General features: G+C 31.4%; 1 protein-coding gene across 1 annotated transcript; it reads left to right on the forward strand.

The window, feature by feature from the left end:
- The first annotated feature begins 5,646 nt into the window (after nt 1-5,646).
- LOC148272295 (putative sodium/potassium/calcium exchanger CG1090) lies at nt 5,647-50,663 on the forward strand. The gene is made up of 15 exons (XM_088240228.1): nt 5,647-5,861; nt 11,066-11,131; nt 14,353-14,442; nt 22,893-23,034; nt 25,094-25,204; nt 28,809-28,986; nt 30,411-30,557; nt 31,319-31,428; nt 32,809-32,918; nt 38,867-39,019; nt 42,464-42,551; nt 43,826-44,002; nt 45,094-45,196; nt 46,845-46,975; nt 49,360-50,663. Exons 1-15 carry the CDS (start codon nt 5,844-5,846, stop codon nt 49,557-49,559), a joined length of 1,824 nt encoding a protein of 607 aa, XP_088096354.1. The 5' UTR covers nt 5,647-5,843; the 3' UTR covers nt 49,560-50,663.
- The last annotated feature ends 13,828 nt before the right edge of the window (nt 50,664-64,491 follow it).

Genomic DNA, 64,491 nt, shown 5'->3' on the forward strand with positions numbered 1-64,491 from the left:
GCTGTCAGTTATTATTTTAACTTCACAATTTTTCCAGCTTTGATTGTTGTGTGAAATTTATCATTTTTTAAAATAATTATTTGATTAAAATCAATTGTTATCTTCAGCTAATCTTTTTAAACTTTCCGATAGAAGAATCCTAACTGACCTAATATTACTTTATAAAGTGATCAATTCATTCATTGACTGTCCAGATTTGCTGGAGTTGGTGTGTTTCCGAGTACCTGGTCGACATACCCGCCACAGATCTCCTTTTTGTTCTGCAAGTTCTAGGACCAACTATCACATGCACTCGCCTATCCCTAGGCTCCACAGATATGGTGATCAGTATGAGGACAAGGCTGATAAATTTAGTTCTGGACTTGAAAGTTATAAAACCAATCTAATTTGTTTTTTTCTCTCGCAATATAATTCTTAAACTTTTATTTATATTTAATGTTTTTTTTTTGCTTTTTCATATTTATTTCTTTAATATTTTTGGTTGCTTATGTGTATTTACCTACTTGTTACTATTTATTTATTATATTAATTTTATAATTTTTTGTTATGTATTTATATATGTATTTTTTTTATACTTTTGTTCGATATATGTTAAAGAAAATTCATGCCGTTAATGTAAAAATAAATAAATAATATTATGTTGAAAGCGTGATTTCGTTTTGTTTTATTTAAATAAGAATTCAAAGAATTCTTTGATATCAAATATTTTACGTTTCCTTATAAATGATTTCGAAAATATATTTTCTATTAACATTTCCAGAAAGCGTATTGAGTTCGGTTTTATGAATTTCTGAGAATTTTCCGATTTCCCGTGAAAGCCTTTTCTTGGCTTCTATTATTGTACCATCAAGAGGGTAAATCGAAGGATTTTCCGATTTGCGATTGGAGGGGTGACCGACGCGACGCCATACTTTTCAATAGTTTAAACTTCTTAGAAAATGTTTGGCGATTTATGCTTATTAATTGCGAGAGAGGCTTAAAATAAAGAAATAAAATGTAAGTTCTTGAAATTGTTTTACTCGAAGAATCTACTCATACGGACACTATTTTTTGGAATATTTTACTTTCGATCGGACCGTAGTTAATGGTTTGAAGTAAACTTTATTTGAATAACATACGGGGACACATAATTATTCACGATCTCAAAGCAAAAATTTGTATTTTTTTTACATTTTTAAAAAATTCTTTTTTTAGATAACCAGCAGCTATATTTACATTATATATAAAACAAAACTAATCACAAATAAGCCAATTACAGGTTTTCATAAGTAGCATCACAGTTGGTTAAAAAAAAATCTCAAATGTAAATCCAAAAGAAAAGAAAAAATACTACGAATTATTTTGAAAACGCCGCACGTCATTATGATTATTTGCAATTAAATCTTTGTTTAATGATTTGTAATTACATTCAAATTATTAAAAGTTCTGCGTAAATATGAAATTAGATGAAAAAAGAGGAATATGAAGAAGAAGGTTATTCCTTAGAACTTTGGAAGGAATATTAATAGAGAGTTTGCAAAGAAGTTCAGGACAGTCGATTGAACCAGAGGCAATTTTCAGTACATAAATTATATCAGCTATTTCACGACGTTTTTGCAGAGGTAATGGGTGATGTTTTTACATAATTGAATATATTGATCGGATTTAAACTTAAGTTTCAACCGGAAACGCATGAACTTTACAAATTTCTTTTGTATATTTTCAATGCGTGATATCTGCACATTGTACATGGGATTCCATATTTGTGATGCATATTCCAAGTTGCTTCACACCAATGTACAGTAAAGGATTTTGAGTGTCTTTGCCATGATGATCGACGTAGAGCTACGCATAACAAAGCCAAGTGGACGCGATTACTTTTTTATGATGCTGTTAACATGGGCGTCGAAATAATGTCACCATAGTTATTTTGTCTGTATACATGGACAACTGTATGAACGAGATAGAATGTATGGGTATTGGAGAAAAAAAGGAAAATTCTGTAAGCTGTTTGTTGCAGGCTGATGATGCAGTTCTTTTAGCAAGCAACAAGGAAGATTTGCAACAAATATTCTCTAGAATTAATGATGTATGCCTGGAGGGTGAATGGGTGATTAACGAAAGTAAGACAAAAGTTATGGTAAAAGGGGGAGTGAGGTTACCGAGTCCATAACTAGTGTGAATAACAAATGTCTTCAACAAGTAGGAATCGTGTATCTAAAAAGCATGTTCTCAAGAGAAGGAAGAGTGGAAAATTATGTTGAAGGATAGTGAATGCGGGCAAGAAAATGAACGGCGCACTAAGCACAGTAGTTGCTAATAAAACTATGTCGATAGAAGCGAGACTGGCAGTGTACAACGGAGATTTAGTCCCAACACTCATGTCTAGAAGTAAAAATAAAATAAAAATGGAATTGGCAGAGGAAGGTTAAAAGCAGGGTGAATATTCACTAAGTATTTTTGTATTCTTAAATTCAGTACTCACTGTTATTTGGCATATTATTTATTACTCGCATTTCTTACTTAAGTATATAGTGAGTTTCCAGAAACCAAATCTCAATTATCATTTCAATTATGTTTTTTATATATTTTTACTATTTGGTATATTTGATGAGGTAGTAATCTAAATTTGTATAATTTTCATTTCAAATTTTTATCCGATTTTTTTTTTAATTGTCTTTTTTGGAATTTTATTATTTATTATTTTTATTTTGTTTTTCTGAATTGTGATACTATTGTATCACATGTCATTATAATTTAATATAATTTATTTTACTATTTATTTTTTATTGTTAATTATTGTGGCTTGACACGGGCACAGCCTAAAAAGCCTTAATAAGTTCATGAATATTTCAACGAGTGTAATTTTGAATGAATAAATAAATCAATGCATGACAGGGTTGCGAATGATGAAATCAGGCGAGAGTGCAAATCTGAGAAAGGTTTAATTGATAAGATTAAGAAAGGGCCACTGAGTCGGTTTGATCCTGTAGAACCAATACCTAGATGACGAAAGAATGGTAAAACAGATATATGGTGAGAATGAATGGAGAATGTAGGAAGACGTGGCCTGATAAGAAAAACCAAAATATCAAGTTTGGTCATGTCAAAAGTAGACACAACCGAAGGGCATATATGACAAAATGTATGAATGTGGAAGAAGCTACGAATGTTGTCAGGATAGACGTGTGTGGCGATCCATCCTCTCTGGCTACCCTTACGAGAAATGGCGTGATGGTGGTAGTAGTAGTACTGGGACACTTTTGTTGCTGACTGTTTTTAATAGGGACACAATATCTCACACTATATAATTACTTCCGTTTCGCTAAGGCTATAGCAGGCTTTTCACTACCAATGTATGTATTTTCTTATATAAGAGATATAATTTTGATGGCTGTAGCCGGCATAAGCGTAAAAGCGTTAATGCCCCTATGTTCAGTTGTCTGGTTTGATTATTTTTACACTGTAAATAATTCAGTATCTTACCTACTTTTAAACTCTTCAATTCTTTCACCTTTTCATTTGAATTGGGTAAAAAAGGTGGAATTATTATTACACACATAAATCTATCTAAAGGTTGACTCAAAACCTGCTTGAATTTTTTTATATTAATACACATACTGTTTAATCTCTGGTAAAAAGTACTTGGTCAGCACCATTCGAAGGAACTGATAAAAGGGTACTCGCTAATTTTTGCTTTCGACCTAACAAAGCTCAGCCGAAATCAAGTGAGGGTTTTCACTAAAGCCCTTACAGGGCACTGCAGATTGAACAAACACCTTGCTTAAATGAACCTTTCCGAAACTTCTAAATGTAGGTTCTATAGTACAGATGAGGAAACGACTATACACATTCTATGTTAATGTGATGCTTAACATCATAAAAGGAGCCTCATCCTCGGGGGGGTTACACCTGAGGATGTTAAAGAGCTCGCCCCCTACCTAACAGCCCGATACTTTACGGATCTGGGCTTGGAGAGGAAAATTTAGAAAATTTTGCCAGGCAGAAGGCGAGAACTATTCACGGGGACCCGTCACAATAGATCTTCACAGGTCGCAGTGACGTTAGGCGCTTGCATAGCACTGACCCCCACCACTAAGAATGAAGAAACATCTCCTTTCTCTTCCTTAATCTCTCCTCCTTTCCTTTTTCCTCTTTCCTCTTTTTTTCCTTTTTCCCATTGAGTAATAGTTTTGATTTAAGGTAATTTATAAACAAATACGTTTATTTCTATTTTTATATATTTTTAACTTTTTAATCTTTTTTTTTCTACCGAATATGTTCTGTAACTTGAATTATAAAAATAAAACTTTTATTTTATTGGTTGGTTGGAAGAAATTGCCATTTGGCAATAAGCCCGCCAATGTACAAATAACATTATGTACAAAAAGTCAAATAAATAAATAAAAAGAATCAGAATGAGAACACACATACTGCAGTTAAATTTTGAGTGTTTTTTCTTTTCAATGTAAAATATGAGCTCGGAGTTTACGTGTGGAACACAACATCCGACGAATGCCCGCCTTGGCATTGTTAGCAAACGTTGACCCGTTTCACGAATTTTTTTATTTAATTTTAACATAATTATGAATAAATATCGTCAATAACTCATCGAATTTCAGTTTTGGGCTCCAGAATTGTCTGTGAATCATTTGCATTCACTTTGCTCTTCAGAAACCCCCAAAGAAAAAAGTCAATAGGTGTCAGATTAGACGATTGTCGTCGTCCTGGAAATTTCTCCCATCTCAGTGACAATGTCTCGGAACAATGTCCTGTCCTAAAAATTGCTGTTTACGCGTGGACAATGGTTGAGTTCCGGGAAAAAACGATATTGTATTGTCCACGTGTATACGGCCTTTAATAAATAACGAGCGCCCGAGTAATTCCGAAACATTCCGAACGGGAGACGTATTCCCGAGATACAGAAGCATCATAAACAGATAATGAAATAAATACGTAAATGACGTAGATATATTTAATATAACACTTTTGTATTTTTTAATTTTAATTGATTTACTATTTTTAAATTGTAAAACCTAAATAATAATATGTTAATTTTAATTGTTTACCGTTTATTGACTTATATCTGTATTTTAAATTAGTATTTTTCTAACTTCTTCTAATTTTAAGATTATTTTAATACAACCTATACAAAAAAATGTACTCCTGTTCTCCAATGCAATATATGTATGTATTAATATGTGTCCCCATATATTTTCTACTAATATGTAATAATTATTTTTAAATTTTATTTTTCCTACTCTTCTTAATTCATTTTTATTTTTTACTCCTTTTTTGTGTAAAATGCATTTCTGTCTTCATATTTCAAAATGCCCTTCTGTTCTTTCCACTTTTATACTAATATTTAAAGATTATATTTTTAATATATTTCTTTTTCTTCTAAAAAACATTTATATATTTTTTTGCTACTTCTGTGTAAAATATATGTCTGTTTTTATCTGTAAATATGTATGTAAAACATGTAAAAGTCAAAAAGGCGTTTAAATAAATAAATAAAGAACGCGTCGGAAATTTATGAAAATGCGACCATCTTTTATTCTTCTATCTGTTAGTTGATGTACTTGCTTTATCCGAATTATTTTTACAATGATTTGTACACGTTTAAAATATTGTAAGTAAAAACACTTACGTTTTTCTTCTAGGTCATGAAGCGTCCTCGCCGACACAAGTTCATATCCGCCGGCGTGTTCTTCCTGGTGTATTCCGTCCTCATAGCGGTGTCCCAGAGGACCGAGCCCCTCGGGCTCCAGGAGCCCTCGCCGGGGGCGGAGGGAACCACCGCCGCCCCCGCCCAGCCCAGGGAGGCCGAGGCTGAGGGGCCTGCCACAACCTTCGGCCCGACAATGGAGCCTAGAGAGAAAGTAAGGATAACACTGACACTTAACAATTTATAAAGCGTGCTCGGCAAAAACAAGCTCGTCAATAAATAATATATTGTACCTGTACAAAAAATAAACACTTTATTGTGAACTATTTACACCAGAAATATTATAAACTGAAAGTACGTAATATACAATTAAAATTATGAAATTTAACAAATTCACCATAAAAAAACTACTGTCATTATTATTGTCACATAATATTTTATATTAGCATAAAAGTTTTGACAGTTGCAAAACAACCATAGATTAAATAAATATGTATTATCATAAACAACGGTGAATATATTACCATAAGAGGCAGTTCCTTAGTATGTGCCTAACTGCAGTGCACTGCGGAGTAAAAATATTTGTAAATTAATAAATAATTTTATTAATTGTAAAAATATGTTATAGGTACAAAGAAACAGGAATTCGTTGCAATATTGTTCTCGTAAACATCATAATATTCAAGACTAGTGCCAAAATATCTAGCGAAATCGACACTAGCGGACGATTTTCTCATCTTGTCTACGCATGCGCAATCGTCCCCGTGCATATTCTGTTTTGCGAAATTCTTTATTCTGAATTTGTATGAAATATACCATACCTCCTAAAACCGTCATTTGCGTGCGTTAGAGGGAGAAGATAATATACCATATCTCCTAAAACCGTCATTTAAGCGAGATAGACAACGCTTCATATCGGTGAATTGTACGTTAGAGGGAGAAGATAATACACATACTCCGGGCATTGACAACGCATGCGCAGATTTGAAGTTTGAAGTTCGTTTGTAATGTCACTTTGAACATGCGTATTGACATGATATTAGTACGAATTAAGTTGATTTAGTTACCTATAACGTGCGTATAATGTTAGGCGAATTTAGCGTTCCTGGTTTCGATGCGCGGGCTGTCATACTATTGCTCGTTTATAACGTCAGACCTGTCATATTGTTATAATATTATTGTACTTAATATACAAGTTGATAAAATGTAAAAATGCACTGCCAATGTTTTCAACCGGGAGCCGCCAGTGATTACCATATTCAAAGTAACCAAAGTCTAAACGGACAAAATTTAAATATTTAATTTTAACTAAATTGTGGACAGAAATGGGCTGGGCAAAATTTTTCTAACCGTGGCCCTAAAAATTAAGGCCCTCAGTGTTAAAGATGGCCAAACGATTATGAAAACTTACATGATTAATAATAATAATAATCATGGTTTATTAACAAAAATTACATTTCTTTATCTACTTCATACATACTTAGGTAATAGATTTCTCTGGATTATGTCTAGTCTGCCTAACTACATACAACCTGTTTTAAGGCAGAAATTTTTATGCCAAAATAAACAATAACATGACTACCTGCTAGTTAATTTATTATTAAGTTACAACATACATACCATTTATTATTTTAGAATGTTTTTTTGTAAGTTTTCCGATTTTTCTCTACCGTAACCCTTTAATAACAAATTTATTTAATTTAATTCGGGTCATGGTTTTGTAATGTTCGGGAAACATATTAAATATTTTGGGGCTCAGAAACCTGAAATGTCTTTGGCCGAATTCAGAGTTTGTGGTAGACTACATGACCCATCCTTTAGTTTGACTTCTGGTAGTGTGGGAGTGTTCCTTTTGAGAATTGGTAGAATAATTTGCTTTCATAAACATAATTATTCTTGATATATATAATTGCTTTATATCTAATATATCTAATCCCTCGAACAACTTGACACTAGAGTACCTAAAGGGCAGATTCGAGAAGTTTTAATATTTATTTATTAGTGCCTCCCCATCCTATTACGCCATAAGTTATAATTGAGTTACATAAAATATAATATAGTTGTTTGAGTTTAATTAGGAATAAGATGTTACGTACCGGCTTGAAAGATATGCGAAAGTTCAAGATCAAAAGATTCAATACATATTTTCGAGAAAATTTCGAAAATATATATTATAGAACTTTTTAATTTCAATATATACAAAAAAAAAATATATGATAATATTTGGTGCCATTAACTTTTTAAACAATTGACCTAAAGGTTTACATAATAAGGAACGTTATTTTTACTACCACGAGCTGAACCGGCAATGCTTTGCTATTGCTAGATTTGAGTACATACTCGTTTATATATTAAATGAACATAGTGGAAAATTTGTTATCAATTATTGTATTTATTCCAAATTAGATATGTACGCATAGAATTAAGAATAGTCCAGAAGAGCGTAGAATCATATTTGAATACATCGATCTGTGTCCAAAAATCCCCCCACTTTCACCGCGCGCATTCGTGAAGTCTCCGCAAATGTATCCAGATAGGAAAAAATATAATCATAACACAAATGTAAGGTTAAAAAAAGCTATTAGTTAATTTCTCTAATATTTTATTGGGCACGCGGAAACATTGATTGACATAGCGAAGTAGATAAGTAAAGGGTTATTTAATAAGAGTTATTGAATAAATGAACTTTGAAATTAAAGTATTAAAAAAATATATTTTACATAAAATTGATATTTTTATAATATGTTAAATAATATTTGATGTTTTAAAGATAATGTCGGTCAAATGTCCACCACGGCGTTGTTTAATCCGAGATCCAATTTTCATTAGTTCTCTCATTAGATGAGCAAAGTAGGGTAAAAAAAAATACAGCCTTGACAACACTAATGATATTTCCATTTTGTTTTCTTTGACAATCTGACAGATGGAAAAATAATTTAATTTTTAAGTAATACATTTGCTACTTACACATGCATTTGCTAATTACACATGAAATGTTATCTCATCCTGTTTCTTATAGATCCCAGCAGTATTTCTATACTTCAAAATGACACAACACGGCATAGTTGAATTCAAATCGGGATCTGCGTACTGAGCGACGTCTACAAAGAAACTAATGGGTCAAAACCTAAAACTACCCTTTAAGAGTAGTTTAGTTGCCTTCTGTTTGATGCGCGTATGCAGTTTCTGGACTATTCTAAATTCTATGTGTGTACGTATACATTATTATTTTCAGTTTATATAAATTGTGAGGACAGTAAATTTTTAAAAACAGGTATTCAAACATTGTTTTCCTGTCACTGTCTTGCAGATGACTTCCCGATACTGAACGAAAAAGACAACTGCATGCCAGACCTTTTGTTAGAATAGATAAAATCAACGTTTCGTTGTCCCGTTTTCCACAACTCAAAACTGAACCGATTTTGTATTTTTTTTAGACAGTATCAAAATAAAAAAATCTGTATGAATTTAAGTAGGTACCTGGGTACTTGTTTATGGTTGAATTCCGAAACCTTAAATAATTCATTTTCGAATGCAGATTTTTTTTGTAAACGTCAACTTACCAACAGGGGTGTACTCTATTCAGGAATGCGGTTTTTAAAAACATATCGAATGTCAGTTGATATTATTTCAATATTACCAAAAATCCATTAAAGAGAAATAAATGGGTAGAAATTATGAGGAATTTAAAGAAATAATCTGATTGGGATTCATAAAAAACGAATTTTGTTTGTAAACATTCAAAAAAATTTTTTTTATACACTAAAAATTAACATCTTTGCATTTATTACTAGATGCATTCTCGTCGAACGCAACTCTGATGATGTTTATATATCACAAAAAAATACGCACCTTACTTTTTTTCTATTTAATAAATTGAAGATTTAAATAGCTATAAATATGCTCGTGGCAAAGATCAACGTTTCGCTGAAAACCGCACGTAAATTGGTCAAGTAGTTATTCAGTCCATCGAGAACACACATATGAACATTTCATTTTATAAATAAAGATTAAATATGCAGTTGGCCGCTTTTGATACTATTTTTAGCGTTTGGCCATCTTTGATACTGAGGGCCTAAATTAGTAAATACTATCACTATACAATCGCTATTAAGAAATGGATAATGGAGGTGGGATGTGCACGGATTGATGAATGGATCAAGGGTGGTATTTCAAACCCTCTCATGGCCGTATTATCTCGTGTATACATACAATATACACGAGAAAAAAACTGTTTTCTCGTGCCGCGAGAACGGTTCAGAATAGCACCCCAAGCCAAATACGTAAAAAAATGTTTTTATTTATAGTGTTTTTATTTGTGAGTTTAATGTGTTTTACTATCTTCATATATATAATTCCTCTGTACAAGTAATGTCACTGAAATCCTAAACGGCTTGACCGATTTACGTGCGGTTTTCAGAGAAATATAGATCTTTGCGCTGTGCGTATTCGTAAATATTACAATCTTCAATCTTATATGTAAAAAAGAAGTAAGGAGCATAAATGTTTTATTTATCGATCCACCAGGGTTGCATTCGATTAGAATGCATTTACAAAAAAATGGAAAGATGTTGTTTTTTTGGGTATAAAAAATTTGTTTTTTAATATTTACAAACAGCCTTTGTTTTTTGTGGGTCTCAATCAGATTTTTCCCTTAAATTCCTTATAATTTCTACCCATTTATTTCTTTTTACTGGATTTTCGGTAATGCCAAAATAATATTAAATTCTATACCTACATTTTTTGAAATCGTATTCCTATATAAGTACACTCCTCTGTTGGTGAGAAGACCGGAGTTTGACGTTTGCAGAAAGAATGCCGTATTTGAAAAAATATTTATTTTATGTTTGGGAATTCAACCATAAACAAGTAACTAGGTACGTACTTAAATTCAATTTTTGAATATCAGCATTTTTTAGTTTTGGAATTTAATCATAAACAAGTACCTAGGTACATACTTATCGATGTAAAGTATTTTTCCAAGGTAATAGCAGGCAAGCCAACGTTCGGGTAAAACAACGTCTGTCGGGTCCGCTAGTGTGAGATAATTATTCAGTTATGTTTAATAAGGCATGTGTCAAAATGATATAAAATGTCTACGTCGGCATGGAACACCCCAGTGAGAGAACATATTCTTTGATGTAGAAAATGTCGTACATAAATTGTAAAAGAACAAATAAATAAACAAATGAATTGCGTGTATGTTCTGATGTAGTGTTTGTTGTTAGCATTTTTTAATAAATATATGTTTACAATAAAACATAGCTCCTGCCGCTTAAATGCGTCATTATCAAAAATTTCCAGTAATCCGGTGGTGTTCTGGTCCGATATATGTCGGATTACCGAGAGACCACTGCATGTATTTTCCACAAAAAGGAACTTTGTTATTGTTTACTAATTGTTTTTTTTTCTTTGCAGGAAATGGAAGCAAAATCAGAAACAACAAAATCAACGTTGACAACTTCTGGACCAGAAGGAACAGAGGTACTCATAAGCCTAATTTAGAGATAGGTAGTTAGCATGCGCGGTCCGTCCATACATTGGATGTAACTAATGCTTCCCTAAAAATTTGACCTCGACACAATCAGTATCTATTTTCATTATATGTAATAAAATCAGCTATAAGGTAACTAATCCTTTAAATAACAACAAGAAATATTTACTATTGGTTTGTTGTTTTAATCAAAGCCATCTGAGAAGGGTTCGATGTTTATTCATCAATAACGTCCAAATAAATGTGACAACCCACACACAAGCTTGCTTTCTCAACAAGGTATAAAATGCACCGCGCTTTGTCTGATTCTGGATTATGGAACTACGAAAGTGCTTTAGTTCATTTAGAGCCGGACGTCAGTACCTACAGAATATTACAAGTCTGCGCATGCGCAAATAGAGATCTTTAATATCTCTGGAACCAATCCTAACAAACATATCCAGGTTTTTTTATGTGTATTGTGACGGTTTTATAAAAAAAATAGCACTTAAATCGGTTGACACGATGGCATTATAATATTAAACTCTAATATATAACTCTTTTATGACAAAATTATCGCATAAAATCGCATTATAGTTTATTTCAAAGCACTAAATTTGAATTTCTGCTTCCCTAATCAAAAAATTCACCGCACGCACCTGGTAGTTAGTGTCTCCGGGCAGCTCTAAGGTAAAAATCCTGACTACGGAAACCAAGTGGAAATAAGTCCGCCTCCTTTTGTAGTGGATGATGCGTTCGCCTACCATACTTGAGATCCTGGGTTCGATTCCTGGCATGGTGGACGTAAATCTCATCGTTCCTGGCATCTGATCACCTTACTTCATGTAACAAATGATGGAACTCCATTGCAATTGGTTTACGAACGCAGCGCCCTACCTAACTCATTGCAGTGTCCACCATCTTTGATAAAGTTCAAAAGGTTTGTTCTATAGGAACAATACCCTACACTAAATATATCCGATGCGTGGGAATAACTTACTATTGCCGAGTTCATGAAGTCTGTTTGATACGGCACTTCAAGTATACACTGTCGGTGAATTGTTGCTAAAAAACGGTGGCACTTGTCTGGTCATTCTTCCAGGCACCCTGAAGTTGATGAGAGATAACATTATATAAACCAGGGGCGAACCGTGTATAGAAGCGATTATGCGCAGCTTACCATTATATTTGACTGACCATAATAATGTTTTACTGTAACTTTATTTACAGAAAAACAAATAAATAATTGCTTTTTATTTTAAATTATTTCCATTGTTCGTATTTTTATCCTAATATAAATATTAATATTAATAAAGCGCAACCAGCGCCTAAAGTGAGTCAAGAAACTTGCCGTTTAATCCCGCTTATTTTTTCATACAAATAAGTATACTATATTTTAAATGCCTTAACCCCAGTGCGGGTTTTTTCTCCTAAATTAAACTTGGAAATAACACAATTTTTTTTAAGATTCTTGATTTGGAAATCAGTATTTTAAACATTATTTCTCAAGGGCTATTTTTCTTTGAGATGCTACTTTTGACATAAGATTATAATTACTTTCATGCGTCATATTGCAGCACATATGGCTCTCAACGCGGCCGTTTTTAGCACTACTAATTTCTAGAACAATTCGGCCAGTTGACATTTCAATTGAATACCTAATATCGACTGAATTCATAGTGCTATTATTTATTCATTTTTTAATGAGTTATGTATTAAGGTAATGGATAATATATCTTTATAATATAATATGTCACTAATTTACGTCCTTTGAGTTGATTTCATGGGTGAGAATTGTTGTATCACACAGAACCACAGAAAATATCCATTTATAGTATATATTTCTTACATTTTATTACGTACCTTCTTTTTAGGTACAGATATGTGCATTTTTTTTGCTTACCTGTAAATAAAATCACAATTTGCCACTGATATATATATGAATATGTATATTTTAGTAATTCTTTTATATTAAATAAGTTGAAGTTCCCATAGCGTACATTTTTTTTCAGTTTCAGTGCTGCAGAGCAGCGTTTATTTTATAATTAAAAAATACATAAAAGAATTTGTTACCCACTAAGTCTAAAAACTTTTCGGTGGGAAACATTTTTTTTTATGACAGGTTTATATTACATTTATTTTATTTGTATTTTACAGATTTATTTATAAACAGACACTATAAAGTATCTAGAAGATATTTCTTCAGTTCTTTTTTTTTCATTTGAAGATTTTTCATGTTAATGATGGAACAGACAGGGAGCCCTTAGTTTTCAATCTAGTTTTGTGAGTGTGGGAAACTCTTTTTTTATATTCCGGATCAACAATGTGATCTACAATCAATTTGTAGTCAAAAAGTTGTTTTACCGGCAGGACATTACAGAATTTAAAATATACACTTTCGCCCATATGTTTCGCCTCACGGATAATGCTATCCGGTACAATCCCCCTCAACAGTTAACAACAGTCAACATTAAAGAACTGTTTCATAACAATATTTGAGTTTGTCCAAATGTTCGTAGACAAAAGACTGAAATTCACTTAAATCAAAAAATGGAAGAATTGAAGAAATATGGAAGTTCAAACATGGGTAAAATGGTGAATGTTGCACAGTGTGTAAAGTGGCCACTTAAACCAGCCAATTACAGGTCATAAGCCTTGTCAATGCCTAGACTTCCGTATTCCCTTAGTTAAGGTATTCTCCATCCCTGTTGTTATTTGTTAATCTTAAAGAACTGTTACAGTTGAAATATATTTATAATGTATAACATATTATATTTTTATATTTTCTTTACTAACTTTGTATACTATGTGGAAATCTGTTATTAGTTCTGAGTTTATACAATATATATGTTTGTTTACTAAAAATATGTATGTAGAACTGTTGATTACCCAAATAAAATAAAATAACAACAAACCAAAAACTGAAAAGAACAAACAAATTTATGCCTATCAATATATTGTGAATTTTATTTTACACTTATGTTAATGAACTTGTAAGGTTTACTGATAAAAACTCCTTATTTTGGGCATTTGAAATGACTGTAAACTAGAAAAGAAGCCGACATCCGGTTTCGGCAGAAAATTTTGTTTTGGTCTATTTATTTATAATTCCATCATTTTGGAATGCATACATTTATATGCACCAAACAACTCTTAATAGCTAGACAATAGACTCTTTATGTAAATATTAGTTTGACAACGAACTTCCATTTAATCCGTGTATGTCCTATAGGGTCCCGAGGGAGAACCGTCTACTGACAAACCAGAAGTCCACACACTACGGCCGAGAAGGATAAATTGCACAGCACCAGCTATCGAGCAGGTAATTTTAATTTTCTTTTACTTTTAAAATTATATTTATATACAGTAGAACCTCAGTTATCCAGGCTGACACGGAAATATGACTTTTTTACAATTTAAAATTAATAAGGTTCCATAAAATACTGTCGATTAAAAAAACATTTATTCATTTATTTATTTACATACATTTTTTTAATTTATTTATACTTTTACATTGTTTGTATTCATTTTTTTATACAGAATAATGTTCCCTCACTGGGGTGTCCCGTGCCGAGGGAAACATTTTACAAAAATGTGAAACTTGCCTAAGATAATATTTAACAAAGTTATGAAATATATTTAACAAAGTCAAAAAAATTAACAAAATAAGAACAATAAAAAAACGTAATTAAACCAATTAACCTAATTATAATTCACATAATAAACAAAATAAAGAACAAAAATATTCTTAAAAAACATAACCAATTTATATAGACTAATTAATAAAATTCATAAATAGTGTATATATTTTGCATATTTGGCTTGATCCACTCATCGATCCGTGCGCAACCCACCTCCACTATCCATTTCTTAAAAGCAAGGATCCATTTTGGGTCCTCTGTTATATATTTTATACATTAATGATTTGTCACTGTACAATTTTAAGGGAAAAATTATTATGTATGCCGACGACATTGGACTATTCTATAAAAATAAAACAGACGTATTAACAAACAATGACATAAACAAAGACCTAACTATGTTGACTAAATGGACAAACACAAACTTACTTACACTTAATGAAAAAAAATGCAATATTATCCATTTTGAAACTAGAAAAAAATGTCATAAAGTAGATGCTTACATAAATAATGAACGACTTACTGAAATTGAACATGTTAAATACTTAGGACTAACATTAGACAGACGATTAACATAAACAATTCATATCAACAATTTAATTAGCAAAGTGGCGACATTATCGAGTCTTTTTTTAAAAATCAAAAATTTTATTCCAAAAACGGAAAAAATTATAATGTATGAAGCCTATGTAAAAACTAAAATATGTTATACGCAACTATTATGGGGAGCAGGATATCAAAATGACATAAACAGACTACAAAGACAACAAAATAAAATATTAAAGTTAGTATATGACCTTCCCTATTTAACTGCAACTAGAGAACTTTTTAAACAAACTAAGCAATTAAATATAACTGAACTCTTTCAACTAGAATCATTAAAATTTATCTATAAATTAGCCACTAATGTAATTGTAGACGAAGAACTAAAACTAGTAAAAAATTGTAGTCAACATGGACATAATACGAGAATATCAGACAAATACCATATACAACTTTCTAAAACAAGACAAGGACAATCAAGACTAATGAACCAGGGACTGAAATTATACAATAAACTACCAGACAAAACTAAACAAAAGACTCAGACAAACTTTTCAAAAGATGTAAAAAATATTATTTTGAACAACAGAGTATAAATGAAAAATGTATATATTATTTTATGTAAAATGAATGTAATAATCCGTAAGGGTTTTTAAATAAATTTTCAAATAAATAAAAATATAAAAAAATAATAAAAAATATATATATTTTGAGAACGTACTTATTGTCCTTATGGATAATGGAAGTAGATTGTACACTTTAACCGAGTAGTCGGTCAATCCTCTTTGACCGAAGGTTGTATTTTTATTTTTTTTTTGCAGCATCAGGGTGGAGTATCTAGTAACTATTGTATTTACATAAGTTTATTGTACATTATTTGAGACTCCATGGGACTAAAAGTCCTGTGTTGAGATGGGACGAGCAATTATATGACACAGACACATGAGTATATCACCACAAATATAGGATTAGAAATATAAAAAATAATTATAAAAAATATTTTAAAAACACATATATGGCACATCAATATGGTAAACAGTAAACTAAAGCATTTGGAAAATCATTTAGGAGTTTCCTACTCAAATCCCTCCCACTGAGGAAATTTCAGTCCTTAACTCCTTTCTTGAAAATATTATTTGTCCTTGAGAGCTTAATACGTTCTTCCAAATATTGAGCACTCTCGGTGCGATAAATGAGAGATGTCTCTGAGCAAAAGTCGTACGGGTTTTGGCTATGACATAATTCATTCTCTGGGAAAACCTCGTACGGACATTCTGCTGAGACCTCTCCTTATTGTTTGACCAGAAGTGAGTAAGTGCTTCTTTTAGGTTCAGTTGTCTCATATCCAGCACCTCCGTGTATTGGAACAGCTGTTCTGACGGGTATGTTGGAGGGCGCCGGAACATTATCCACAATAATAATTTCTTTGAAATTATGAGCGGTATTATAGTAAAATTATTTATTCGAAGCATTTTTTTTGTAATTTTTAATTTCTTGCGAAAACGGTTCATTACATTGGTTATGCCCCTAATACGTCTCGATTAGTTCAAATTTTTAACTTTGTTTGTGACCGTTTAAATTTAAAAAGAACGTCTTCACGAATCTTGACGACACAATTGGCAAGGCCAAACATGTCGCGTTTTTGTAGAGACATATTTTTTAACAATTTAATTTATAAAATTATGTTTGAAAGCATTTCTCCACAAAATCTAAATTGATTTTGAAAAAAACAATTTATTTGTCTAAATCCGTTTCACATACTTTTATCGGTATTCGTAGTATGTGGTATTTCCTAATTGGGGATGAGAGTAATCCGGATAGCCGAAAATTTGCATAATAAAAAATGATCAAGAGAATAATGAAAAATATACATGTCTACATACTATTGTGAATGTTTTTCATTGAAATATGTACATGTACGTCGTACATAAGCAGATATAAAACTTTAATGTAAAATTATTGACAATAAAAACAGAACAATTATTGATTTTTGCTTCAAATTAGCTTTCCCTTTAGAAGCTGCCAAATCAATTATATTTTAAAGATATTATTTTTGAGACAGGCTGCCTCGAGTTACATTCTTCCTCTCTTCTCATACCACTTCATGGCGAAATATATATTTTTTAATTTAAAAAAAGGAATATTAGCGTCCTTATGATTTACCCAAATATTTAATTTTGAGGGCCATTTTCAACGAGTTGTAAATAACTCACTTTTAGAAAATGCGATCAAGTTGTTGTAGAGTGGGATCTGAACCACGAACTTTTGAGCCGTGAGTCTGAGACACTAGCCACGGGACCACAACCCGATCATATCTAAACACTTAAAAGTGGAGGCGAAAAAGCTTTTCCCCGTGTGTTTTCCGTTCTCTAATACCATATCCATCTTTGAATCTTTCTAGCCATTCTGAACTTGCCTTGAAATTTGAACCCCCATTCAAACTTGTGTTAAAATATATCGCTTTTTTACATAATATTGAACCAGATATTAGCTGACCAGATGATCGCTTTTGAGTGAACCACATGGAGAGACACTAGTCGACGTCATACTTAGATACTTGGCCGTTTGGGAATAATGAGACGACTTATTTCAATAGCTGACGCTGTGAAAATTAGTTTAATTTGTAAAAATATAAATTTAAAAAATCCTATCCGAATAATTAAGGTCCGGATAATAGAGGTTTTTACAGTATTGCGATTCAGTCAGGAGTCTTTAAGTCACTGTTGATAGGCTTAAAGCTACTCCCCATGAATGGGTTTTAAAATCAATATTGCAAAAATCCATCTATTGTGTAACACTTTGTGCCTTAATGCCCAAAATCCCTTGACTCTGTCAAACTAAGTTATCGAAAGGGTCGAGAATTTCAAAGGAGCATAAATATATTACGGAAAATAGGAGTATTCAATGCATGGAAGAGAGGTTAGGAAGAACGGGTGCCACATTCAACGGTATTTATTTAGTAAAATCAAATGCCTGTATCTATTCTCCATTACGGACGCATATCGTGGCACCTCACTTGAGCCAAATACAGCAAAATATTTAGTTTCGAGAATCGGTGTCTCGTAAAAATAAAGAAATAAAAGAACCGACGCAGCAAACTCCGGTTACACCTGTAATCAAATGGAGGCGGTATGGAAATCTATCAGCCTTACTTATTAAATTTCCTTATACCAGGTTTATATTAAGAAATATCTATACCCGGTTTGACTATTTATAACCGATATAAAAGAAAGCTTACTTATAAAAATATTATTACCTAGAATAACAATTCACAGGTTATTTCATGCTTAATTTTTTTAAACGGTCAATACTGATATGTGCGCGTGCGCAGTAACTTCTATAACAACACAAACAAACGTTAAAGTCAAATCGAGAATTTTGTCAGTGTAATTGAGAACATGGAAAAAACCGTTAAGTTAAAAACGAATTCTATAGTTTATTCATGTTTCTTTTTTTATCACAATTAATTAAAACACATACAAACATATAACATTTTAGATATTATTAAAACAAATAATCATAAATCACTTGAATCGTATTGAGAATGTCGCAGGACTTTGAAATTGTTTAAAATTGAAAAAATACTGATAAACTATACATTTTGACTACCGAAAAATATGAATTTTGACAGATCACGTACTTATTCCAGCGTTATACCACATAATGTGCAGGTAAAAGTTTCTATGGTCGCTACTCCAGATTTAAACCGAGTTTAATTCTATGCGAGATTCTCAAGTAATACTTTTTGCTATACCATCATTATTCTACCACTATTCTCAAGCTTAACTTTATACCCAATTTATAAGTAAGGCCCTATTTGAGCAAATATTCGATATTTTCAATACAAAATCTGTTCATGAATTAAAACGTATTCTCACTCGTTATTTTTTTGAAAAGTAATGGATTTATTTTTAAATATATCTATAAATTTAACTTTGTTTCCTGGAATACGTGATTTTTCATTTCCTTATTTTAACATGTTAGACCTTATTTAAATTGTACATTGGTGGATTTATAATTATTTACTTCTAACCAACTGATGACGATTTCACCAAATAAAGGTATTATTAGGTAAATATGTCAATCGTATTAGGTAAATATGTCAATCGAAGCTAAACTGGCAGTGCACAACGGAGTTTTAGTCCCAACACTTATGTATGGAAGTGAAACATGGAACTGGCAGAGGAAGGATGAAAGCCGAGTGAACGCGGTTGAAATGCGATCTCTTAGACGAATGTGTGGGAAATCAATGTATGACAGGGTTACGAATGATGAAATCAGGCGAGAGTGTAAATCTGAGACAAGTATAATTGATAAGATTAAGAAAGGGTCTCTGAGATGGTTTGGTCACGTAGAACGAATGGACGACGAGAGAATGGTAAAACAAGTATATATGGCAAAAATGAACGGCAACGTTAGACGAGGACGACCAAGGAAGACGTGGCATGATCAGATAAACCAAAATCTTAAGTCTGGTCATGTCAAAAGCAGATAGAACCGAAGGGCATGTATGACAAGATGTATGAATGTGGAAGAGGCTAGGAGTGTATGCCAGGATAGACGTGTGCGGCGGTCCATTCTCTCTGCCTACCCCTACGGGGAAATGGCGTGATGGTAGTAGTAGTAGTAGAATGTTTTTTTATTTTATTGCTTTAAAAAACTTATAATTATTAAAGTACAAATGTTATATTAATTTTTTTTTTTTTATTATCTAGTTATTTTCAACTTTACTGTGTTATATTCATATTTATATTGAGAACATAAGATTTTCTCATAATTATTGTTATCTTTTATTTAGAGATGTTTTGTTTCTTTTTTACTTTTTTGGTTTTTATATTATATGTTCACTAAATTGTTTGGTTTTGATTATTCTATTATTTCATATAATGTACAACATGATTATTGTGCTCTTCTGTGATATTTCTGTAAATCTTTTTTTTTGTAAAAGGTTCTTTGAACCGTTGATGTATAAATAAATATAGTGCGGACACCTCTTTTAGCTCAATCACAAATAACTATTGACGTACTTATAAGCGACGTAATAACAGTTTCTCAGCATGAATGTTTATCGTATTCGCGATCACAATGGAACATCCGTGACCACCGTATATTAAATGTCAAAATATTTACGTTTCGCGACGCATAATCCTGCTGCGCAATTGCATATTTGAATTTCACCGGTGTAAATATGGAAAATATTCCAAAACTGCTATTTATATTTATATATGTATTATTTATCATGCTATTTATTGCATTTTGCCAGCGCGCAGCGGTTGGCAAGCCAAGTGTCAAGATAAGCAGTCGCCATAGTAATTGTAATTTAATTTTCACCTTTTTGTATTAGATATTCTTTGCTTTTTTCCAATTGCAATATATTATATTATTTTTTATGGCAAACGACAATTTTTTGCCAATGAACTGTATTTATTTACGAGGAAAACAAAAAACAAACCGACACGAGCGTTGACTTAGAGATTACACACGCGTTGACTTACGACTGCGATAACTTGAGCATGTTCATTATTGTTCATTGTGATCGCTCAAATGCTTAACATGTTGTTGACCGACGTTGCTGATATTTTTCACATAAGGTATCGCTTATATAAATTAACTCTATTTTATCATTTCAAAGATGATGAATGGTAATTTACATTTTTAGATTATACTGCTTTTTATGTTTACTTTTGTATGGGTGCCATTATGTACCATATTTACGCGTATACTTATTTTTTAAATTACTTTAATTGTCATTATTATTACTATTTTTTTAATTTTTATTTTAAGACAAAAGAATTTTATTGTATTTAAAATACTTTTATTTTGTATCTTTTAAAGAAAAATATGCATAAATTATTTTTTTTAAATTTTATCAGCACACATTGTTTAATTATTTTTCTTATGTCTAAATATGTTCTTTATACAAAACTACTGAGTTACATATATAGTATTTATGTAAAATAATACTTTGCAATATAGTTTTTAAGTTTTTCACATTTTATTTAAATGTTTATATTATTTTTAATATTTATCTTTATAAGGTAAAAGGCACTGCGTGCTGTGTATATTAATAAATACATAAATATTTTTTTTTTAGCTCGTCGATAGTTATTTGTGATTGAGCTACTGGGGTGGTATTTTGAATTTTCTATACCCCCTAGAGCAGTGTTACATAATGGCATAACGCCTCAGAGGTGGGGCATCATGGTTCAGAGATGAGACACGTCGGTATTCCGCATATAAAGGGGAATACTCGTCGGTCATACAAAAAAATGCCTGAGATGTACAAAATTGAAATATACGCCAAATTGTACTTAAAATATAATGAAACCCGTTACAATTGCAATAATTATCTGAAATCACAGAAACTGTGCAAGATGTAGGAATAATGGCATGGATTTGCGAAGAAACTAACACAAAATATCCTAATATTACTTGTCATGAAAAGAAAACGATAAAAAACACATTAGTTTTAGTAAGTTTTAGTAGTTTTAGAGTCCCAGTAACGCAGACCAGAAACCAATCTCTTTTTAAAATTTCCAAATGTAAAACTAAATCTTTTCAAAATTCATTTGTAAATAGAACCTGCCATATGTGTAATCAGAAATTAAATTGTATTGATATTAATAACATATCTTTAACTTCCTTTAAAAGTGAAATTTCCAAAAATAATTCAAGTTATGATGTTGCGCCTTGAATCCGCAGCCTATATTATGCAGGTTATGTGCAGTTCTGTATGTAGACACATAATAAATGTACTCGTACACTGTATGGTCAACTATAGTTGTATTATTTATTGTAATGTGCAACTGTGTGACCAATATTCATTTACATTTCTAGTAATATTATAAGTTTTGTATGATTAGTTATTTTATGTTATGTATAATTTTTATGTGACAACATTTACAATAACAATATTATTATTTATATTATGTGGAAGCCTCTAATTGGACTTTATGATATGTATTTATGGTATAATTGATTCTTATAAATGTATAAATGTCTGTTGGCTTTCTAATGAAATAAAATAAATAAAATAAGTAAGTACTAATTAGTACTTTTACTTTTTTATTGAAATACGAGTATTACAATTATAATTAATATTACTCTGAAAAAATAGCAGAATCACCAGAGAATGACTTCTACTACCCCAGTAAAAATAATACTCAGATTTAGTTACACCATAACATTATAAAACACCCTACATATTAGAATATGGATATATTCAAATAATTGCATAAGAAATATCATCAAATAAAATGCTTACCACAGCTTTCCCTATAAAAACACTATCAATCTCAGAACAATAACGGGAAGACGCACTATTACCTTTTGACTACTCACAGTTCAAAACTGTTAGATTTGTTTCTTACCAAAAGATGTGTCCGCCTTCTGATTTGTCATAGCTTCTAGTGTTAAAGTTTTTTGACTGGACACATGTAGCAATTCTTACTATATTGTATGATTTTTTAGATTTTGTAATCATAAAATTGTTTTATCGGTGCGATTTTTAACTTCCGTCGCGTGTTTGCCATAAGAGGCGCGACAAAGGTGACTGAATTATTTTGACAAAATATTTTTTCCATTGCAGTTTCCTAATCCATTGATGGGTCCATCGAGCAGAAGACATGGAGGTCTGATTATCCACATCCTATTAGCCATCTTCTCTTTCCTGGGTTTGGCTATCGTCTGTGATGACTATTTCGTTAGTTCCCTGGATAGGATATGCGAAGGTCAGAAAATAACGAAATAACTTTAATTGGCGTGAAAAGTGTTTTATAATATTTTTTCAACTCTTTGATCCCTGAACATAGATATTGTAGAGTTTTTTAATTTTTTTTGAACTTTGTTTTTTATAGCTTGAAAACGATTACACTTTTTTTTTATTTAATTTAACTAACTTAATAAAGCAAAAATAAATCAATTTTATAAGTATATCTACAAACCTACATTTAAACCTACCAAATACCAACTAAAATTAAGAAGAAAAAAAAATTATCATCTTACCTACTAATAATTTTAAAGTCTAATTATTGTCATAGCACGCGCCTGGTAGGTACATAAAATAATAAAATGATTAATCAGTAAAAAGGGTCAACACATCCCAATCGAAGACCTGAAGAACTTTTAAAATTTATAATATTAATAATAATGTTTGGATAATTTATAAAGCACCATTTTTGTGAAAATCACCTCAAGGGCGCTGACTTTGTACTTTGTAGTTTTATATTACTTTACTTAATCATACTGGCATCAAATCCCGAAACAAAAAGAGGGCCGCGGTATAAGCAAGCGAAAGCAAACACAGAAAGACAAATAGGCCTTTTGAATACGTGTCACCATTTTTTGTATACAACAGGGCCATTAAAACCGTTTAAGAATGCATCAGTTTTTGACGCGAAAGAACCTAAATTTTGCTATTTGGAACACTACACCCGTAATTAATAAATTACAATATATAGTGCTACTAAAAGTGAACTGACATTTATTGATAATTACATAATATTTCAAATATCTGCCTTCTAATAACATACAAAATGGTAAATCGAACCGCTCATACACGCGTTTGTGTAATATTCATGTAAAAAATTTATTCAACAGGAATGTTGCGTCTCATAAAACGAAATAATACGGACCAAAATGGACACCAAGTCGTTGGAACAATAGGCATAATCCCCCAGTAACTACACACATGCGTTTCCAGAAATTATCAAACTGCCAGTGGGCCACATGGCGACGGTATCTACCTACTGTCTACAAAAGCTTCTCTTCGAACATCTATCTCCCTTTGTTAACCATGGAGTTGAAATAGTGTTTTATTTATTTAGTTTTTTATTGCTTACTTCTTGGCATGAACACTTGACAAACTTACTACTATGCTCTATTTTTTGTAAATTTATTGATATCATTTTAACTATGTTAGAATTCCACTCGTCCATGCGCTTTGTAGCTGCACAATGATTGGTTATCTAGCTTTCATAAATCGACTTTAAAATACCTAAATTTTGTAAATGGGGTCTAGAATTCCAATCGTCTATGCGATTAGTAGCTGCAACACGTGTTGTAATATTACTCCTTTTTATTATTTTTTTTAAGTAAATTTATTTGTCAATTTTTAAAATGTGTAAATGGGGGCTAAATTTCTAACTGTCTATGCGCTCTGTAGCTGCAAGACGTCCTGTAATCTAGCTCCTATCTGTTTTAATTTTTGATTGATCTTAATTGAAAACGAGGAATTAGAATCCCAACCGTCCACGTGCTCTGTAGCTGCAAGACGTACTGGGATATTTATTAATTGTACAGCGCCCTTAAGGTGATTTTCACAAAAATGGCGCTATATAAATTATCCAACTATATATATATATATATGTTGAATACGATAATTTTAATAAACACTAAGTTCTTTTGCTATTGTGGTAGTATGGTATTTTACTTTAAATGTTTTCTGGCATTTTAAATTATTATTTAATGAAAACCAGATATTATTTTTGCTACCACATTGTATTTTCATGACATTTAAACATATTTACAAGCCCTGTATCTTATGTTATATGAATTTGAAACAATAATATTTGAAGATTTTCCAAATATTAGCAGACAAGAACTGGATTTCACCCCCAGTCAAGATTAACAATTTTATTTATTTAACTTGTTTTTACAATTTACATGGATTCATTGTTTCAGATTTAGAGTAGCTATGATTTTCAGAAACGTATTATTTATCCGCCTGGACGTAAACAGTTGCTGATATTACCTAGGAAATAAATTAATAATCGGAAATGATCATTTCAGAACTGAAACTGTCGCCTGATGTAGCCGGAGCGACGTTCATGGCTGCGGGATCATCAGCTCCTGAACTCGCTACCGTTATTATAGGGGTCTTCTTTGCTAAAGATGATATTGGTAAGTGATATTTCTTATTTATGATTTTGATTGTTTCACAATTACATTTTGGGTCAGATATTAGAAACATCACTTCGCGTTATGCCAACCGATGCAATATTACTGATGATTGAATTATTAATTTTATACGAATAGTTGGAAGGGCGGCTTGTTGGTTTTTGCGTTTTAAAGATGGTAATTTCCACTTGAAATATATGGAGTATTCAGAACGATCTGTGGAATCCGATGACGTCCGCTTAAACCATATTACTCATGAAGATCCCCTTCAGATGAAAGCAGAGAGTAGATAATTGTTATCACATTACTGTGTACCAGTGGCAATATAGGTGTAACGTAAAAATCATCGACGATCTGTCCTTTCATTCATAGTATCTTCACCGTATACTGTGCAAATATCGCGAGCAGCATTGGCAGCTTTATTCCCTCGATTAAATGCGGTCAAAAAGAAGTGTCAAAAATGCTCATTTTCGTCTACTTAATATTTAATTTTAAAGACTTGTAATCAAATAAAATGATACATTTAACGTAAAAGCAAACAAAAAATTGTGTAGAGTGGAAAATATTCTTTCAAATTGCGTATTACCATTTTGTTTTACTTTGAGTGCTCATTTTTCATATGGGAAAAAATGGACACAACTTAAGTTGACACCCAATTGTAGTACGTACATGATTATATAAATGGAAGTCCAAGCATTGACAGTGCCTGTTACCACTTGCAATATTATGAATTTAGTTTATTTTTCAAAAAATTACACAAAGCTGTAACATTTGCTAATTTTGTCGAAATTCTTGGTGATGATTTGACGTCTGAAAATATTCTTCATTTTTATAACCCATTTTCTTCAAACCTTGCATTCCTATGATTTACGGAAACACTTAAAAATAGCCGTTGATAGCCGTGTTCAAAAATGGGAAACAAGTGTGGTTGTGTAGGTGTAGGTCGAACGTCGAGCCTTTTGATCAAGAGTCCAAGACACAACCACTAAACCACAATTTGTCTACCCGAATACCTATGTACAAATCTTTACATCTCTAACCCAAAGCCATCAGTGAGATATCCTTGAAAAACAAATTTCAACATTCTGTCTGAATCTTATAATTTGACTGAATTAAATTATTTGAAGTAGATTATAAATACTATATTTTCAAATAGGTAAACTACCTAACTTTAGTATTTTGATTATTTGAAAACATTAATTTGTTTTATTTATGAACATATTTGCGAGTTTATCTCAAAATCGGATATTTCGTGTTTATTTCACTGTTGCTTTGGGCTCGTTATATGCAAATACTGCTTTTATCACCCTCTTGTGGTTTTATGATGTAACTATGCAATAACAGCCTTAGGGGCTCGAAATAGACAAACAAGGTGTACTGTGGGCGTAAATACTGGCATATAGCAAAGTATTCAAATATTTTAAAATATGTTCGCATAGAAAAGGAAGTTAAGTTTACTACAAACAAACAATATCTTCTTTATGTAATAATTTAACTCAAATATTCATTGAAATATTGGCAAAAAAAATTACTTATTTTTTTTTTTTTTTATTTATTTTTAAATCTTGAAATAAGCCACAAATAAACATTTTCTCATGTGTGCATTCATAATAACTATGTACATTAAGTGAGCCAATGATGTATGAAGTTTTTTTATTTTTTAGACATCAAAATGTAAAATGGGTCTAAAAAGTTGCATTTTGGGTCACGTTGAACGTAAAAATTATTTAAAAAAATATTCCATACTACTTTTGGCCTTCAACCAAAGTTTGAAGTTTATCACTATCTGAACATTTTGTTAATTATCTATATTGATAAAATTATCGTTGTGTTAGTAAAGACATAATTTAATCACATAACAAATTCGAACATTTTGAAACTACCGGAATGCAAAAAGTTTACACTCCGCTGAACTGATTCCGTTGAGCGCCTGGCTAATATTGACGAAAACAATAGCTCATTAAAACAATGATACTCATTCATTATAAAACAAAGTTAAACTCACGCCCTTAGATGCTTATTTAATAAAGTTTATGGCACATTTTAAAATTTAATTGGACTGATTTTCTTACTTAAACACAAAATGACAGCCGGTTTTGCGCAAAAAATCGACTTTTTCGAAAACTTCAATCTCTGGTTGAGGGCCAAAAGTTGTATATATTTTTTTTAACATTTCGAGCAATCCAAAAGGCAACATTTTAGACCCCTTTCATTTCGAAATTCGGAAAAAAAAATATCGGCTTTCCCTAATGTACCTATATTAAATTTATTACTTATTTAACATATTTGAATTTTGTTTTTTTTTTGTCATAAATGTTTTTTTCCCATTTCATAATATTTTTTTACTGCCATATATAAAATTGAATTTTGTGACCTCGCCTTTTTTTTAAATGGGAATTTAATTTTTACTTTTTCTCTGGTATTGTGACCATTTTCATGTTGGCTTTCATAAAAAATAAAAAAAATATTATTCACAAATCTTAAAAATTTAAAAAAATATTATTTGCTTTTATTTTAGTACTTTTAATTCATTTAACATAAAATTTACACTTGTGTATCGGTTTAGGCACAATTAAAAGTCTTATGAGGATGGTATTTTTTTCCTTGATTCTTAACACAAATCACATGAAGAACATTGATTATAAAGCCAAAAAAAATATGTGAATTTGTTCTGTCATTTCATAAACATTATGAGTTTTCATTGATTTTCCCATGCGCAGTTTTCATATACATTTTTATCGAGTGAACCTTGAAAAATATTATTTTCTGTCGAACGCAAACATCGTCTTTAACATTGTTTTATTGTTGACATTATTTCGTATTTACTGCATTTTGTGGTTACGTACTAGTATGGGACTCGTCGCACATTAATTATTCAGTGTGTATCGGTTAAATTTTAAAATAAAATGCTTTTTTTTCAAAATACGGTTTTGAAATTTAACATACTTTTAAAAAATACAATTTATAACATTTCTTGATTTAAATTTTATCAAAAAGGTTTTAAACTTTTTACCAAGCTCTTTCTTGCACCATTTTTAATATAATTTCAAGTTTCACACAATATTTTTTTATACTTACGCACCCACACACACACACCCTCTCCCTCATTCATTCACGCATACACACATTCACATACACATGAATACAAACGTCACACACATACAATTACGTAAACTCTCTTCTTATATATTATGTGTCATTAGATATACAGTGGATTTTTTTAATTGGCTCGAGTATTGTTAATATTTTTCTACTTATTTTGTTTATGTAATAGCTGTGAAAATTTTAAATAAAATAAAATAAATAAAAAATTACTCTAAGATAAATATTGGAGACGGATGAACTGGACGTCGGCGTCGGTCCCGTCGCTTCAGGCATTGTTAATATATTTGCCTACAAAAAATGAGTTTTTGTGGATCATATTAAATACCTAACTCACGCGTGGTCACTAGTCCTATCTTATAGTCCTATCTTTCTATCTTCAAATTTTATATTTAGCCCTTCGATGAAGTCCGGAATTTGTCTTGCACATTCCCTTACTTAAATAACACCGCTTAAATTAAGACGTTTATCAAAGTTTTAATTGTATATTTATTTTCTTTTCTAGGTATATCAGGAGTAATAGGCTCCGCAGTGTTCAATATAATGTTCGTGATATCAGTATGCGCATTGTGCTCCGGTACCGTGAGCTACCTGAACTGGTGGCCTCTATGCAGAGATTGCTTTTTCTACGCCATCTCCATCCTCGTCATGCTATTTACCATCGCCAATGAGGTCATAAGCTGGTTAGTTCATATACTTGTCTAATGTTTCTTTCCTTTACAATAGTATTAAGCAGCAGTTTTTAAATCACCTCTGGAGTTCCTCAAGGCTCAGTACTTGGACCATTTCACTTTTATTTTAAAGGCATAAATAAAATCACTTTGTTTTATGAACCACTTTTTTTATTGTCACAACTGACTAGTTTTGGCAATTACACGTTACTCTTTTCAGGGTTATCTAATAACTAAATATACATATGTAAAATAAACAGTGAACAAGCTAAATATGCATTTGTAAAAAAAAATGGTTCATAAAACAAAGTCATTTTATTTACACCTTTAAAATATAACAATGAACCACAAAGTTAGTGCTACAAACATCCAAAATACTTCACTTTTAATCTATTATAATATGAAACAACAAACAACAAACAACACAGTAAATTAAGTTTTACTTCACAATTTATTTTAGATTTTAGTTGCATGTTAGAAAATCGTGTTAAACGTACAAGACGGTTTTACTTATTGATTCATAAATACATTTTTAGTCAACAATGTTTAAGTACGTCCAAATGCTTACAGACTTACTGGGAATATGTACGTCTAGGCATTTAAAGGGCTTATGACCTGTCATTGGCTGGTTTATGCCCTTCTCAATAATGTTATCCGTCTCTGTTGAAATAAATGTAAATATGAATAATTCCCTAGGAAGGAAATCAAGCCAGTCTGCAAGCATTTGGACTTACTCAAACATTGTTGAATTAACAACCTGGTAAAAGAAGAAGTATAAAAAATGGAAAATTGTTTTCAGGCAATGCCTGGTAGGTGATTTGGTTCAGCCGGATGAATCTCACTCACATAATAAAGGTTTCAGCTCCTTTACTTCATAAAAGTCAACAAATGGAAGAGTTGAGGAAATGTGGATGTTTAAACATGGGCAGAATGGTGGATGTTACACAGTGTGTAAAGTAGCCACTTAAATCAGCCAATGACAGGTCATTAGCCCTGTAAATGCCTAGACGTCCATATTCCCTTCTCAATAATGTTTTCCTTCTCTGTTGAAATAAATTTAAAAAAATTTAGTCATTTACAGTCACATTTACTGTGGTACGGTATTGACAATTTAATATCAATATGTATTTCACTGCAATATATATTAATGTACTGTTGAAACACGTGAAATGATACGTAATATATTTGTTTATTTCTTTAATTACACTATTAACTATTATCTTGGCATTCTGTAGTTAAATTTATCTATACTCTTAGTTAATTTAATCTTCTTTTTATGTTTTTCAAAACAGGTTCAGAAAAATCGTAATAGGTTAAAAAAATCTTTTTGTGACTAATCATGACTTGAACAAATATTCTATCTTGGATTGTGTTTGTGTACTCGTATGTGTTGTTGCTATTCAAATTATCCTTACATTCTTTTTTCTCCTTTCAAGGCCTGAAGCACTTATTATGCTCCTAATGTACGTGGTCTATTGCATAGTTCTTCACTTCAACACTCCTCTGGAAAGATGGGCCATGTCTCTGAAACTCCCCATCAAGCTTCCAACAAAGGAGGAGCAAGCTTCTTTAGTAACATACAAGTAAGATTATTCTTTTGGAAGTAAATAAGATCACACAAAGACTAAAAATTAACATATCACATATCTTGATCCTGTTCTTCAAACGAGATCCAATCGTAAATACAAAAAAATTGGGTTAACAGGGAAGAATTTCAACCAGACGCTCTTAAGAAATCAAGACCGATTTCTGTCTTGATTTCTTAAGAGACGAAAAGTGCTTAATACATATTAGGTCTACAAGCAGAAACGCATGGCAGATTTCGAAGCTAATGTAGCAAAAACAAAAACACAACAGGCCAGGAGGCCTAATTACAGTGGTGAATTACATCACAGAACACCCAGATATTGATTTTCGTGTTTTCGAATTGTTGAATCGAACCCGGAACCTTCCACTCGTGAGTCAAGCGTCTTGACCACTACACCACGGAGGCCGTCAATTTTCATTCTAGTTTTAATTGTCTTTCCCTCTTTTTGATCGCACTACAGACCATATCGAGTTTTGGCTTCGTGGAACATTCGCTTTCAACTTCATCTGTCCTCAGCCGCCATCTTCCAATTTGCCATCTGAAGAAGCTGCGTTTCATCCTTTTTCACGTCATTTTCTCATCTCAGCCTGGGTCTTTCTATAAACCTCTTTCCACCTGGGTATCCGCTCTTTAGTATTTTCGTGACCAGTGAATAAGGCAATCGCTGTACATGTCAGGCCCATCTTGATCTTAGTAGATTCATCTGTGTTGAGATGCTTGGGGCAATATCTAGTTGTAATTTATATATCTTTTCAGAACAGCTGTACTACCCGATGCCAAGAACGGCACCAAAATGCCTGTAAATGTTAAAAGTCCATCTGATCCTTCTGCCGAAGAGCAAACTGCTATACAAACTAATCAAGTCGGTATGTTTATTTTCGATCATCTATCTCTTGTTAAATTTTACTAGATTTTGGATTTTATACATTTTTCTTTACATCCATTAAACTGATGTATGCCTCTTTTGGCTGTTAGCAATCATTTCATAATTTCCCATACTTAACATTTCACCTGTCCAGCCTGCAAAAATAAAATCAATCCTAACCAGAATTGGGGCAGGTCTTTAATTTTTTATTAATTCTGGGTTTGCGTTCTTTCGTGATTTAATATTCATAAAAATATTTTTTTCTAATTTATATAAACTTCCCGGCTTATTTATTTTATTTATTTATTTTTTATTTTATTAACATAAGCGGCAAATCTGCCTTTTACAAACATTTATAATATTAACATATTTGGCTTAGTATTTTATTTTTTTAAAACATGAATTTCCTTATACCCAAGATTTATAAAAAAAAATTAAACCAAAAATTTTACAAGATTTATATTTAAAAAATTAACCTAAAAATTATACAGCATATTCAGTAGAAAGTTTAATAATAAAACATTCTACAGTAAAACAACAAGAAAATCATAAGTACTGTTTCACACAACTAGGCAAAGTGAACGAAAAACTGTAAATATATATGTATGTATATTATGAAATGCATGAATAATTAAATATAATTACCATTCACCATCTTTGAAAAAGTTCAAAAGGTTTGTTCTATAGGAACAATACCCTACACTAAATATATCAGATATGTGGGAATAACTATTGCCGAGTTCATGAAGTCTATTTAATACGGCATTACAAGTATACGCTGTCCGTGAATTGTTGCTACAAAACGGTGGCACCTGTCTAGTCATTCTTCCAGGCACCCTGAAGTTGATGAGAGATAATAGTTCAGGGCAATCCCATATTGAATTTACAATTTTGAATAAATTTAAAAGGTCTATAATTTTTCTTCTATCGTTAAGTTTATACCAATTTAATGTTTTTAGTAAAAAATCGTAATTTAAAAATTCATGACTGATTCTAAGTTTAATATTTATATACCGTAAGAATTTTTTTTGGACTCTCTCGAGAGAATTTTTGGTGACAGTTGTAGCAAGGAGTCCATATTGTGGAGTTATACTCTAACTGGCTTCTCACGAATGAAGTATTCATCAACATCAAAGTGCGTATGTTTTTGAATTCCTTAGTCACACGTAACATGAAACCTAACATTTTTAGAGATTTACTAGTAATATTATTTATGTGCCTAATAAAGGATAATTTTTGATCAAAAACGATACCCAGGTCGCGCACCTCGGAATTTGAGTTGTTATGTATAATATTATCTTATTTTCACTATATAAATTAAACTCTACACCTCTCATTTGTAATTTTATTATTATAATATCAAAACTCTTTTTTTATTAAGGGTATAACACTAACATTGGCTACGATAATGAAGCTTACTACAACCAGGAGTGGGATCCAAATGCGTCTTGGGGAGAAGCTGGAGCCGGAGGAGCTGCTGTACCTCAACAGGTGATTAAATCATCATTTTTTTTTTTTTTTTTTATTAAAATGAATAAACATATTATACATAATTTTATATAACATTCCCAAGGAGTTTTAAAAAAAAAAACTTATTTAGGGACATGCAGATAACAATATTTATTTAATTACGTTTTTATATTTTAAAACTATAACATTATTTACAAAAGCAGAGTAAAAATTACCATGCACTACAAATTAAAAGGGTTTGAAAAAATATTTTAAAATAACAAAATAAACATAATACTAGGTATGGAATTAAATTCAAAATGATATATACATGATACAATCTGGGAAAGAAAAATTAAAAAATATAAAAAGTTTAAAAAATTACATGTATGTATATATACAAACTGAACTAGTACGAGAGTGCAAATGTTAAAAATTACAAGAATAAAAAAGTTTTTTTTAAATTAACAAAATATGCGCACCCAATACAGGTTAAAAAAATATCAAAAACGTATTAAAATTACGTATACATAATACAAGCTAAAATAGTATAAAAAAAAACACAAATAACATTTTAATAGTATTAAAAATTACATATACAAGCAAAAACGGTAAAATGTTAAAAGTTATATGTTCAAGATGCGCATTCTCTGGATAAACTTACATTATTTATTCAAAGTACTTCTGGAAAAAAAAATTCTTCAATTCGCACGTCCTGTTTCTATATTTGAGACTTTATTTATTTTATTTATTTAACTTTTTGTACATAATGTTATTTGTACATTGGCGGGCTTATTGCCAAATGGCAATTTCTTCCGACCAACCAATACAGACCAAGAAATACATTCCATGTTCTAATTTAATAATGGTACGTATTAAAAATATCAAATGTCAATTTTCCTACATACATTTTTAAAGTATTAAAAGTCTATGAAATATTGTCCAGTAAAAAAAATATTTTTTTGCTAATTATTAGTGGCATGAAAATTATTTTTTAATTTTCAATTTCGAATTCCTGCAAAAACTGTTATTCCATTGGCCACGCCTCTAATACGTCAGGATTAATATTTATTTGTTCCTGGCCATTGAAATTTGTTTAGATCACTATCGCGAATATTGACGTCACAACAATCGAGGCCTAGCACGTCGCGTTTTTCTTGCAACGTATTTTTATTAAATTAAATTTTCACATTTATGTATGAAAATGAATGAGTAAACACTTTGATAATCCAAAGGCGCTGATTTCATTATATTATACGTTTGTCAGAAGCCATTTGAAATACGCATTTCAGATATGGAATCCCCAGTATGCCATATATATAACAAGAATAGAAAATATTCAAAACAAATTTATAAAGTACCTTAAATACAAAACCGGTATTTCTTATGTATTAACTCTCACTGCCTCCACCTTCCATGGAATTACTTCTCTACACTACCGCAGAGTGTGTGCGGACCAACTACTGCTTTACAAAATTATGACAGGAATAGTTGACTGTACAGAACTACTTAGTTTAATAACAATACATGTGCCAGCCAGGATTTGTAGACGGTACCACCTGTTTCATGTACCAATAAATAAAACATCGCATGTTAAAAATGCTTTTTTTAGTAGGACTTTTTCAGTGTACAATACGAAATTTAAAGATATAGATTACACAAACATCACTCTGTCAGATTTAAAATTTACACTAAAAATGCATTATGTAACATAGTAGACATTATAATAATAAATATGTACATCTCCCTTACCCTCCTTATCCTCTCTTCAAGCATTCTTGTCCTAATCCCGCCCAATTTACAATAACTTAATGTTCTAAAAAAATATATTAAAAAATTCTTCGATTATTGAAAAATATTTACGAGTACATGAAAATAACATTTTTATATGTATAAACTTAAATGTATTTATTTGATTTGTAATATATTTTCTTTACATACTTTGTATACTTTGTAGAAATCTGTTATTAGTTCTGAGTTTATACACTACATCTGTTTGATTACTATAAATATATATGTAGAACTGTTGATTTTCCAAATAAAAGAAAATAAAAATAAAATAAATAAAAATAAAACATTTCTCCACAATACTCATATTGATTTTGAAAATACAATTTATTAATCTAAATCCATTTTATATATATTTTCATCGGTATTCGTAGTATGTGATATTTCTCTATTATTATTTAGTCAAAGTCCTTGGTAAATTCTGTTTCAAAATCGTTAAGTCTACTACCTCAAGGAAACTAATGATAGATGATAAAGAAAATATTTTTTTTTGCTACGTAAAAAATATTATACTTAATAGAAAACATATATTTGCGAACAGGAATGACAAAACATTGAACACTCCAACTGTATTTAATCTCAGAACAATTCACGAGAAGAGGATTCTAAGAAAGAAATTAATATCCCGTGGTTTTAAACAACAATCCAGATTATCAAAACTGGTTGTTTTGACAAGAATTTAATTAGTTGGCAATTTTTCCTGATATAAGACGCTTCATCCTCTATTTATTCAATTTGAAATGAAATTCATTCCATTTTCATTTGTTTTGAAATATCTTTATCTTCCTATAGAACTTGTAAAGATTCCTTTTTATGTTACTGTAGCTGTGGACTATAACGAAAAGCGTTGCTTCTCTCTAGAGGTTTATTCTTCGAAGATTAAAGTTAAATCAGGGGTGCTATTCTGAACCACTCTTGCGGCACGAGAAAACAGTTTTTCTCGTGTATTTTGTATGTAAATACACGAGATAATACGGCCGCAAGAGCGTTAGGAATACCAACCCAGGAGAGCTATAGTACTGCAAGGATGCGCAAAATAAAGGCTGCTGAATACGACTGTTATTTCGGGAGCTTCGCAAGCACGGCAAAGGCAATAAAAAAGGATCAGAGCCTATTTCACTGCCTTGTATATTTATTTGTTTCATTTATTTAATTTATTTATTCAGACATTTAGATCACAAATTACAGTAGATAGTTATGGTTTAAAAATAATTTAACAAAATAAAAAGAGAAAAATTAAAAGTTAGAAAGTGCTTTCCTAAGGGAAGGCCCACTGTCGTGAAATATGTCGACATCTGAGGCGATGCGATTAAGTAGCAAGATTGCTCTACCAACCGGCATAACCATTGGCAGGTTGGTTCTGCATCGTGGTAGGTAAAACAATCGATGCCGTCTTTGTCGAAGATAGATATCAGGTACGAACAGACCTACATCCATCAAAATTTCTGAGTTATGTATGCCACCAATCACCCGTAAAAAGTGAACACCTAAATGAACGTCCCTCCTCCTCCATAATGACTGATAGCCTATCATCCCCAGTAAAAAGTTGGTTAGGAAGAGCCAAGGATGATATCCACACTCTTTTAGGTACAGATAGCGCAGAATTTTTTTCTGCACTCTCTCCACCATTAAAGAGTATCGAGCCTCGTGTGGCGACCAAATAATGGAACTGAATATAGCCTATGTGAGTAGCTCCACATGTAAACCAAAATATTAATCTAATCCATTGGAACCTCTCCAGAGAACGCAGAGAAACACCATCCATGAAAAAACCCCCTCACCGAAATTAAAATCCTTCTTTTCATATTTCCTTGTTTTCATTTGTTTTACTTCGATTGGAATATTTTTTGTACATACTTGTTAACCAATATAAGTAAATATTAGTGTATAACCACTTACCGACTTTTTATGTCTACCGGTTTCGAGACGGACCCGTCTCTTCGTCAGAAAACTCACTACACTACTTCGTCAGGACACTACTACACGGAAATGTTTCACATTAAAAAAGCTTTGAAAAATAATATTCCATTAATAAATAATCATATACCTTTGATTTAAAAAATAATAGAAATTCCGTTTTTAAAAACATCTGAAATGAATGTACATACTCGTTTTTAATTAAATTTAAGATCTGCTGGTAATTTCGAAGTTACTTGATTATTTGGTCGGCGTTACAAGTTTGAAAAACAGTAAATGGCCAGTAACGTCTATTTTATTTAGTTGAGTAAAATCAATGAGGAACTTCAGCCCTACGGGAAATTGGATACAAAAAATGTTTTCTTTCGCGGGGTACAAATTAGAGCATTAAATTGTAGAACAAAGTTTCTTGAAAATGTACAGAAAAAATAATAAATATTTTGATAAAAACGCACTACTTTAAATGACGTCACTGGTTCATGTGAATCGACCTATGATCTGAGAGCTATGGAAGATTTCCGGTCTGCTTGTCGCTTCTGGACCAATAAGAAGAACTGAATGAGAATAAGCGGAAATGAACCTCTGACGTTACACGTGGAGTTATTTCAGAAATACAAAACTTTGAAAAATCGTAGCGCCGATAAAACGATACATAAAAATTAAAAAAAAAAAAAAATTACTTAGTTTAACAGTCTATTAACAAATATTTTTTTTTAAAAACTACTGAACTTCCTCATTGGCATATTAACCTTTAAAAAAGAAAGAAGTTTACTTTATTACTAAATAAAAAGGGCGTTTCTAGCTAGAAACGTCTTTTAATTAAAATATTACATATTTTCTCGTATTTTTTTACTAAACAGAACAAGAAAGTGTTAATTTTTAAATATATAACTTAATTTATTAAAATTAATGGATATATTCCGTTAGGGCTAACCATAATACATACTGTCGCATAATAATATACTTGATATTTGTAGTATTTTTCACACAGAGAATTTTTCAATCTCCGAGTTACAAAATATTTATTTTCTCCGTTTTTGTTTTATGTAGAAACGTCATTTTTTCTTATAACAGCAGTATGTAAAACAGTATAAGCTATTTATACTAAGCAGGTTACTTCATATGAATAAGTTTATTTTAATGCCAACAACAACAACAACAACAAACCATCACGCCGTTTCCCCGTAGGGGTAGGCAGAGAGGATAGAACGCCATAACACTCTATCTTGGTATACAGAGCTCGCTTCCTCTACATTCATACATCTTCTTATGCACGCACGCCGATTATTCCTACTTTTGACATGTCCATCTTCAAGTATTTGATGGACTTGATCGTGCCATGTCTTTCTCGGTCTTCCTCGTTTTCTGCATCCATCAACATTTGCATCGTAGATCCTTTTAGTCGTTCTTTCGCTGTCCATTCGATCTACATGTCCAAACCAACGCAGCACCCCTTTCTTGATTCTGTCAATAATGCATGTCTCAGCCTTACACACTTCACGGATCTCGACATTTGTGCACCTATCATACATCGTTTTACCACACATTCGCCTGAGGGATCGCATTTCGACAGCATTCAACCTACTTTCATCATTATTTTTCCAATTCCATACTTCGCTCCCATACATTAGAGTTGGAACTAGAACTCCGTTGTGAACTGCTAGTTTAGCCTCCTGCGATAAACATTTGTTTGCCAAAGTAGATTTTAGTGCACCGTTCACCCTGTTCCCGGCACTCACCCTCCTTTCAATATCTTTATCGGCCTTTCCGTCCCTAGTAAACATACTTCCCAGGTACACAAATTCTTCTACCTGATTCAGAATATCTCCGTTCACGCTGATCTCACATTTAGTTATATTTTCATCCCTTTCAAAAACCATCACTTTCGATTTATCAACATTCATAAGCAAATCGCTTTTCTTGCATACCTCGTAGACTTTTGTTACTAAGAATTGAAGGTCTTTTTTGCTGCTAGCAAGAAGCACGGCATCATCCGTATACAGAAGACAGTTAACAGTTATACCATTCATTTTTGCTCCCATTCTTAAATCTTTCAGTTCTTTCATACAGTTATCGATGTATATGTTGAACAACCATTTCGAACATCTTGGCAACCATTGAATGCCAAGATGTTCGAAAACTTTAAAACGTTGAATCTCAAAACTTCCTTCCTTGACGTTTCATTCATAGTCCTGTATTTTTTATTTATATTGGGCATTTTAACCATCGCTTCATATAATACATTTTTTTATTCGTATAAATCTAATGTTCGGTATTTTTTCTAGGCACCAGTGTGGGACCCCAACAGGTCCTGGGATCAGCCGGAACCAGCACAGCATCAACAGCAACAACAGCAACAACAGCAGCAGCAGCACATGTCCCAAGATACTTCCAAGGCGGTCAGTCCAGTCCAACAAGCTCAGCTCACCATACAAGCCGTAAGAAAAAGCAGGAAATAATAGTTTTAGTTCATACAACAAACACTGGATAAAAACGCAAATGTCATTAAAACCTCAACAACAAAAACAAAACTTCACCTCGCTTTCCCATAAAGTCTGTTCATTGTTACAAGAATTTCCAAATGAACAAACCAGCCGCGTGATACCCGACGCAGAATAGCCTATTTCACACATATCATCTTAATCTAAACGGCACGTAAAATTATCGTGGATTGACATTTATTAGATTCGTTAGTACCTATTTAAATTTGATAATATATGTATTTTTTGTTTTTTTTTATCATATAAAACTTCATAGTTAAATATGAATAAATATATCAATAAAAACGCCTGGGTTAATATATGTATATAGTATATACATATGTAACCGTCTGTTCTGTTTCCTTCTAAACTGAGAATGAATAATGTAAGAAATTGACAACACCGAGCGAGGCGCCACTAGCTAAAACGCGCGGACTAAAAAACTGGCGTCATATGTCAACAGAATACTATCAAACGAAAATAGTCTTTAGGAAAAAACGCTCGAAATACTACTCTTCAAATAGAGAAGCTTGAAATAATATCTGTAATCTGCGAGTGAACTTAGCGAGGAAAATATACGCACTGGGTTTTTGAATGTTAAAATACAGTATACATTTTGTATTGAAAAATAAGCTGCAATAATCGGAACCGGGCAATGCGCTGGGTGCGCATTTAGCAGCTTATATTTATTTTTTGAGGAAGATATAAACAGTGACGTTAATTTATAATAAATATAGATTATTTTATTTATTCTCCTATAATTAAAACTACTATAAAACATTATTATTGGTAGTGAAATATAATGGTAAGCTGCGAATAATCGATTATATGGACGGTTCGCCCCTGGTATATACAAGGTGTTCGGTAGAACGTTGAACATACGAAAATGAGGAGTAGGTGGGGTCATCTGCTACCTACTCATCCCCAAAGATTTGACCTAGGCTCCAAGATTTTTTTATATGATTTCTTTTTTTAAATTTTGGAATTTCGTAACTTTCATAACTTTAGCTCCTATAACTTTTTTTTTACGGGCAGATCTGTTTTTTTATTATTGGAATTTCAATAGTTGGTAGGTCTTCTTAAAATTAATATTTGTTCCATGTAGAAACAAAGTTATGGACCCTCAAACATAAAAAATAGTTTAAAAAAAATTTAAAGCTCAACTTCGCGTTGCATTTAAAAAAAAACTCAAAGTGATGGAAGACTTTTGATTTATTCAAAACATCTCTAAAGCATGAGCTTTTTAACAGTATGTAGTTTGCTTTGATATCTTTTTCAAAACCAGAGTTATTCGTTGTTATTTACCTAGCCGGACTACTTCGACGAAATTCTACTTATGTGGAATGTTAAATGCTTTGCGAAATTTATCAATGCAAAGGTGAAAATAATGAAACGGCTTATTACATAAAGCAGGTAGATTTTTTTTTATTCTTGCGAGATGAAGAGGTCAAGTGACGATCAGCCCTTTTGTTAAAAGTTGCTTTCAACATTTTGGCTACGAATCCGTTAGCCATCAAATTGAATGACCCATTTATTGAACAGCCTAGCCGTCCAATTATTATAATGTAGTGTATATTATTATTATTAGTATTTACATTTATGTTTCCTATTTATTTATTAATGGTATATTTTCTAATTTATATTCGTGCTTCAATTTCTATTAACATCTGTATATTTTTTAATTCATATTTATGTTTCATTTTTAAATTATTAATCATACATTTTCGAATTTATATTTATGCTTCATTTTTTACTTTTTATTTATTCATATTTCTTCCCATTATAAACTATGATTAATAATAAAAATAATGTGATCTCACTGGGGTTACCCGTGCCGAGGACACTTAACAATATATATTTTTTTTAATATTTTTACATGTGAGAATAAACAAAGAAGACTTAATAAACAGAGATAACTAAAAAAAAGGAAGACAGTTGTAAACACTACGTATTTGTGTTTAAAATTAATTTATGTATATCTTTATTATTTATACTTGCATATTACAAAACGCACAATGAAAGAACAAAAACATAATATAAGCCATACATTTGTGGAGCAGTTGATTCAATATTGGTTTGGGCGAATGAGACAATCCATTTTACTTCTACCTAGCTCCACTATCCATTTTTTATAGACTTTTTAATCATTTTCTCGTTACTCATTGTTTTAATAGATAGTGGAAGTAGGTTATAAATTTTTTCTAATCGGTATGTTTTCTAATTTACAATCGTGTTTCATTTTCCAATTATTAATGATAGGACTTCTAATTTTTACTTATTTTTTGATATTATTATAACTGTTGGAATTTTTAAACATCATTTAATGAAAAAAAACACATGTAAAAAAGAAGGTCCTGCCTAAACACAGGAATTTCCTAGCTAGTCGGGACCTGAAACAATGAACCTCGTTACACTTTAAAACTGCGAAATATTTGTTTTTCAAAATTGAGGTCTGATTTAACTATTTGATTGCAACATTTACATAGTGAAACAGTGAAGCACTAAATATTGTGGTAAAAATAACGTAGTGTACGAACTCTTGATTTGATAAAAAAAAAATGATAAAACATTTTGCTGCTTGGTCATTCTGATAGATAACCAGTAGCTCAATCACGAATAACTATCGACGTGCTAATAAGCGACGTGATAACAATTTCTCACCATGGTTGTTTATCGTATTCGTGATCACAATGGAACATCCGGGAACACCTAATATTAAATGTCCAAATATTTACGTTTCGCGACGTATAATCCTGCTGCGCAATCACATATTTGAATTTCACCGGTGTTAATGTAGAAAATATTTCAAAACTGCTACTTACATTTATTTATTTATTATTTATTACGCTATTTGTTGCATTAAGCTGGCGGTTGGCCAGCCTAATGTCAAGAAAAGCAGTCGCCGTAGTAATTGTAATTTAATTTTCACTTTTTTAAATTATATACTCTTTACTATTTTGCAAATGTAATATATTGTATTGTTTTTTAAAGTAAACGCCGATTTTTCGCCAGTGAACTGTATTATTTACGAGGAAAACAAAAAACAAACAGACACGAGCGTTGACTAAGAGATTACACACGCGTTGACTTGACGACTGCGATAACTTAAGCATGTTTATTATTGTTCATTATGATCGCTCAAATGCTTGTTTTTAAGCACGTCGATAGTTATTTGTGAGTGAGCTACAGATTTTAAAAAAATTGAGTTGCACCCATCTGTGATAATTAATACAAAATTTTTTAAAGTAGTGAATATACCTACCACTTAAACCATAGTAAAAAAGTGAAATATTAAAAAAAAAAAATGCACCAGTTAAAGGTGCTTATAGGTCTTGCCAGTCAAATCGTAGTAAAACACATTGTAAATACGTATTTCATGTCGAATTTTTGTTATCTTTTCAGACTGGAGTTCCAAACCAAAGCTACTACAGGCCAAAAGAGTATAAACCGGAAGAATTAGTTAATCCGCTGATCAAGCCCACGGATGCAGGTAAAAATTATTTAAAAATTGTAGCTGGAGTTTCTAAGGGCACAATCTATAAACAGAAATTTAAGCTTTTAAAAATGTAATTGTATCCAATGTATTTATAAACATAAAAACTCATAAGGAAATTAATGGTAGTAACATGTCAATATATTTATAAAAACTTGATGTATTCGTATGTACATAAAATATTGATAATCTTTGGAGGAACAGAGATTTCTACATAAGATTCTACAACAAGGTACCTTTAGAAATTCAGGCTTTGCCAACAAAAAAAAATAAAGATTCTGTCAAGCACGGGGTGTTTAGGAAGGAATATTTGCAGGACAAGACAGCTTGGCATTAGATTCGTGTAAAATGTTTGAGTATGTCCAAATGTTTGCAGACTAGCGAGACATTCCGATCTAAATTTGTTGCAGAAGAGGGAAAACATATTTGAGAAGGGAATATGGAAGTCTAGCCATTTCGACAGAATGGTGAATGTTACGCAGTGTGTAATGCGACCACTTAAACCAGCCAATGGCAGGTCATAAGCCCTGAAAATGCCTAGACTTCTATATTACCTTCTCTTCGCCAATAGTTATGCCGGTAGGTAGAGCAATCGTGTTATTCAATCGTATCGCCTCGGATGTCGATATGTTTGAGAAGGGAATATGGACGTCTAGGCATTTAAAGGGCTTATGACCTGTCATTGTCTGGTTTATGCCCTTCTCAATAATGTTTTCCCTCTCTGTTGAAATGAATTAAAATATGAATAACTCCCTAGGGAGGAAATCCAACCAGTCTGCAAGCATTTGGACATACTCAAACATTGTTGAATTAACTACCTGGTATAATAAGAAGTATAAATATTGGAAAATTGTTTTCAGGCGTTGCCTAGTAGGTGATTTGGTTCAGCCGGATGAATCTCACTCACATAATAAAGGTTTCAGCTCTTTTACTTCTTAAAAGTCAACAGATGGAAGAGTTGGGGAAATGCAGATGTTTGAACATGGGCAGAATGGTGAATGTTACAAAGTGTGTAAAGCTAATGACAGGTCATTAGCCCTGTTAATGCTTAGCCTTCCATATTTCCTTCTCAAAAATGTTTTTCCTCTCTGTTGCAACAAATTCAAATACAAACAAATAAATTTCATAAAACAACTATCTCACTCTTGCCATCAATATTTTAACATTTTATTTTCCTCTCATTTCCGAACACTGTGACTATTGTCCTAGGTACTCCGATCTACTTTTTAATTTTTCTAGCACTTTATTGTACAACCCGTTTTCGTTCTTAGGAGTCCTCGGTCTCGCTGCTTGGTACATAGTCTTCCCAATCCACTTCCTCTGCCGAAAGACAACTCCTGACTGCAAGAGCGAAAAGTACCGAAACTGGTACCCTTTCACCTTCATTATCTCCATGATCTGGATTTCATTCTACTCTTACATCATGGTCTGGATGATCACCATCATCGGTGAGTATATAAAGATATTACCTTCAACATTTTCATGTCCTCGCTGCCAGAAATCGAACCCAGGACCTCAAGAACGGTAGACGAACACGTCAAACACTACACAACGAGGCGGACTTATTTTAGCTCGATTTCCTTTTCTGGGATTTTTACCCGAAAGCATCTATTGAGCTGAAAACACCCACATAACTGTATTCTTCATCCACTTGGCGGAATAATTATTCAATTTAATCTATAAAGCTCTCAGTTATGCTTTAAGAAAATGAAGCAGCTATCACCAAAACACCATCTATATGTACAAAAGGCAATATTCGTATGTGTGTCCTCGATAGACTGAATAACTACTGGACTGATTTGCTAGCGGTTTCCAGCGAAATGTAGATCTTTGCCATAAGCATATTTATAGCTCTTAAAATCTTCCATTTTCTCAATAGAAAAACTTAGGAGCGTAAATTTTTTGTTCATCATTTACTAGGGTTGCAATTGCTAAAAAAAAAATTGGCAGAATGTTATTTTTTTGGACATGAAAAGTTTGTTTTTGAATGTTTACAAACAAAATTCATTTCTTATGGATCCCAATCAGATTATTTCCTTAAATTCCTTATAATTTCTACTAATTTATTTATTTTTACTAAAGTTTTGGTAATACTAAAATAATATTATCTGTCATTCAATACTTTTTCGAAAATTGCATTCCTACGTGCACTCCAACAACGAGAAGAGCAGAGTTTGACATTTGCAAAAAGAATTATGTATTTGAAAAATATTTATTTTATGTTTTGGAATTCAACCATAAACAAGTACCTACTTAAATTCAATATTTTTTTCATAACAACAATTTTTAGTTTTGGAATTTAATTACAAACAAGTACCTAGATGAAAAGTATTTTTCCAAGATGATAGCAGGCAAGCCAACGTTCGGGCAGGACAACGTCTGTCGGGTCCGCTAGTACTTATATATGTATAAACAATTATGTACTCAAATCTAGCAATAGCACAGCATTGCTGGGTTCAGCTTGTTATTTATTAGTGCAAAAAATATATGTATTTACGTATTGATTAATATTATTTGAAAATGATTATTCATATTATAGGAAGCACACTGGGTATCCCAGATACAGTAATGGGACTTACGTTCGTAGCTGCCGGAGTCTCAGTTCCCGATGCCTTGAGTAGTATTGCTGTTATCAAAGAGGGGTGAGTATTTATCACGATCGATTGATAACAAAAATCGGGTGCACTTGTAAAATAATATAATGTACACAAAAAAATAAACGCACTAACTCTGCTCCTGAAAAACATTTATTAGGGACAAGAATAAGATCTCGCTGCTTTTCGTTCGATGTATCTCGGCTTCAATTCATACGGCTGTTTAGTAAATAACAGCATTTTTTGATATTATTCCTGGCCAAATACCTATTTTTCCCATCTTTCCCTTGACCCATCCTTATGGTACCTACCTTACATCAAGATAGAAGAAAAATAAATGTATTGCATTAAAAATCTTGGAATCGTCGCGCGTCGTTGTGAAGTTATCATAAATAGTTACATAATTCTTAGTGCGTTCCATCATCCAGTGCCCAAAATTGAACAACATTCACATCGTATCAATGGTAGGTCCATATCATTGTTCCCATCCTTTCTTCAAATATTTCCAACCTCTAGCAAAACTGAATGAAATTAGTTTTTTTTTGCTTCAGTCTGCTTTTCGTCAACAACGGCACGCAATATCTCAACTTTTTAATCAGTCCTTTTAAATGTTTGACAACTGTTGTGCCAACTCCTAATAATTTTGCAATTTTGTTTTGCATCTGACATGGGTCTTCATTTAGTGATGCTTCCAATTCTTTGTCTTCAAACTTTTTCGGTGCGCCAGAGCGTTCTTTACCTTTAACATCAAAATCATTATTTTTAAAGTATCGAAACCAATATCTGCATATTGTTTCTGACAGAGCATGGTAGCATAAATTTTCAAAAAAAGTAATGCTTTAAAATTCCCAGCAAATACTCTTTTATTGGCACGAAATTCGGCATGTTTAACGCTATGAAAAAATAGGTTGTTTCTACTTCGGTGGAATAACAATACTGTCATTTCAAGCATTATGGTGAGCTTCACTATGAAGTTGGCTGTAGTGTTCCCGATGTAAAAAAGCTAAGATAACACATCTGTCAGGAAGCAGCGAGAACTTATATTCAAATCCCATTATTTACAAAAATACAGGAACATCTTGAAACCTTTTGTCATTTTCTCTTAGAAATAAGCAGTGAAATAAAACTCAGCGTTTATCTATTTTGGTGAAAGTTTTGCCTTTATTATTGAATTCATATCAAACAAGCTTTTTGGTGTTGTTGAGTTTTGACAAGACCAGTTTTTTTTTATTTTGATTTATTCCCTCATGCCAAGTTTTCTATTTTCTTACTACGTTTCCATTAACTCTAGCCACATATCTTTCAAAATATCCTCATGCCAAAAATCTTAGTAAAATTGTTTCTCATTCCTTTCAATCTGCCCAGAAATCATTATCAAACTTACATAGAGTGCTGCGCTCGTTTTTTCATGTCATTGGTCGGGAGAAGTCGGAGGAAATAATGACTATTGAAGGAAAACAAAAATTGTGACAAAAAACTATTTCTGATTAAACTGTCGTAATTCTGTGTTGTCAGAAAAACTTCGTTTAAATTGAAAAAATAAAAGATGAGCTTTTATTGTGTATACGGAATTTAAAATGAAGTAAAATTGCTCTTAAACTATTCATTTTCAAAAAACCCTAAGATTTTAGCCATATAGTTCCTAGAGACGTTTAAAATGTACCCAATTTAAACATAAACATTTGTCATTTCCTAGATATGGTGACATGGCAGTTTCTAATGCGGTTGGATCTAACGTGTTTGACATCCTGATTTGCCTGGGTCTTCCGTGGTTTATACAGACAGCAATAATCAAACCAGGATCACATGTAAACGTCACCAGCAAAGGTATACAGGGTCTTTATTAATAATAAATTATGTACCAATGATATATTTTAATCAAAGGGGTAAACTTTGGTAGATTAAAACCAAAACAATTAAAAAAATTGTTTGAAGATTTATTCTGGGACAAATCTAGAATAATTTAAATGTACCAATGATATATTTTAATCAAAGGGGTAAATTTTGGTAGATTAAAACCGAAACAATTAAAAAATTTGTTTAAAGATTTATTCCGGGACAAATCTAGAATAATTTGAATTAAATTAAGTTAAATTAAATCTATAATAATTTTAAACAGAATTAATTACGCACCTACCTACTTTTATGAAGTATTTTAACTTTAATTATGTATGAATTGGGTTGTGGTCCTGTGGCTAGTGTCTCGGACTCACGAACCAATGATCCGTGGTTCGAATCCCACTCTACTCAAACTTTATTTCCATTTTCTAATAGTGAGTTATTTACAACTCGTGTAAAATGGCCATAAAAAATGAAATATTTGGGTAAATCATAAGAACGAAAATATTTATTTTTTATTAAAAAAAAAAAAAACGTATAAAGCAGAGTGTCATTCATCATCATCATCCTTTTCCGCAACTTGTGGTGCATAGGGCACTGAATTGGTACACCAATCTCAGTTATCTTGATCATTTTTGTTACATGAAGGTAAGATGATCCATTTTACGATTCAGGGACTATAAAAATATTCTAGTGTAAAAACACCTTTTTGAATAATGTTTCATGTCAACCACGTTGGGAATTGAACCAGAGACCTCTCGCATTGCTTTAAATATTAATAATAATATTAAATAATGTATTATTTTATTTATTTAGTTTTGTGAAAATATTCATTGTTTAGTGTAGTTTTTACAATACAATATTTAAATGTATACTTATTTTCCGAATTGCAATATTCACACTGTTGTTTTACACGTGCACTTTGTATATTCACTAGGCATTTATTCTATACCTAGCCTACTATTTTGTTACAGATTAACTCTTTTTATTTTTAATGTCCGAGTATTTACAGCTTTTCTAATTCTCATATTTTCCGGCATTTCTTCAAACAACTTTATTCAAAACAATTCGAAATATAATTAATGTACGGGAACTTTTAAAGATTTATTTTGCATTGTGCCAATCAATTTTGGAGTACGGTATAATCGGTTGGGGTGGTGCGAGTGACACAGTTTTAAATAGTGTATTGGTTGCACAAAAATCCATCATTAAAATAATACTCAGAGTCCCGATACAGACATCTACTGAAGAAATATTCCATAAATCACAACTTATGACACCAAAACAATTATACGCTAAAACAATACTCACTTATAGATTCAAACACTACTCTTACTCAAATGAAAGACAAAACCCCCACAATACATCACATACAAATAATATAATCACTAGATCCTGAACACATAAACAACTTAAACAAATACAAACTAATACCACTTTCAGACAAAGGGATTTTGAGTATTGTTCAATTAAAATCTATAACCTACTTCTACTATCTATTAAAGCAATTAGTAATGAGAAAATGTTTAAAAAGGCTATAAAAAAATGGATAGTGGAGCTAGGTAGAAGTAAAATGGATTGTCTCATTCGCCCATACCAATGCTGAATCAACTGTTCCACAACTGTATGGCTTATGTTAGGTTTTTGTTCTTTCATTGTGCGTTTTGTAATACAAGTATAAATAATATGGATGTACATAAATTAATTTTAAACACAAATACGTAGTGTTTACAACTGTCTTACTATTTTGTTAATTATCTCTGTTTATTAAGTCTTCTTTGTTTATTCTCATATGTAAAAATATTTTAAAAAAAGTATATTGTTAAACGTCCTAGGCATGGGTTGCCCCAGTGAGATCAAATTATTTTTAGTATCAATCATAGTTTATAATGGTAAAAAATATGAATAAATAAATAGTAAAAAATAAAGCATAAATATAAATGAAAAAACATATCTTCAATAATTTAAAAATGAATCATAAATATGAATTAAAATACATACAGATGTTAATAAAAATTGAAGCACGAATATAAATTAGAATATAAATAATATAGATGTATATAAATACCTTGTTTTTAAAACTGTCGGAATATTTGTTAATTATGTTTGTTTTTTAAGTGAGTCTTCTTTGTTTATTCTCAAATGTAATAAAAAAAACTAAATTGTTAAGTGTCCTCGGCACGGGAAACCCCAGTGAGGTCACATTATTTTTATCATTAATTTATAGTTTGTAAGCGAAAAATATGAATAAATAAATAAATAAATATTCATTGCGCATAAAGTGGTATGGGAAATTCCTTTTGATTTCTTTTCCAATGTATCTCTTGTTATACATTTTTGACATTAGTTTTAATAAAAGACAAAATTTTCAGGTCTAACATACTCGACTCTGTCACTTCTGAGTACCGTGATATTCCTCGTGCTGGCCACTCACTTGAACGGATGGAAGTTGGACAGGAAGTATGGAATCATCCTGATGATATGGTACCTCATCTTTATCACCTTCGCTTCCCTGTACGAGCTGAACATCTTCGGTGACCTTCACTTCCCGGAGTGCGAGAGTTTCTACTGAACTGTGACTTTCGCCCGCTTTAGACATTATTATTGTAATTTGTAATTCTTTCAGTCGCGGCAAGAGTTCCTGGCCACAATTAGAAATATATTATACTGTCGTACGTCGGGAGGGTTACAATTAGCTAGCGACTTTTGTCCTCGATTACACACGAAGAGATTCTAAAGTTTTATGACCAGATAGTGACAAAATTCAAGACCGCGTCTGAGTTATCCTTATACAAACTTATTACCTATTTTCTCCCTAGATTATGACACTAGAGATGCACTAGAGATTCGCAATAGGGTCTTTTCATATATATTTTTTTTTAAATAGCCAAAAAAATACGATGGTAACACGGTATTGATATTTTTTTCGTGCGATGTCGGATAAATTTTCTACGAAGGTTTAAAATCAGCATAATATTTCGAGTTACACAAAAACGAGATGTTATGACCTATGGGACAAATGGCACGCGTGGCGTTTTAGCGTCAAACTTGTGCGCAATGTTTATTTGAGGCGTAGTCGGCGGTCGTAACGTGTGACGTCAAAATGACATGATGGCAACTGGGCGCCTATTTTTAAACCCGAAAATTATTAATGAAAACTCGTTTTGAATACATAGATAATTGTATCATTAGAATCGTAAAAAATTGCTTCAAATATATATTTAACGTTATTCTCAATTTGTGAAAATACTCTATTGGCGTGTCGCTGTAGTTTGTTTTTTTGTTTGTTGAAAAATCGTCTTTTACAGGAGCTTAGGACCATATAAAAACCCCAAAAGCGCCCATCTTTATCTGCCGGACGTACTGAATAAAAATACGCTAACTATTTTTTTTAAAACCAAAACGTGCCGACACTGAAAATTTCTGTGTGATACTTTTATTTTTAAAATATCAAAATTGGTTCAGTTTGGGAATGCAAAAAATGGGAATGCAAGCCCTCGATTTTGTCGATTTTAGTTAGGGATAATTAGTCTGACATGCAATTAACTTTTTCGCACAGTATTTGGGAAAGCATCTGCGAGGTAATGACAGAAAAACTATATCCAAATGCCTATCATCAAATGTCGCTTAAGGAAAAAAACAATTTAGAAGCCAACTAGATCTGTAAATGACAAAATAATATAAACATTTTTATATAACAAGTATTGTGATTATACAGACTACTCTGTAGTTTATAGATACGTGAAAATACTGTATTTCAACCCAAAGTGGAGACAGTTTTGTTTAAAATGGCTGTTTAGAACCTTTAAAGATATAATTCAATATTATAAATATATTTATTGCGACAAGGTGTAAGATTTCCAGGTTTTTGTGATTAAAAACGTTTAAATAAAAAAAAATGGATTTTGGGGTATTTTTTTTAATATGAGAAGTTTTGTAATTGGGATAAATTAGATTTTAACTAGATTACAGATTCTAGGATACTATTTTTCCAAATTGAAATTATGTCAAGAATCTGTCAAGTTTCGGATATTCCGACAGGATTTAGTTATTCTGTTAAGATATTAAATTTCAGTGGGATGTTGTAATTTCGAGATAGAAATTCATCAAAGTTTGAGAATTCTGTCAAAGTTTGAACACTGTCAAAATCCGAAAATTTTCGTAGGAATTATTGATTAACTTATTAATTTACCGTGGTCCATTTATAAAGGTCCTAAATCAGATACATTTAAATAAAGTCCAAATTATAAATATAAGGCAAAAAATAAACAAAAAACAATAAAGCTTTGACTAAACATTCAATGACATCGAGACAAGGTTTAACTATTAATACGCAATACGGATGGTACCCAAAAGAAACCGGACTAATATTGTGGGGGTCAAGTTTTGGTAATACGAGGGTTCTGCTGATAGGATCATGTAGAGCTACCATATAATCGGTCAAAATCTTAAGTGTCGTTGATAGAGAAAGTCCTGTTTGGCTAATGTGATTTTTTTGTGGCAGTTGCTTTGTGTTCTCGACGTTTTTGTCATGGATGATCATGGCGATGATCGATCATGGATATCATGAAAACTGACACGAAAATTCTTGAAATGTCAACAACGGCCTACAAATATGATGCTATGAGGAAAACTCGAGTGTGTGAGTGATTTTCCCGTTTTAAAGGAGGCAAAATGTCAATTGACGACCAACCCCGCTTTGGATGTCCTTAGAAGAACCAAACCGATAAAAATTGCATAAAAATTGCCAAATCATCCTGGTAAACTAACGTCAGTCCACCAAAAAAGTTGTGGAGATATTTGGAGTGACTTGAAGTTCAGTGAAGTGAATTTGAATTGAAGATTTGGGGATAACAGAATGGCCGTCAAATTTGCACTCACACAACCCTCTTTGCGCACCAATTTTTGTCCAAAAAAGTATGACCGCTATTCTCCACCTCCTTTTTTCGCTCAATCTAGCCCCCTGAAACTTTTTTTATTCCTTTGAAAGAAAAATACATGAATGGATACCGTTTTATGGACGTTGCTGAGGTTAAAAAAAACGACGGGGGCGCTGTCTAGCATCACGAAAACGAGTTAAAAAAATGTTTCGAACAATAGATTAGAATATTGGACAACAACATTAGTTCCAATGGAGAGTACTTTAAAGACTATCTTAAGGTTTTTTTGAAAAATGATTAAAGAATTATTATTTTTTAATAAGTCCGGTTTCTTTTGGGTACCTCTTCATATGCGCGTTAATGGGTCCCACGGTCTAACCAGACCAAAAAGAATTTTGGAAATATATCTGTATTTTGGTCATAAAACTTTACATGAATCGAAATAACTTAAAGACTAGGAACATTCGTTATACTTTGTGTATATTAACCAATTTCTTATATGTTTACGTTATCCTACAAGTCATAGCGAAGTTTAGAACTACATTATTTAGCAGACATGGCAATATTGATCATTTTTTTAATGAGATTGTCTAGAGATTACTTACCTATTATTTATCATTTAAACATTCTACATATAAAATATTTAGTTTTAATTAATTATTTTTATAGAACTATATTCGTCACTGACACTATTATTCAGTGGTTTATGTCCGAAAAGAAGAAAAACGAAATAAATAAAAAATAGATATATGAAACCTATATAGAAATGAATAATACGCATACAAAATTATACATTTGTTATTTAGCTTGTTATTTCTTGTACTCCAGTTGTTTTAATTATAATAAAAAAATTGTATTCAGCTAATTAATTAGAATATTTAAAGTACAATTTTCAATACATACATTTTTTTCTTTTTTTACCCTCCAACTAGCCAGAAATTCACGGTGGCACAGAACGCCTAAAAATCACATTTAATTTTTGTGTTCTCACCGGGAATCGAACCCAGAGCCTTCCATGCGTGAGTCAAACGTCTTACTTTACACATTTATGTAATTACTATTGCTTATTTATTGAAACACTCTATATACATATGCAGGTTTATATACATACAAGTGCGGGCATATAATGCAACTTCTTACTACTAATCTTGTACTCGGAACCAAAAATATATTACAATTTTCAATACGAAATTTTCGATAGTAAGATTCAAGCGATGCTTATAATATTTCCTTTAAATTCTTCGTTTATTAACTCACATCAGGTATTAATTGAGAGGTGTTCTATAAAATCAGTATAATCTATATATATAGAGAAGAGCCGAGTTTGAAATTTGCAAAAATAATTCAATATTTGAATATTAATCATTTTTAGTTTTGGAATTCAATCATAAACAAGTACCTAGGTACCTAAATACTAATCAATGAAAAGTCGTTTTCCTTTTATACGGACAGCTTTTGTGACACAGACAGTCAAGCCAACGTTCAGGCAGGACAATGTCTGTCGGGTCCGCTAATTTAATATAATTGATTTGATTTAAATTATTTATTGACAATTCTTGGTGGAATTTCATTGTAATGATGTAATAACTTATATTTACATATAAGTTACTAACTAAAAATATTTGCTACACTTTCACTTATTTGTTCGACCAATTAGCGCTGTCACCCTCTAATGGGCATTTTCAGACTGGTAAATATCATACAGTGTAAGAATAATTTTTTTGCATTTATTTTTATTTAAGAAGGTAAATAGAAACAGAAGAGAAAATATAAAAAGAAAAACAATGAAACCCACTGTACCGCGAAACCGGTTTGTCGGCAGGTTTCTTGTTTCTCCTTTACCAAGAAAAAAGTCAAAGAAAGAAAAAAGTTTTTAGAAAGCGCTAATTGGTCGAACAAATTAGTGGAAGTGTACCAAGTATTTTTTAATTATTTACTTATGTGTAAATATAAGTTATTACATCATAATATAATTAAATTTAACATAAATTTAAAAAAATAAAAAAAATCACATGCGTCGTTGTTCTTCGATCATGACGATATGTATTTATATATTTTAGTACGTAATGTTAATTATTCCTTAAGTTTAGTTTATGTTTGTTATTATGTACTTAGTACGCAATGGAAATTTTAAAAATCAATGAATAATCTTATTTTTAATGTTTTTGACACGAAAAATATGTACATAAAATGAACCATTTTAAATTTTTTTAAATTTATTAGAAATAATGCAAGTACATTTTTGGACATGATTGCCCAATACTAACACAATAGACAAACTAACCTAACCAAACTTTAATTTGAATATATCCCCCAGTATATAGTACATACTTACTTAAATTTCAGAGCTTTAGTATATTATAGTATATACGTTTCTTTAAAATCATACCCGTCTGACGATGTCGCGAGAGCGATGAAACCGTTTACTGGTCCATCAAATAAAATGGTTTGAAGTTTTATTTTTAAAGATATTTTATAAATGACCCATTCGACCTTTCACCTGGAAATTAATCTCAAGACTGTAACTACAATACACATTGTAATCTTGTTTCTATATTTTAATAAAATTTAACATAGTCAGAAACGGCGAACTAGAATCCCAACAGCTTATACCCTCTGTAGCTGCAAGACGTGTTGGGATGTTTACTGTACAGCGCTCTTGTGTTGATTAACACAAAATGGCGCTATAAAAATTATCGAAACTAAAGATATATTAAACGCAGTCCCGGCCGTAGAAAAAGCTTTTGTATCGCGTGTTTGCATACAAAATACGCGAGACAAAAGTGTTTTCTACGGGCGCGAGAGCGTTCAGAATAGCAGCGCTGATCTGCATAAGTTTAAAAAATACGCCTTCTTTTTATTCAGTCCGTTTTCCCAGCGAATCTCAAAATGTGTTATGTATTTGATTAATCAGCCATTATTTATATTTTATATTATATATTAATGTTAAATTGTTATAATATTCTCACATTCCAGCAGACCATTGCCAAAATGGGTGACAATAACAACGAAAATGTTTTAAAAACAATTAATTATTCTAGAATAAGCAAGACTTTTCTTAAAAATCAAACATTTTATCCGTCATGAAAGTCGAAATAAGTTTAGTTTGAATAAGAAATTATTATAGTTCTTAAAATGTAACATGATTAGAGTGACAGTTGTCAGAAAAAGTGACGACTCAACTTTGTAGTAACGTCAAAGGAGTTATTTATATTGACACACGAAAAATCATTAGCTTCTTGCATGTTAATTTATTTTTTTATTACAATGCTTAAAACATCAATCAACATTAATATATAAAATCAGCTTTAAAACTAAAAAAAAATAAAAAATAAACCTAATTATTAACGACGTTCTTACAAGGTTACATTATTTTGCAAAAACGTTAGAGATGGAACAAATTGATCAATGTAAATTATCGAATAAAAAATTATTGCTTGTTCATGAAAAAAGTATAAATGTCTCATTTTTTGGTGAACAATTATGTTAAACACACTACAATAGGCTTGTTTTTTCGTTTTTTATATCAATTTTCGGAAACAGAGTTTCATGATTCCATGAAATAACTGATAAAATAGATTTGATCAATGATCAGTAATTTCCCATCACTAATGAAATTAGTTTGACAGCAGTCATTCTAATCAAGCTATATTTTAAGGACTATAATTAAAAATATTTATCATCATTTCAATTTCAATTTATTTCATAAATTCTATGTACTTACCTTTGAGATAACAGATAACACTCTCTACAAATCCGAACTAAAAAGTCGTTCCCAAAGGAAAGGAATGACGAGCGGAGGGAGCAAGTATCGTCACGTTATATCACGTCGACTTTGACAAGCAAAACAAGTAGTACAGTAAAAAGCATGTACCGTTTACATCAGTTCTATTCTTTCGCATACGCGTCACATCGTTTCAAAATCGTCTTCTTCTTCTTCCTATGCAGCCTTATTTTCTCCACTGCTGGATGGCGGCCTCTTCCAAACGTCTCCATTCCTTCTTATCACCCGCTTTCATCATCCACGTTTTACCGGCAATAGAGGCAATGTCGTCGACCCATCTTTTCTGTGGCCTTCCAGCACTTCTTTTATTTGCCCATGGTCTCCACTTTATTATTCTGGGTGTCCACCTGCCATCATTTTGTCTCGCCAAGTGCCCTGCCCACTGCCATTTCAATTTCGCTGCACGATCCATGATATCCACGACTCCGGTTCGGCGCCTTATTTCTTCATTTCTTATTCTGTCTCTTAGACGTACACCGAGCATCTGTCTTTCCGTGGATCGTTGCGTGCATTTTAATTTCTGGCTACTTTTTTGTGTTATAGACATGGTTTCTAGTCCATATGTTGTCACCGGCAATATGCACGATTCATATACTTGTCTTTAAAGCATATAGGGACTTGTTTATTTTCAAGAATATATTTAAGTTTGCCGAAAGCAGCCCAACTTAGCCTTATTCTTCTTGGTAACTCCGCTATCTGGTTATCTTTACCAAGTTTGACTTTGTGTCCTAGATAAATGTATTCATCAACCACTTCGATTTTATTATCGTTAATGAAAATGTCTCGTCCTGTTGGACTCGTTTCACTATACGCCCGACTAACTGAGCAGGACAGAGACAGGAGATAGCTGGTAACATATTAATAAAACGTTTTTAAATATTCAAATAGCTATTTTAAACAAGTATTGATTAAGATTAAAACATTAATTGCCGATGAAAGGTTATACCCTCGCTTTTCCAGATCGATTTGTGCAGTATCTTAGCGTACATATGAGCATTTTAGTAATTGCGAGGAGAAAATTAGCCGATGAGCGCTTGCCACAGACTAAAGTCCGTTCTATCAAACATATGCCAATTGGCTGTAGGTTGAGGGAACATATGTATTTCGAACGCTCATGTTTACTCTAGTTTTATACCTCAATGGTACTTACATTACAAACTTAAATTTAAGGCGTAAATATTATTATTAAAAAAATAAAAATACGCAAGAGAGACTTTTTTCAAAGCAGTTGAAGAATCTTGCTCCGGAAAACCCCTTCGGAAACATGGAACAGATCAACGTCCAGATCGATGTTGTTCAGCATAGCGGTAGCTTTTTCAACAGGCATCACCATCGGCAGGTTGGTCCTGCTTGGTCCTGAAAGCATGATTTGAATGCATGTGGATGCATGGGAGCCAGAGACACAGTTGGATTTTGACAGAAGAAGCGATGTTGAGGGTTAATGTGTATTTATTACATGGTGAAATAATAGAAACCGGAGAGAGAAACTTCGTAGACGTTTAACGTTGAATCACCACTAAACTGGACTATGTCCACTGTTCATCTTACTTCCAAGTGGGATTTTGAGATCACGTACTAATTTCGTGTTTCTCAGCGATTTAACATTTGCTTCTTTTATTAATTAATAAAAAAATACCACTGAACTTCCTCATAGTCCAGAACAGTTAGTTGCTTTGACGAAGAAACTTTTGAATTTGTTATTGTAACATCTTTATTTTTTATTTCCTGATAACGATTTAGATATTTGACAATCCGGACGACTGGAGTTCAGATAAACGGAGTTCTACTGTACGTTGTTGTAAAATCGTATGCAATAATCATTTCCTTTTATTAGTCATTAAAATTACAGAAAAACCTAGTACAAGCATTCTGCTGATTGATATATTTTATATAAGTATACAAAAATTATTTCTGAAATGTAAACTTAGAGATCTATAAAAATGTTTTGTGTAAATTAATAAAACGTTTTCCTTTTTAAATTGGTCATATGCATATCGATTTTCATGGCGAAATATTGTAGTCGTTAAAATATAACATGATTAAAATGACAGCTGTAAAACTAATGTCTTTAGTGATGGTAAATTACTGATCACTGATCACTGATCACTGATCAAATCGATTTTATCAGTCTTTTCATGCAAACATGAAACTCTGCTTCCGAAAATGGATTTAAAAATGCAAAAACATGCCTATTATAGTATGTTTAAGACCATTGTTCACCAAAAAATAAGACATTTGTACTTTTTTTCATGAACATCATGAATTATTTTTTATTCGATCAATTTATATTGATCAATTTGTCACATTTTTGCAAAATGATGTAACCTTGTAAGAACGTCGTTAATAATTAGGTTTATTTTAGTTTTTTTTTAGTTTTAAAGCTGATTTTATGCATTTATGTTGATTTATATTTCAAGCATTGTATTAAAAAAATAAATTAACTCGCTAGATACGAATGATTTTTCGTGTGTCAATATAAATCACTCATTACACGTTACTGCAAAGTTATGTCGTCACTTTTGCTGACAACTATCATTTAATCAAGCTATATTTTAAGGACTATAGGTATTACCATATTTACTACTTCCATTACATTTGTTAAAACATAATAATTTGCTCTCAACAATCATAATACGCTTAAAATTTAGGATACAATCGAATAGAGTTATCCATAGAATCCATCACGAATGCGCGCGGCGAAAGTGGAGCATAGTGGGGGAATTATTAAGCACAGTCTTATGTATTCAAATATGATGCTATGCTCCTTCTGGACTATTCTTAATTCTATGAATGTAGGGTTCAAAAAACACTTATTTTACTAAACACTCTGGCTGAATATTTGTTATTCTTCGGTTTTTTAAGTAAATATTTTTTTGTTTAGGTAGGAAAATCGTGTTTTATTTTAATTTAACATGGAAATTATAAGTGGATATAGAAAACATCCATTTGTTCAAATAATTTCAAAATACATCGTTAAGAGGTTGCGTGTCTTTGCTTTATACAAACGCATTCCCGTATTTTCTCTCTGTATGGATGATTTTTTTACACACTAGATCCAACATTGGTGTATCTGTTTTTTTTATTTTGTAAATTGTCTTTTATACAGGATGTTCTTTAAACCCTGTCACATCCGAAACCACGATGATCAGTTTGAGCAAAAAGATATATTGGCACATTAAAATATTTTTTTACAAAGAATAATAAAAAATAAAAAAAAAACAAAAAAAGCAAATGGTTGCTTACTTCCACAGGAGTGAAACGAGGAGGGGAAAGGGGGGAGCCTGACACTGCGCCGTGCTCCCCTCACTTCTTCCCTGCAGAAGTAAGCAACCATTTGTCTTTTTTTAATTTTTCTTTGTTCTAATTTTTTTTTAAATATGCTAATGTGTCTTCTTTCCCATACAGATCATCGTGGTTTCGGATGTGACAGAGTTTAAAGAACACCCTGTATGAGCTAAGACCATCCAAAAACCCTTAAAATCACCTAGTTTTATGTGCGGCCTTTTGACCTACGGTATACAAATATAACTGTTTTTGAAAAAAGCAAAAACATAGAAAACTTATTTGCGATTCTCTTTCTTTAAAAAAAAATGTTCAGTGTTGGGGTAGGAAAAACGGGAATACAAAACCTTGATTTTTTCGATTTTAGATAGGCATAGTCAGTCCGACTTGCAGTTGTCTTTTTCACGCAGTATTCAGGGAGGCATCTGCGAGAAAGTGACAGAAAAACGATATTCAAATACCTATTCATCAAACCGCTCTTCCAGCGCATATCCTCTTAATATCGGTTATTAATATTACCTAAATATAACTTTAATATCATGAATTTGTTAAACTGATTAGTGTATTCTTAATAAGTAAAATAAAATAAAATAATAACAAAACACACTGCATTAGGTACAATTAATCGCAAAAATATTGTGTAATATTAGTTACAGCAATATTTTTCAAAAAGTTGTCAATTTTAAGTCAATTTGAAGTTATTCACACATGTCAATTTCATGTTTGTTATATTTAATTATTGGTTATTAAATATTAGGGCAAGAGCCTCGTTTTTGACCACTCTAAGAAAGGTTGTTAGGTTCAAAATGCCACAGAGTAGTTCACTCATACGTCTTTACTATTTGTTATAAGAGTCTATTATTTTGTTGTAATATTTATTTTAAAGCCTGAAATCATCATTTGTGGCCACTTTTAATCTACTCGTTACAAAAAATATATTTGTAGTTCAAATCAATATTTTTATTTAAATTAATGATCCCAAAATGATTCACAATCACAACACAAAATTTATAAAACAATTTACTCTATAACTGCCACTTTTCATGGACCATATTTTACCTTGGGCCAATAATATGTTTTGATATCTTATTCGTGGGTTTCTAACATTGCAAGTAACCAAAACAGGGGCTCTTGACCTTTACACATATATAATATAATATTATAAATGTTTTCTTTTTATCACTATTTTTATCTGAAAAAAGTATTGCCAGTAGAATATTTTTCGGTTTTTCATTGTATTTTTAGCGAGTAGAAATAATGTGAAATAAAAGAAACCTATTCATCTTGATAGTTTATATTAATGCTTAATACATTACATATCTATACAAAAAATATTTCTTTTGAATGTTTTCATGGTTTGTTGTTGAAAATCATGTTGTATTAATAGTTGAATGACAATAATTTAGCATTAATCATTGTCAACTTGTTTGAACATATTATTATAATTACCGTTTCAATAAATTGGTTTTCAATTTTACCCAGTCAGACATGTACTCAGTTTTGATTTAATTAAAACCTACTTATGTACTTATATATTCAAATTATGAACGCTGCGTCATCTGAGATCGGATTTAGGAAAAGATACGCAATATTAAAAATAATATTCAGCTTTAAATATATTGACCAATGTATCATCCGCTAAAAAATGTATGTGCGAACTATTGATAAAAGTTTATGATTAATTCACGGTAATTTAAATTTTGTTTCATCATTTTAATCTCAACGCTATACTATAGATTAAGATTCAATTCAATAAAAAATTCTGTCAATTAAACACTTAAAATAGTGTCAATTAGAAAGACAATTATAATAAACTATTTGCAATATATGAAAAACAATACCGTCTTTGATTTCAGTCAATTCTGTTTTTTATATATTTAGACGTTATTTACTATTAATTAATTAGTTTTAATTGTTGAATTTATCTTAAATGTTTACAAAATTACGTAGGACAATAAAATATTACTTATGTTTTCAATTGTTACAAATCCACACAATCAATTGTTCTAATTAACTCGTTTTCCTTCTAACGACTCGTGTAGAATATTATAGAATACTGTTTTGTGTTTAGAATACACTGGAATATTAAAATTTGTATCAAATAAGCTTTTATTTAATAATGAACCTGTGGTTGGTTACAATGGCGTATAATTTAATAGGCTCGATAGCTGGATCAATAGCTGGATGTCACATCCGGCAAATATGGCTTCAAAGCTCAGTGGTTTATTTTTGTGAAAAGACATAAGACCAAGCCAATTTTTTTTATATATATTTTTATGTATCGTACTATCAGCGGTATGATTTTTTTTAAGTTTTGTAATTTTGAAATTACTCCGCGTGTGACGTCACAAATTCTCTTCGCTGAGTGATGCTGATTGGTAAATTAGATGTTAACCAAAAATCAGTCAAAGCACTCTATCATTAATTGATTCGGAAGAACTAATGGCGTCGTTCAAAGCAATTAATTTTTATTTAAATACATTTTATTAATTTTTTCATCCATTTTCAAGAAACTTTTTTTAATTTTTCCCGCGCGTAAGAAAACTTTTTTTGTATCTATTTTCCCTGCAGTGAACTTCCTAATTTAAAATGAAGAGATACTTACTTATCAGGTCCGGTGAGTTCTGCTGATTGGTCAGTTGACTTATCGTAAACCGAAAATCTATCACAACTCTTTTATCATCGGTTGATTCGAAAGAACTAGTGACGTCGTCCAAAGCAGTTAGTTTTTTATGAAAATCATTTTACACATCATTTTTGCTTTATTATTTTTTTCATACATTTTTAAGAAACTTGAGTTGGCTTTCCGGAAACCAGAAATCTATCACAGCGCTCGATCATTGGTTGATTCGAAAGAACTTGCGACGAAATTCGAAGTGGTATTTTTATAAACTTTTTCAAACATTTTCAAGATACTTCATCGTACAATAACGCGCGTTAGCATACATATTTTACAACCAACTTCCGCATTGCCATTTTCTTCAAGCTAGAAACGTGTCTATGTGATAATACGTCATTGGTCGGTTATGTGTATCAGTATTGTAAATCTCCAAATATGCTATCTTTACTTTGTAAATTATAATTACTCTTTCAAATTATGCGATAAGTATGCATAAGATGTTCAAATGTGCTATAATAATGATATTATTAACAAGTTAGTGGTTTGATGTCATCACATAATTATTATTTAGTGACGACAAATCTTCACATTTAGCCTAGAACAGCTTAATACACTAATTTTAATTTGCGTGCAGTCAAATTATAAATGCTGTTATAGTAACAGTTGAATTTTATTGTTCGGAGTTTGTTTACGAAAGGCTTAAAAATCATTGCATTTAAATTAATATTGTTTTAAGTGCTCGTGTGTTTGGAACGTAAATTATCTAACTTGTCTAAGGAAATATAAAATTATATTATACTATATCCTTGTTGAATGTTATTTTTAAAAATATATCGTTTATACAGGTTTCGTCGTATAGAAATTTAATTTACATTTACAAAACTTATCTGGAAGGTTTGGATGTATCTATTAGGTGTTCATGTACTTACGTGATTTCACCAAATGTAATCAATCATTACTATGCAAAATGTTATATGATGTACTCATTTAATGAATATAATCTGATAGGTGTAAATATTACACATTTAGTGTGGTTTATTGTTATTCGTGTAAAATAAAATAATGGAGTATTTCGCGGTGTTTATTTTACAATTCCTCTTTGTTTCCTTCCTGTAGCTCAATCACAAATAACTATCAACGTGCTTAAAAACATACTAAGCATTTGAGCGATCACAATGAACAATAATGAACATGCTTAAGTTATCGCAGTCATAAGTCAACGCGTGTGTAATCTTTAAGTCAACGTTCGTGTCGGTTTGTTTTATGTTTTAAATAAATACAGTTCACTGGCGAAAAATCAGCGTTTACTTTAAAAATATAAAAAAACAATTTATTTCATTTGCAAAATAGTAAGGAGTATCTAATACAAAAAAGTGATAATTGAATTACATTTCCTATGGCGACTGCTTTTCTTGACATTTGGCTTGCCAACCGCCACGGCTAAATGCAATAAAGAACATGATAAATAATAAATAAATAATTATTGCAGTTTTGGATTATTTTCTATATTTACACCGGTGAAATTCAAATATGTGATTGCGAAGCAGAATTATACGTCGCGAAAGGTAAATATTTTGACATCCATTGTGATCGCGAATACGATAAACAACCATTGTGAGAAATTGTTATCACGTCGCTTACTAACACGTTGATAGTTATCTGTGATTGAGCTACTGTAAAGTCAACGATTTTATCGTCACTGTCAGCAGTGGTCGGCAAACCGCGGCTCGCGAGCCGCATGTGGCTTTTTTGTCCCTCGAGTGTGCTCACACAGCCTGAGTTTCACTTTTCGCGTATATTGTCAACGGTCCTAGTGAAGAACTTTTAGGATTATTGTCACTGAAAGGTCAAACACGTGGCAAATATATTGCAAATGTTGTAATTAAATGCACAGAGAAACATCCCCTTAAACTGATAAGCCAAAAAGTATTACCGGAGACAGAAATGGTTTTGTTTCTATTTTGAAGGTGAAAATTGATCACGAGATACAAGTTTACCATTATATCATTCACCAAGTAGTGCTTTGTGCGTAGACATTTCCAGAAAAAAATGAATGCTTTGCAATAGGTTATCAAGATTGTCAACATAATTTATTATTTATTTATTTATTATCATTATATTACATACACAAAATTATGATTTATGCAAAGTTGCTTTGGCTTCCTAACTAGGGTTATTTACCCCGTTATAAGACAGTCAAAAAAATATAAAAAACAGTCATCAATATATAGAAACAGTTATAAAGATAGAGGACAAAGTGAAAAACAAAGTAAAAAATTGAGTAAAAACATGGTAAGAAAGGTAGTAAAAACATATTAAAACTATAGTAAAAAAACATAGTAAAAACAAAGTAATAAATGTAGTGAAAACATAGTAAAAAACATTTTAAAAATATAAATATGTACAATATTTGAGTTTGTCCAAATGTTCGTAGACAAAATACTGGATTTCACCCCCTCGGGAGTCATTAAGATTAACAAATTACAACAGGGATGGAGAATACCTAAATATAAAAATGTTTTAAAACTAAGTAAAATGCCAAATAAAAACAGAATACATAGTAAGAAACATATTTAAAGTCATAATCATAGAATATCAGAAAAATATCATACACAACCTTCTAAAATAAGACAAAGACAGTCGAGACTAATAAACCAGGGACTGAAATCATACAATAAACTACCAGACTAAACAAAAGACTCAGACAAACTTTTCAAAAGATGTAAAATATATTATTATCAACAACTGAGTATGAATACAAAATTATATGCATATTATTTTTGTGAAATGAATGTAATAATCCGTAAGGGTTAATAAACAAATGTTCAAATAAATAAAAAATATTTTAAAAACCATGGGTAAGTTTTCGTGTCACTGCCTTTTAAAATATTTCACTCTGTAGGGCATGTCTATGTATCATATGATGTCAATGCTCTAA

Source organism: Micrasema longulum, unplaced genomic scaffold, assembly GCF_059751315.1.
Source record: "Micrasema longulum isolate JH-2025_06_02 unplaced genomic scaffold, ASM5975131v1 h1tg002388l, whole genome shotgun sequence".
In the NCBI taxonomy this organism is placed as follows: domain Eukaryota; kingdom Metazoa; phylum Arthropoda; class Insecta; order Trichoptera; family Brachycentridae; genus Micrasema; species Micrasema longulum.

Coding starts and splice junctions, on each gene's coding strand:
- LOC148272295 (XM_088240228.1), top strand. Junction 11,132..14,352: donor CTGGACCAGAAGGAACAGAG/GTACTCATAAGC, acceptor TATGTCCTATAG/GGTCCCGAGGGAGAACCGTC. Junction 14,443..22,892: donor CAGCACCAGCTATCGAGCAG/GTAATTTTAATT, acceptor TTTCCATTGCAG/TTTCCTAATCCATTGATGGG.